The sequence below is a fragment of the Grus americana genome, chromosome 7, assembly GCF_028858705.1.
Source record: "Grus americana isolate bGruAme1 chromosome 7, bGruAme1.mat, whole genome shotgun sequence".
Classification (NCBI taxonomy): Eukaryota; Metazoa; Chordata; class Aves; order Gruiformes; family Gruidae; genus Grus; species Grus americana.
Genome location: NC_072858.1, coordinates 6,533,964 through 6,594,911, shown reverse-complemented (window position 1 = coordinate 6,594,911; position 60,948 = coordinate 6,533,964). Strand labels below are relative to the sequence as shown.

The 60,948-nt window shown below is 40.0% G+C and overlaps 2 protein-coding genes across 2 annotated transcripts; one reads left to right on the top strand and one right to left on the bottom strand.

Moving 5' to 3' along the window:
• Positions 1–288: 288 nt before the first annotated feature.
• On the bottom strand, positions 289–14,149 carry MCMBP (minichromosome maintenance complex binding protein). The gene is made up of 12 exons (XM_054831871.1): positions 14,133–14,149; positions 12,045–12,163; positions 10,519–10,670; positions 9,680–9,780; positions 7,743–7,912; positions 5,610–5,691; positions 5,120–5,237; positions 4,284–4,449; positions 2,008–2,141; positions 1,218–1,382; positions 720–808; positions 289–415 (listed from the first exon to the last, which is right to left on the bottom strand). The coding sequence occupies exons 1-12, from the start codon at positions 14,147–14,149 to the stop codon at positions 289–291; spliced, it is 1,440 nt and encodes a 479-aa protein (XP_054687846.1).
• Positions 14,150–17,218: 3,069 nt separating this feature from the next.
• SEC23IP (SEC23 interacting protein) lies at positions 17,219–44,263 on the top strand. The gene is given in 21 exon segments (XM_054832322.1): positions 17,219–17,316; positions 17,318–17,426; positions 17,428–17,722; positions 21,521–22,050; positions 23,938–24,133; positions 24,636–24,829; positions 25,161–25,250; positions 26,548–26,668; positions 26,992–27,081; positions 27,732–27,873; positions 30,083–30,291; positions 30,645–30,763; positions 31,357–31,527; positions 31,930–32,025; positions 32,201–32,407; positions 33,060–33,215; positions 33,987–34,089; positions 35,455–35,640; positions 36,534–36,696; positions 39,706–39,806; positions 43,105–44,263. Coding segments are annotated over 20 exon segments (3,357 nt in total). The 3' UTR covers positions 39,788–39,806; positions 43,105–44,263.
• Positions 44,264–60,948: the final 16,685 nt, after the last annotated feature.

Genomic DNA, 60,948 nt, shown 5'->3' with positions numbered 1-60,948 from the left:
GTTTTCTTCTTATTAAAGGAAATAAGTTTACACAACTTCAGTATTAAAGTTTAATATCAAACAATTTGCTCATTGTTACCAATTTTCAATTACAAAACAGGCTCCAAAAAAATTTCATAAAATATGTTTAACTGGCTGAACAGAGTTAAGTGTGTTCAGACTGCAAGGGTAAATATCCATAACTTTTTGGTATAAATTATCTACAAAAACTGGTATAAACAATATTCCAATCTTAGTATGGGTTCCATCTAGGATTAGACAAATTTCCATAGTGACCTCCACAAAATATTAAAGTTCATTCCCATTAACACATTTTTGCTGCTGAAGTCTGGCTTTACGTAACGCCTCCAGTTGTTTTGCTCTCAGCCACCTCTCTCTTGACAGCGTTGTCTGCCCCGCGCTGAGAGACAGGAACCTAGATGAGCAGAAACAGCCATTAAATAAGAATTTGTTCGTGCCTCAGGTTTGATAAGCTAATACATCACAAAACCAGTTCTCTTTCAGTGTCCTGTGAACGAGAAAGCAGGGAAGAAAGGGAGGAGGAAATACTTTGCCTAACTAAGGATCTGTGACAAGAAGAACAATGAAAGATGAGATTCCACCTTCTGATTGCCCGCCCACCTCACACAACTACCCTCAAACTGCAGACTATAAGCACTGACTTCGTTCATTACCAGCTTGCTAGGAAGTCTTTAGTTACAAAAACCAGCACCACCCACCTGGCTACAAGCAGAGTTCTGTGCAGATCGTCAGCTGTTACGCTCTCTGGGTCATTCTTGCGCATTTCTACAAAGTCTTCTTCCACTGCCTATAAACAATACAGCATGTAATTAAGTGGCAAAAAAGAATCTTCGTGACCAGATAAGCTTTTAAGGAGCTAAACACCATAATGACCCTTAGATTACAGAAGAAACATTTCGAACTCATTATTGTTGGGAAGTGAGCCTGAGTAAAAATAGGCTAGTTCTCATCTTTGAAAAGAATTAGCGTTCAAAAGGAGTTTTAGAAAGCAGGGGACGTATAAAGTATATACTGAAATAGTCAGGAGTACAAATCCTTGAAGGCACATTCAGGACAAGAAAATGTTTCTGTTTGGTTTTTAGAAAACTTCAAGGCGAATCACTGACAGGGAGAGCGACAAGAACGTACAATAACTTTCTGTTAAGGTGCTTTCTATCTGAACGTACAGTTGAAAACATTAGTGAAGTCTTCCATACCTTGGTCACTTCATCAGATATACTGTAGTCCAGCAGCCTCAATAAACTGAGATAAATTCGAAATTTGTTCAACACAGAAGGGAGCACCGCTGTTAGGAGGCTGTTCATATACTCTTCCATGTTTGGTGGAATTATCTGTGGCTGTAAATGGACTTGGCAATCTGACTGAAAAATAAAATCACATAACATCTCTTTCCACATCCTATTTTTTACTATCCCAAGACTATTTCAATCTCTAAAGCAACCGAAGTCACTATTTCCCAGAATTAAGGTACAACAATTCATTCTTTAAATATTTAACGGCTCCCTTTCTGAAAACCAGTGTGAAGTCCTTATTCAAGCAGGACTTAGAGGTGAGAGAGCAAACACTCAATTCATAAAGCCGCAATGCAAGAGAGCAGACATTTTTAAGCTTAAACTTAGTTCTTCTAGGGTCAACGCCAGATCTGTTGCTCTTTATTTGTGTGCTCATCACCTTAGAAACTACTGTACTAGAATAAGGCTTTGAGAGGAGCACTCACGTAGCTGCAGGCTTCGTCCATTACTGGGATCTTGTTAGTAAGTTCAGTCAGCACCTTGCCATCGCTGTACTGCTCAGCGAGGAGGAGGGAAGGGCAATCTCTTGGTTCTCCTCTGAGCTGGTCCGCGAGAAGGCAGGAACCAACCAGTGCTGGTCCCATACCCACCCTGCTCACAGGACAGTTTTCCTGTCTCTCTCTGGAACGGCCCGCTCTACCTAAGTAGCTACCAAGTGTAATTATTCCCCAAATTCAGGAAGACCTTGCCATACCGGTAGGAGTGATCGGCCCTCTGAAGTGATAAGGACATTAATATTGCATGGGAATTCCATCTGGTGGTAATTGAAGTCATAATCCACCTTCTGCCAAGTTATCAGATTACCCAGTGCTGTCACATTATGTACACCTAGAAAAGCAAGAACAAATTCTCTGACAACTGGATCTAAACAAATGTCAGACCTGATTTTTGTTTTCCAATCTGTTTTTAATGAGCAGCTGGTAGAAAAATTCTTGCAAGCATCCTGTTTCTTTCTCACTCTGTGGTGTCTTCCATACAGAGAGAACCATTTCTTAAGAGCAAAATTAAAAATCCTTGAAGGATTTCAAGCCTAAATTTTATCTGGCCTAGTATGCGTGTTAATGTTTTCATCAGTCCTACAAAGCCAGATATCTATTTACAAAGAAAAAAAAAAAATCTCTCCTCAAAAGAGGACTGAACACTACCAATTATCTGACAGCAAGGGTAATTTAACAGTTCAAGGGGAGAGATGGGAAAAGTCTTGTGGGATAAAGAACACAACAGATAGGCTAGCAAGACCAGAACAGCTGAAAAACATACTCGTCGCTTTGCCAAATTGTTATAGAAGTCACTTGCCTTACCTGGAACTGAGTTATTTAAAATCTAGAAAGTTAAGATTGATGAATTAACTGGTTAACTCTTGGAACTCTCCCTCTGAAATACTGACATGTACCTGACAACTGGAATTTCTCTTCAGCAGTGTTACTGCATCAAATGACACATCTATTGTTATGTTTTTGCCTTTAATGAATTACTATTGATTTACTATGCTGTAAATAAAGGCAAAGTTAGTAAATAAAGGCAAATTTATTCTTATGGTTTACTTCTGGGACATTTTCCCTTTTGAAATCTCTTAAACTGTAACTTCCATGAGTTCCAAACCAACTACTAGATCTGAAGATATTTATTCTTCTCTAGGATTAAATTTTGTTCCCGACATTCGTACGAGAAATTACAAGTGCTTATTTTTTACTCTAAATTCAGTAGAGAACATCATCACACCAACAGAAATGAAATAAAATTAACAAGCCTTTTTTATCTGCAACTTTTAATACTTAAAATATTACTTTTCATTAAATGTTGAGGGTTTTTTAGACATTAAGGACAAACATTTTAGAAAACCTATAAGCCAGCACAGCAAGATTTTTCTGTAAATGGGAGTTTCTCATGTTGTGACTTTTTTTTTTTAAACAGATAATGCAAAGATTCCTACTAGTTTTACTATTTTCTTTAGTGCAATTTTATAACTTCACTAGACTAACAAAAAAATATTGAAGACTCAAACCCAAGTGACTAATTTCAATGAACAACTTTTAATAGCAGTAATTAAAAAAAATAAAAAATTGTGTTTCTAAACAGAATCAACCTGACACCTGAACCTCACTAATTCTGCCTAAGTGTTTGAATGGAACTGTACTCACGAGGGAGACCCAACAGGCTTATAGTGAGACACAGTCTCGCAGGTTTGTCAAGATATTTTTATTTTAAAATAAAGTCACTTCCAGTGATTTCCTATTCCTCTTTCCTTGAAATTACCACAGATATCCATACCATGTGTTCTCCAGTTACTGAACTTTTCATAGGTACTGCAACTCACCTGGTTTATGTAGGTTATAATTAAATTGCCTAAAGCTCTGTAGAAAGCTTACTACACAGCACTACATCAACTTACAGATAGAATCATCATTCTGTTCCAGACAGTAATAACTATTTCTATCTCCAGTTTTTAGCTGGGTTTTCAGGGATAGTTTCCATATATAAGTCAAAGTATAAAGCAGAAGGCAGCAGCATACGCTTTCCCCACTTCTTCATTCATTATGACAGGAAACCGAAAGGCCATTCTGATGAATCAGAGGTATTTTAGTCTGAAGACTTACTGAAATCATTGGCCTTTTCCACTAAGTGTCAAAGACACCATCCAGAGTTCTCTACAATGGAAACAAAGCTATACTAAACAAGGAACCATCTGGTTTCATTTATTGGTCATTTGTGGGCTGGGATAGAGATTTTGACTCAATATAAGCATTTATGAGCAAAATACCAGAAAATTCTAGAAAGTAAAGTATGGAAAAAGCCCCCAAGAGATCAAGCTGTAAGTTGTCTGAGAAGGCTGCAGACTAGCAGGAAGCTAGCTCAAGCAATGAAATAGGATATGGAAACCGCAAACAGTTTTGCAATAGAAAGTTATCACTGGGACACAATTAGCATCACTATCTTAAAATAGATCAACTTTTAAGCTTCCAGGTCTACCTGTTGCGTCAAGCTGTCCTTGCTCGAGCTGAGTCTCATCTACTACCAGGGAAGTGTTGCTGGCAAGCTGCAATACCCCACTGACTAAGCGATTTGCTGTGTAGTCTTTGTGTGGGATAAATCGTGAATGGTTCATGTTTTCAATGGTCATTTGTAGGCGATAGGACTGCAACGAAAAAAGAAACTAATCAGCACACTTCCTCTCCTCCAGCTTCCCTAGTAAATACTGCTTCCTTTAGCAAGAGTTGTAACTTGTAAACCTCCATAGTAAATAAACCAAAACTCGTTATCACAATATAGAATACACTTTAACCCAAATGTCCAAATGCTAAATATTTAAAAAAAAATTCCAAAAGAAAAATAATGCTGTTAAGAACTCATATCACCTATGTTGCACATCTAGGATGAGCAAAATAACAACAAAATTTATTTCAGCAATATATGATTATTATAAACGCAAACCGAATTACTGCAAATTTTCTGCGGAACAGTATCCACAAACTTGGAGATAAACGGTAATGACACGATAATTAAATGACCTAAATGTCCAAACATATCAATCCAGAAAAACAAAATAAAGCATGCAGCATCTGTCTGTCAGTTTAATACTCATGAGGATCTGATTTTATTCCATATTCATCCTCAGTGACTAGGTAAATAGAGACTTCAACTGACAGGAAAGCCATATCTCCATTTTTATCTGCCCTCTACGTGGATAGCAGGAACCTTCCTTTAAGACGCCTGCCTTTAACTAAAATGTTGCTTATGTGGTTGAAACAATTAGTCCAACAACTAGCATCAGAAATATTAAAGCACTACAATGATATTATTCTTACTGCTGGAACAAGCTGCTGGATAATGCGGTATAAGTGCTCTGTGAAGATGCTATTTCTTGGACATCCGCTCAAGTTGACAGTGAATTTTCCCAGAGGAAGCACATCTCGTCTTGCATAACTAAACCAAAAATAACACAGGTTAGGCAAGCATCTGATTAACATGGTGAATACAGGTATCAGTTTGAATGTTGTGCAGTATCTCTGATAACTGGCAGGATTTCAAGATAATACATACATAAATAAAAGTCCAATTTTCTTCCTTCTCCAGTGTCCAAGGAGCTAAGTGAGGCTGAAGGCTGCTGTGGAAGGCTTTGCAGCACTGCACAAAAGCAGTACATTTATAGTGCTTCAGGTCCTGCAAATGTGCCTTCTAGACTTTCTGTTCTCCTTGTGCTCTACTGTCACTCAGTAAACATACTTCTTCATCCTTTTCCTTTCTCATTGCCCAATCTCAATTTCCCTGCTTATCATGCTTGTTCATTTCCTTTACCTGCCCTCAGCTTTCCTCTCCCTCTTCTTACTGTATATCTTCTCCCCATTCTTGACAAATTTCAACTTTTTTGTGATATCAGCTAAGAGAGAAAACACATTCTAGTCTGTTAGAGCATTCACAGTCCAACTAGAAAGAACGAAGTGTGTGCAGAATAAAAAACAAAATGCATACTGATATTCGGATATTGAAACACTTATATTTACATGGGGACAAGGGTTCAGGGCAGACTGTAAACATAAACACACCATAAATCTTGTCAGCTCATAATTACGCTGCCATGGCATTATGGTTGGCTCTATGCTCGTACCACCTGTGTTGGTGAGTTTGAAAACCATAAAAGACATGGTTTATTTACCAAAAAAATTACTCTTTTTCTTTTTTAATTTTTTTTTAGCAACTGAAATCCATTTTCATTTTGAAGAAAGATGAAAATGAAATATGAGCCTGGCAACTACACTACCTATTCAAAACATATTGTCTTAAGTTTCACACCTGAAATTTTAATGAATCAAAGAATGCTGCTCCTTCATCCAGTGACAGTTTAAACCAACATAAGAGAACATTAAGCAAATCCACTTTAATCAGCCAGGAAGATAGATCACAATGCACGCACGTTCTTCTACAGCGTCAGCGCAGGTGGAAAATTTCTATCATATGCTAAATGGAAGTCACTCGAACTTACGGTTAAACATGTCTACATTTAATTAAACAAATTCCCAGAATGTACCTTTCAGTATTTTTTAATACCTAAACAATAATTATTGCAATTAGTAAATGCAGTCTTTGAGAAGCCAGATGCATGTCCTATTCAATACAAGAAGCTAGAGAGAAAAAGATGTTTTCATGCCTCTGTTTAAAAGTCTTATCTTGAAGATTTTGTCCAACTCTCAAAGGAACACTGAAAGAATATACTGTCACAAAACCGGCCTTTTAACAAAACTTACTGTTATTTCACGCAATGAAAACTGTTTACTGTGTCTATTATGACAGGACAACTCTGGCTGGACAAAGTACTACTGGAAGAAGTACTCTTTAAGCTATTTCTGCCATTTATTTGTCGAGTGGTGAAGAACCCCATAAAAGGAGATTTCTTATAAAAGATGAATATATAAATTCTCAGCAAACATCTAAATACTTACACTGTAGAGATGAGATGCAATATAAGGTATTCAGCAGCCAAACTGTCTCCCAAGAGGGCGTGGGTGAGAAATCCAAGCAACTCTGCTCTCACTGGTGACAGCTCAGCCATGAAATTAGAAACAACTGATAAAAGAGCAGAAGACAAGTGTCAGAAAACGTGCTGTTCCTCATTCTCTTCCCTCTATGTAAATCTTACTTCCTGTTACAGTTTGATGAAGAAAAATGGTTACTCCAAAGCAGTCTAAGAAAAATAAACAAATGTTCGTTGGTTTCCAACCGAGCAATTACTGGCTTTGGATAACCTGAGTCACTCGACATTTCCTTGGAAATGCTTTTTTTTTTTTTTTATATCGTGTAATGCGTTTCCAGAAGGCTGTAAAGTTTGGAGCCAAATTTCTAAAATTGATAGCCTATCCATACTATATTAAAGGCAGAAAAAACCAGAAAAACACCCTTACACGTAGCACAACCCAGGACAACCAATACAAGGCATGCAAGGAAGAAAATTATAAATATCAATTAGAGGTTTGCATACAAAATAAGTCAAATAGGCCACAGGGAATAGCATAGTTGCTTAAAAATAGAATTGCCTTATTTTCTTCACAGTATTATGATTCTTTATGTTGCTGTTAAGTTTCTTATTTTTGCCGTTACACTAAATTGGAAATCTAATTTTCCAGCAATTCACTACTCCATTTGAAAACAAATAAAATCCTATGGGTGAACAACCTGGTAAAATCCTTGGGCATGTAGAATGCAAAAAACAAGTTTCATATAAATCACATTTATTTCAGAAAAATAAACACATAAGCATCACAAACACAAGCACTTGCATCTTGGCCAGTTCTGTAGGTTCATCGGTTTAAAAAGATTTAAATTCAACCCCTGCCATCAATGCATTTGTCTCTGAGCAACAAAGTATTTGTTCACATGTACTAGGAAACCGCACATTTACATGTACACAGAGAGAGGTCAAGTTCAGGTACTCACAGGTTTTACTCTCCTCTTCATTAAGGCAGGCAGGCAGTAATGGGTTAATGTGTTGTAATTTCTGTGCCAAAATCACATGGATTCTGGGAACTAATGAGGCTGGAGGACTGTGTACTCTCTGTTCTTCTGCCGTATCCATACAGTCCATAGGATCGAGGGCTGAGCTGTCCCTAGAAAAGGGCACAGTGCAACTGGACTTAGAAACATTCCACACAAATTTCTCTCCATCTGACCAAGAGCAGCTGGAACCAGGTCAAGAACATCAGAACAAACAACATCCCCTCCCAGCTCCTGATAATGCCTCCCATATTCAAACTACCTTCTTCATGTTTTTTATAAACACCCTATTGGATTGGATAAATTGGGTTCTATTATTTTCAGAAAATAATAAACCCTTACTTTTCTGAAAAAAAACCCCAACCTAAACACCCCAAACAAAATCACATTTATTATTTGTTGCACCATTTAATAAGATGTAGCTTCAAATAAAATGTTACACACTGTTCTGTCCTGCATGTACTGAATGACATCTAAACAGGAACTTATTTAGGAAAATAGGGTAATGATTTATCACATTTGTCTGTGTATGTATGTGTTGGATTTTCATATTGCACCGAGCCTGACAACAAGATCTTATAGACAGTCACATAACAGCTCTATCACTGGCTGAGTAAAAGAAAAAAAAAGAGTAAATAAGTCCTAATATACCTCAGCTCAAACTTGAAGGTATTACCTCTTAATTTAAGAGTTCAGATACACAAGCTTTGCTCTCCCTGATGATGCCTTACAAAATTCCTGCCAGGTGGTTTTCATTTGTGATGTAGAAACTAAAATCCCTGAAGTGACTACATCAGATGATAGTAAAGCTTACTACAGATTTAATCAACTTGTACCAGTTTTAAAAGCTGAAAGGCTTCCTAACTTTAAGCCCTCTTCAGCAGTCCACCAACTATTAACTCTTTCCATTAAAAGAAACTTATTTGGTTTGCATTCAAAATGTTGCTAAATGCCACCATTTGTCTATTTGTGATAGAATGACATGCAGGAAAAAACCAACAACCTATGACAGACCAACTGAGCTGTCAGTCTGGGATTAGCTGTCAGATGATAACCAAAAGCAGCTGACCAGGCTGAGCTAACTTTTAAGAAGCTGGCACTATAGTGGATTCACACTGTACTCTCCATATTGTACTTATCAGAAAGATAAACAAAATCACCAACAGAAATAATTTAAAGCACAATGGTTCAAGACATCAGTAGTACATGTTAGATTGGTCAACAGTTTGATTTTAAAAATTGACTACTACTTGCGTCCTTCTTGATTAGCTTGTATTTTGTCTAGCAAGTAACTGCAGAACAGCAGGTGAAATGGGAAGTTTCTATCAGCAGTATAACGTGATGATATACCTTAATTAATGGAAAAAAACCACCCAATTTATACTCATTTTGGTCACTTTCACTCTCCATACAGACAAGCAATCTTTTTTTTTTTTTAAAATATTCTACAGAATTGTTTATGGTAACAACTTTCATGGGCTTACAAATTATTTCAAAAGGATATTTTATAATTTTAAAGCTTACTTGAAAGCTTTTTTCACTATTCATTCACTCATTGAAAGTTTAATAGGCATGAAGGAGCACAAAACATTTAGCTACAGAAGCACTTTCTGCTTTAGAGACTGAACAACAACCTAGAAAAACATGCATCGTGTATCCGAGGGTAAGAACGCACCAGAGTACAACAGACTGCAGGTTACAGTACGGTGGATCTAACACTTTCCACGTGAAGCTTTTTTTGAGCAACAAAATTCCTCTCTTAAGTGTAATTGTTATGTATTTACGCATTTCCCTGTCTGTATTATGAGGACAGCCAAAATATTTTGCTCATTGAAATAAAAATTTCCTTCATTTTAGGACCAGGTATCGGGGAGCCTTACCTCTCTTCATTGTTCACTATGCTCAGCACCGGATCCACAGACAATATACCATATACCTCCAGAACATCATTGACTTTGAAGCTATCCCAGCTCTCATAGACCTACCACAAAGAGAAAAATAATAAAATACAGAGGCAGATGGGCCAGATGCAGGACTGCACATGAATATAGACAAAAGGAAAAACCTCAGGAGACTCAACTGTAGATTGAGCACAGTTGGTGTGAAGAGGTCCCTTCTAGACCTCGGAGTGTCAGTAAGCACACAGTGGAAAAATGAGTTTCTAGGATTGCATGCTTTTTCCTGTTGCCATTCTTTTGCTATGCAAATGTAAACAACTGTATTCTAATCCGATTTATCAGGATTTGCTGAATAAGAGAGCATTCAACACACTAACAGCTTCGAAATTTTATGCTGGAAGTTTCATAGTCAATATAGGATACCAGGGAATCAATTTCAAATATGACACAAAAATGCGCAGTGTAGTGTTTTGCTTGTTCTGTCACAACTTTTTGCTTTAAGAGGACAAATCCTAAAAGCAAAATACCAGGAGACGGTATCAGCTACAGACACCCTTGAGCATCTAGTAACATATTTTTTCATTTTGTGAAGTGTAGAATGCACAAGCTCTAATCAATGCTGTTGAAAGACTTCAGCAATTCACATACAAAGGTAGTGAAAAGAAACAATGGAATAGTGAAGAGAAACAATGTAATTATCTGTAGAAACAAAATTCTGGACTTGAAAGATAATTTCTGTGCCTATAAACTAATGTAAGACTTGGATGCTGTGTGCCTCATGGAGACCACAGCCATGCTCATCATCTCTCCACTTTAATTACCTTGACAAGACATGCTGGTCCCTTCTCTCCTGGCAATGGAAAATTTAAGTCAAGTGGAGGGGAGCAGTTGGGAGAAATGAGATGGTGACCTGCCGAAGCTTCCGTTTCCAATCTCTTCGGCTCCACACATCCATGGATATCACCTCCACTGCCTGAAAAATAAAGGATTCATAGACTCTTTAAAAAGAAATGCAAAAGTGAACAACTTTCTTCAATGAGCAACACAGAATTAAACTAATTTAACAAGATGTCTGATGCAAAAATATTTTGTAAGCAATATATTTGACGGAAGATATTCTTACTCAGAATAGAAAAGTCTCACAAATGTATATTTTACATCATCAAGATAAGCATGAGTAGTGGTAAAGATCTATGTACATGGCCAACAACCTGATTTTCAAAATGTAATGCTTAAACTGTGTGAATGAATTTTTTCTAACATTGGTAGGACTGCAGAGGTACAGTTTCTGCACCTCAGTCAAAAAACTAGATAGTTATTAAAGGTAAGAGTAAGCATCAACAAAGCAGTTTACATTAAAAATCTCTGTAGATTTTCAGCAATAATAAAGCTATAAACATCTATTCTACAATTGATCAGTCTGAGTATGCAGACAAAACACTCTATTTAATAAAACATTTGCAAACTGGTAAGAATACAAAAAACCCCATCTGAATTCAGCTAATGAACCTGATAGACGTATAACACCAAACAAAAGAAAGCAATAGCTTCTACAATTTTTTTTCTTTAACAGGACCGACAATTTAAAACTAATGACTTGCTCTTGTTCAAAAGAAAACTTGCCAAAATCTCCAAGAAAACCACCATGCCAGTGGCATCTCCACAGAAGAGCATCAAAACAAATAGTTCACAGACTGGTTACAAGATAAACAAGAATTGCACACCATCTGAACACTGCTAGTGTTCTAAACACCATCCTCTTAAAAGGTTTAATAGCTTTTTTCAGGATGTCTGGTATTAATCTGGTTCCTTTATGAAGCTGGATTAGTAAATCTCATGTTAGAATAAAGGTAAGGCTGGAAGACATATTTTATATATATATTACTGTTTGTAGCAAAGCAGCACCTAATTGACATGTAGCTTGGCTTCAATTTACACAATAACACGTACGGTGCAAGAGAGACAAGATTACATGATTTTCCCCAGATTACCATGAAATCTGCAAGAGTGGGAAATTAAACAAGAACTCCTAAATTTCAGCCTGCTGCTATAAATTGTGTGCTGTTAGATACAAAAGGCAATACACAAGTGCTGCTGTACAAAATAATAATTTCAGGAATTAACTCTAGAAAGTGACAAGTCATACAGTATACACGAAATACCGTAGGCTCTCCCACACCACTTCAATTAAAATCACTGATGACTTATCAAAGTCACCAATTTAGTTATAAAGGCTGCAATAACACTACTGATTCAAACAATTGCAAATATTTCAGGTTTTGAAAATGAGATTTCTGCAAATTCTGGAAAGATATCACAGTAACTATTCACCAATAAGGACTATTACCCATATGCTGCTCTTTCTGTTTAGATGGATGTAGATCCATATCCTCATCTTCCTCATAGCTCCTCTTGTGGCGACTTGGTGTGTAGGATGTCGAAGGACTAACTCGAGCTTGACTTGCACTAATATATGCGTATAATTGAGGATTAAGGAAAACTACAGACTCAGTTGAGAAAATTCAGGCAAAGTAAGTTTTGTTTGCTTTTTTTTTAAAAAAAAAATTACTATTATCCTATGTGAAGCAAGACATTAAAACAATGATTTGAATTCTTATCTAGACATCATCTCTTTAGGTACATCAATAACCTGCTTAAGCACTGTATAGCAGTCATTAACTTTACTGAAAACTAAAACCCACTGAGTACTATTCCACTACCAATCTTTAAAAAAGGTGGGTTTTTTAAGCCCAGAAAACATGCTGGTGGTCAGGTACAACTCAAAATCCCAAGAATTTTTTCTCTCCCTTAAAGGATAGCAAATCTTTAAATATTATTATAATGTCTGATACAATTATTATTATTATTTTAAAAAGAAACACACAGAAAATATTCACTTACTTGTAAGGTATTAGCAATACCACACTTTCAAATCAATTTTGAAAAAGCCAATACACTTTTCCTTTTCTTAGCATGATGGGCAAACACTGAAATCATGTTCAGTATTTTCGTAATAGTTTGGCTCACTTTAAATTTCCATTGCTGCAAGCTTCATTCAAAGACTAATTCTTATCAATCATTTTATTACAAAAATTGTGTTAGCTTATTTTAAAATTGCATTGGCATTCTGTGCCAATGACAGTTAGCAGTTTCCTTAAATTCTGAACTCAAAATATGAAATAACAAATCATATTAGATTTACCATCAAATTCGTATCTTTTTACAAAATGCAACATATCTTAGGCTTTCTAGACTTCTCCTCCACTCCCTTGGAGGAGAAAAGAATATGAAACTCCTAAAAAGTGTTAAAAGAACATGTATCCATTCCATTCAGACAATTCAACTTCCATTTACTAGAAGAAACTAAAGAGATTTGTTTCTCCCCAAGACCTTCCTGTACTCATTGAGAAAATGACATACTATGGTCAAACTATTAAAAACGTAAGACTTTAATTTTCCAGGAATTACTGTCTTAACATGCTCAGCCACAGGTGTTTTTACAGGCTCTTGTAGGAGACTCATGATGTAACAGTGTCCTAATTTAATCAGAAAATGCCAACAGAACACCCATGACTTAACTGAAGCTTCTCATTTTCTAAACATTTGCAAATAGAAATTAACAAAAATTTTCAAGACCCTCCCAAGCAGACGTGAAAATCTCAATGCTCCTAAATTCATTTGCATCCTCTTTGTGCATATAGGACACCACCAAATTTTCCTTTTTACTTTTTCTACACCTACCACCTCTCCTAATTCACTCAAAATAAAGGAAACTTTAAATAAACTTATCTCCTTCAATCTAATGAATTAGTTGGCAATCACTGTTTGTATAACAGAGCGCTAGCTCAGTCAAAAGATATTTCTTTCACCCATGCTGATTCGCCAGGCACTGGAACGCAGTAGAAAGTCTGTCTCTCCAAGGTGACTGTTTGTGAGGAGTTCAAATCAATTTCCTGCTGAGGCTAGAATACCAATAGAAATGTTGTTAAAAATCTGATTGCAGTTTGGGTTTTTTGTTTGTTTGCTTTTTTTAAACTAAACCCACAGATTTGGTTACTCAGCCAGAAGTTACAACAAACATGCAAGACTACTCATTAAACAGTGAATCCAAAGAGTCTGTATCTATAATGCTTTGATTCTAATAGTACTGTGCTACCAAAAGTTAATTGTTTTCCACAGAAAGTTTCAAGATCAAGAGCGCTCCTCTGCCCCTTGACACAAAACAAATTTTAAATACAACAGAAATGTCTTAAAGTCTGCTGAACTTAGAATGCCCACGAGCAGTTCAGAATACTCCGCTTTCCAAACCCGAGATTAATTTTGCAGTATCTCGAGGAATCCACTGGAGAGTATCAAATAAGCCACACTGCACTTACAAACCATATCCTTCTGTCTAATATTTCATCTCAAAATTTGTATAACTTGTATAACTTACCCCACATTCTGCCACATCTCTGTATTTACCAAAATGCAAAACCTGTCAAGAAGGAAAAGGCAATGCAATCATTCTGTTTCTGACAGCATCCTGAATATGAATTACTTATACCAAAATCATTGCAGTCTAAAGTCCTTCAAAGACATACTGCCGAAGCTTTCGTTACGCTAGTAATTTTTATTCTCCAACAAAAACATAAGAAGTGATGTATTACTGGTGCCACTTGAGCCATATAAACAGAGTTCTATTAGATAGTGCCCAGAGTCCATAGGTTTAATTCAGAAACTAGAAGAAATACAAAGACTAGAATGCAGAAAATGCTTAACATTTACTGAAACAATAAATCACTATTTCACTTACACGTGCATTTGTGTTTGGGTCAACTGTTTCATATACTCCCATGTAAAACTCAGGATCAAACATATCTTGAACCATGCAGCGAAATTTCACTAAGCTGTTGGGCTTTAGGTAATGTACGGGAACATCATTCAGCGATGGAACCTATAAAAAAAGAGCTTATTCTAAACAACTGTTCTACAAGTGTGAAGAAATGCCCTGAAGTAAGCCAAAACCAGCACAAAAGCTGTCACCAATTTGTTCTCTGATCATCCGGTACATCCTACTGTCCACTTACTTGTCTCAAACCCTGTACTGTTGCTGATACAATCAGTTGCCTCTGACAATTCAGGGCCTCATCAGGTAACATAATATTTTCTGAGTACATCTACTGCCCTAATCCAAGCAGTAACAAAGTGAGTATATCTCAACAGTAGAGGTTTCTGCAACAGCTGTTACAGATAATAGTTACAATTATCAGACACTTAACAGTTCCCAAACTCTTCCAGTTCCAAAGCCAACAGTCCTGTTCATTTCTCAATCCTGATACTGGACTACAAAAGGAATGCATTTCAGTCATTGAAACCATATGAAAACTCTACTACAACATTTGAAACTAGCTCTTAAAGTAGGAATTATTGCAGCTGCAGTATTAAATAGAATTTATTACTTATTTTATTCCCACTTAACAGCACTTTTACCACATATTATGTACCAGTGATACCATAGCAATCACATGCTAAATTTCTTATAAAAAAAGGCTGTGGAAAACCTGTATGTTAATTTCCAAGTTGACATTGGGGGAGTCTTTCACACGTATATTTACATGGCAATGGAAAAACAGAAGGAAAAAAAATCAATGCCTAGGCATGTGGTATAACATAAAATGATGAGATTTGCAATAAAAATGGAGTTTTCTGATTTTGAAGAGAAACTCTTTGTTGAAAAAAAAAAAAACCCAAACACATACAACATTAAAATGCAACAAACACGAGAAGTGAACTATAGGAAATAGCATTTTAAGAAACATGTATTCCCTCACGTTTCTCTTCAGCAAGAAAACGTACTTTCAATTCCTTCCAATGTCGTAAATTTAAACACAATTTTGCCATCTACACTTCGATTTAAACTGTCATTGAAATACTAATTACAGAATACTCTCACTGACAGAAGAAAAAAAGAAACCCAATCATTTTCACTAGTTCTTTTGGCCATAAGTAGAACAGATTTGATATGAAAGTTTCTAATCCACTTAGCAGTGTTCCATCATACCGTTTCGTCACAGCCTTTTAGAAAAATAACAGCTTCTGAACTCAAGTGTGCATGCTTTATTTTTAAACCTAAAGCACAGCTTCCTTGCTAAACTGTGAAAACCAGGCCTGATCCAGCCCAATAAGGCACAGTTTTAGCTGAAAATGTTTTTCCCTAAAACATGAAAGCCCAAGCAGTTCTTTATTCAACCCACACAAAGTCTGCAGCATCGCAATAAAAGATCATGAGAGAAGGGGTTTATAAACAGCAATTCAGAAACTTGTGGGGTACAAACACTTACCGTAGACTCACAGCAGATAGGGCAGGCATTAACACTTTCAAAAACGACAGTGTTTGTCAGCTCCTGCCATCTACCGGATTGTACTACAAATAGGCAGCATTCAGCTGTTACGGCCCAGGGCAAAACCGTACACTGAAGTCAAGTGGATTGGCTTCTCTGGTTTGAGTCAGGATTTTACATCTTGGTTTTACACACAGAGTAAAGCAATTCAGATGTAAATAACGTATTGCAAAGTCTAGGCCTAAAATTTGGAAGTGTACTTATTATGAAAAGCACGTCACTGCAATAATCAAGAGGCAAAAAGAATGAAACTTAAGAACGGTGTAACTCTAAAAGAACAAACCAGTCTTACCCAGTTAGTAGCATTATTTTCTTTTAATTTCTCCTTGAAGTATTCAGTTACCTTCTTTTCCCAATCAGAGTTTGGAACATTTTGGGCTACAAACAAAACGCATTTACGTGAGTATAAGCATCACAGACTTGTATCCAGCATTCTCCTAAGACAGTAAGGAATTTAAACATTCACCTCTATTCCAGGCAAATGACTGCATTTTAGACTACTGTGCGATTCTATTACTTCTCACCATATACCCTTTCAGGCAAACTAAGATGAACACAGCCACTCTGGGAAGCGAGGAAAAGCTCTGAAACCCAGCTAGAAGCTGAGGTACCACTTCCTGCTTTATGTCCACTGCAGAATTTTTTATTTCAACGTGATAGTAGTTAAGATCAAGGCTAGCACTGAAACAGCTTCAGCTGAATGCACTGGTAATACTACCACTGATCAGTAATCCATGTAGCCAGCACATATTGCTCCCGAAACCCAAAATATGCTTTGGTTCCCCCCCGCCCTGCCGAGCCGATGCAGACCTCGCTGCCCGGCCCTGAGGCACCAGGACAGGACCCCCAGCCGCCGGCGACGACCGCGCACCCCCTCGGAGGCCTCGGGAACGCGGCTCCCGCCCGCTCCCGGCGCGGAAGGAGGAAGCGGCCACTCGCCCTGGCTGCTGTGCCCAGTTCACCCGGGCGCTTCTCCATCCCCGCTTCCCCCGGCCTCGCCCGCCCCGCCGCTCTCCCGCCGCTCCGTCTCCCCGTGAGGGAAAGCCCCGTCCGGCCGCCACACGGTTACGCGCGCCCTCACGGCGGCCGGGTGGCTGCTGAGAGGATCCCGGCCCCGCCCGGCCCGCGCTCACCGAAGATGCCCTGCACGATGCTGAAGGGGTTGTTGAGCCAGTCGGCCACGCACGGCATGGCGGGGGTGAGCCTCGCCGCGGGGGACGAGGGCAGGCAGGAGGCTGCCGGCACCCTGCAGCCGCCAACTCCCGCTCGCAAGCCTAGCACGGGGGCTCCCCACTTCCGCCCTCCTCCTCCTCCTCCTCCTCCTCTTCCTGCGGCAATGGCGGTGCTGCCGAGGCCGGGCCCGCCTTCTCCTCCACACCCGTACGCGGAGAGGCCGTCAGGGCGCGTCGCCGCTGCCGCCATCTTAGAAGCGGGCAAAGCGGTGAGGGCGGAAAAGGCTGGGCCGCCGCGGGGAAGGGACGTGGCCGGGGTGCAGCCATGGCGGCGGCGAAGCCTGGGGCTACTGGTGGCGGTACTAACTTGCTCTTCTCTTCCTCCGCTACCGAGTTCAACTTCACCGTGCCCTTCATCCCGGTCAGCCAGGCTCCGGCTATACAGCCGGGCCCTGCTCTCCTAGCAGCCGGTAGGGAGAGTGGCAGCGGGGTGCTGAGGGGCCGCTGTGAGGGAACCGGGAGGGCGCGGAGGGGTTTCGCGGGAGCCCGGCGGGGCTCTGCCGCTGGTTACCGGGCTGTGGGGTCGGTGGGAGCCCTGAGAAGCTGAGCCGGGGCTTGGCAAGGGGTGCTGCGGGCCTGGTCAGCGCCTGGGCCCGCACCGCGTCGCCTAGGCCGTAATCTGTCCGTCGGGCGCTCTGAGGTGGCTGTCACCGCCAGCTGCCGGGCAATGGTGCTTCAGGAAAGGCAGGCTGCTTGAGGTGTACGTGTCCCGCTTTCTGGCCTGTGCCTGACGCTTGGTGTTTAGTTCTGTGGCTAGGGAGAGGGGATAGTTATCGTGTTTTCAGTTCATTGATTAGCATATTTGTTTTGGCAATTAAAAGTTGTCAGTACTTCCATTCGGGAGTGTACTTAGTGCTTTCACTTTTTTTAAGCTACTCGCTCGTGTTATCTTCTGTTTTCCTTTTGTAGAAACAGCATGTTGAGCAGGTACCTTAAATATCCTTCTTAGTTTAACTGTGGCTTTAATATCCTTTCCTTTTAAAGCCTTAATGACGTTCCAAACGCATGCATGTGCAACTTAAAATCCGATGCTCAAACAGTTTCAGATAAAGGCATGGATTTTTCTGGAAATGTGTTCAGTGTGACATTAAAGCCTTAAACAGTAGAAGAGCGTCTGGAAATCAGATATTTAAAATTTTACTGCATTGGTATGTCTTCAGTCCAAGATCTAAGATTTTGAAATCATTCAGTGCTGTTGTATCTTAACTAAAATCAGTATTAATGTAGCTGGAAATCAGTAGAGTACGTCTCTGTAGATTTAATAAAATGTTTGCGAAGTATGGCTTTGAAACATTTTTTTAGATTGACTCCATTTTTTTTTGGGTGGGAGGGATAAAAGTATTGTAATATTTTTCCTGCTTACCTGAGGTATCTAGGTAGCTGATATATTTACTATTTCCATTGTGCAATCTTTATAGTTTTTATTTCTTGCAAATATACATTGTTTTTCATCCTATAAAAAAAGTAGTTTGTAAGTGCTAGTCTGGCCAGTAGCTTTGCACAGGTAGCTGTCATGTGGCAATTTCCTGAAGACTTTGAAGCTACTCAGGGAGAAAATCTGATGGGACTTCATTACTGTGATGAATCATATATTCTCCATCTCACTTAAAATTTGATCGGATGAAGGTTCATAGTTTAGCAACTGCAGTGAATTTCAGTGCCAGAGGTTGTGCCACATTCCATGTCTGTCCAAGTAAGGCCTGCATCCAGTTAAATGTTCTATTTCTGTGGGCCATTGCATTTGTCCAGCCAGGTGTTATTGGGATCTGGCTGTGTAGAGCAGTTTGCATCTTGAATTGTAGTTTGAATCAGGAAAGAACAAGCCCTTGAGTTTGAATCTTACATTGTGTAAAATGTAATACAAATTGGTCTCAGGATTTGTTTGACATCCATATGACAGCCAAAGTTTGGAAGTTGTGTGCGGTCATAAATTTGTTTTATCTCCAAGAGTGAGTAGTAAGTGGTTTGTGCTTTGCAGTTTGGCGACAGAAGATACATTCTCTGGATTGGGTGTGGGTAAAGTAACCAATATACGTGGTCTAGATAGGGAGGAGTGTTCCCAGTGAGGAAGTGGACTAATGTCACTTATGATTGTCATGTGACAATCTGTGAATGGCAAAGTTCCACCTTATGTTGGGAGGGATAGACAGGAGCTTGTCACACAGTCACTGTTGAAGAAAGAGGGTTTGTATATAGGAAGAATACTGCCCTTGTATGTCAAAGCTGTACACTCATGGGAAATTTTAAAATTTGTATGAAGTACTTGTTTTTCTGCCAGTCTGGGCTTATGTTCCAATGTGGTTTTTGCAAAATTAGAAAAAGGCGAAGTAGAAAGTAATGTATTGCATTGGAAAACTGTGTGTGTGTGTATATATGTACACACATATAATTTTTGTTTTGGCAGAACTTTTGTCAACCTCATTTTGCAAGGAAAGATACAGTTAGAGTAGATCTCCAAAACCTGGATGAAATTGGAGAATAGTAGGTGTTTTGTGAACGGGCATTTGGTAAAGGCCTTGAAAACTCTTCAATACATTGCTACATGTTTATTGTGATCTGACATGGTGAGGTGAATTGCCTACTCAGCTACCAGTTATTTTGGAAAGCAGAGAATTGACAGTGTGATGTGCAGTATGCTTCTCTCCATTCCACAGTGTTTATGAAATGTGAAGGGAAGAAAAATTTTATTATTTAGAAGTTGAGAGCTTTTACTTAGTATAAATGGCTATTGTGCTTGTAGTTGGGAGATAATCCATAGGCTTGACTTCATAGTGGTCATTGTTTATAAATGGTTTTAGTATTCTTTACACAATGGTTCACATCACATAGGTTTTGGGTTTTGTTCCTCAAAGTGGAATAAAATGCTATAGCTGACAGTAAGAGAAATTGATAAATGCAAGTGATGCTGGCCTCAAATTGACACCATCTCAAAAGACTACTAAATAAAAGATGGTTAAAATAGTCTTTTTTTTAGTCATGGCAGCTGCTTCTTTTATGATTAATTAATTAGAACAGCAGCTTCCTGGGGGGACTTCTCTGTGGATTCCCCTGTACTCCCTTGATACTCTATTACAGTTATGTTGGCTGTGGATAAAGACATTTGTTACTGGCTGCTTGTAGCTGCAGAGATGCTTGGTGTCTCTCTCTGGCTGGGGACTGAGTAGCAGAGAAGCAACGATAGCTCTGTGGTTTCTTCCCCACAGCCTGGGGATTATTTGATTGCCAGAGCAGATGACAACACGCTTACCACTTCTGCAGATTGCATTGGCTGCTTGCAAAGTTCTGTTCCCTCAGCAGGCAGGTAGTGATGCTCAGACCATCACAGGTTTAACTGAGTTTACTGAAGACCTATGATAATGTCAAACCACTTTTTTTTCTACTTGTTACTAGATCACTGCAAAGCAGAAAACTCAATGACTAATACCTAGTTTATGTATTTTCTCGATGTGAAAGGGCAGTTATGGCTTTGCAGCTTTTTAAGCCCTTTCCTGCAACTATACAGAATGGGGACTTACTTTTCTGCACCAGAGATTTAGTTCTTGTGCCAGTCTAGAGTAGGATTTTTAGAGAGCGCTGGAGTAAGTGTTGCTCATCAAGGGACTTGAAGTGGTGAGTTGTGGCCACCGTGCAAGTCAAGTGAGAAACCTTGTGAGGGCGCTGCTGAAGAAGCAGTTGAGAATGGATTGCTGAACCAATAGATTTGGTCTCTTTAGGAATGTCCTTAAGCTCTACTTTTGAATTTTATCTTGGAATTCTAAAAACTAGAGCATAAAGTCCTATGCTTGGTAACTGTTTTCACAGAGAAAGGAAATGAACCAAGGCTGCTTTTGTGTTTGGTAGGCATAAGGGAAACTGGAAGGGATTTTAGTGGCCTGGAAGCAGGGATCTTTGCCAAGCTGGCTTGGGAAGGCCCTGACTTCAGTCATATTTTGGTCTCTTGTTTCAGATTTTTAATTTTTGTTGCTTTATCCGTGTACACTGAGTGACTTTTATGGTCCACTTTAAATGTTCCTGAAGATTTGATATCTTTTGTTTCATTTTATGATGTGTTTAATCATCAAGGATGTGTAAGCTTTGTAATGCTTTTGGCTTTATGGGGGCCAACAGAGTATTGGAAATAGCTGATAATGTTACAGAACATTTTGACTACATACACTAACTGGTTTGAACCTCTCACGGTATCTCTAGTGTTTTTTTTGTTTTTGCAGATGATTCTGCAGACGTTGGTGAAGAGGACAGTTTCTTGGGTCAGACTTCTGCCAGCCCCAATCCACCACAGACTTTCAACTATTTCTCTCAAGTACCTAGTAGCAGTGATCCTTTTGGAAGTATTGGGCAGCCTCCCTTAACAACTGTTGCACCACCTGTTGGAACACCAGCCTTCTCCAGGCCTCCAACTTCACTTCCACTTGTGTCTGGGTCACAGGATGGGCAAAATACCTTTTCACCACATACTCCCAAGTCACAGTCCTCTTACAGTGCACCACCTACTTCACAGGTGGGAATCGCAGCATATCAGACACCTCAGCAGAGCTGTCCTCCACCTGCAAATGCGTCTACTCTTCCCCAGGGAACATCTCAGCAGGGGTACAACCCTTATCGGCACACCACCCTGAGCAGCAGAGCTAACCCATACCTTACTCCGCCACAGCTGCAACAGAGTCACGCACCTGCTCACACACCATCCTCTGTACCACCTGTCCAGATGTATCAGACACCTCCAGGGCCATTAACACAGGTACATAAATTATTCCTGATTGTACCAGAACAAAATAATTTACATCACTTTCCTCTCTGAATTGCATATTTTATCTTCTGAAGGTTTTTCTTCTTCTCCCAAGAACCCCAGAAAAAGTCTTGAACCATTTCTGATAGCAAAATCTTTTCACTAGATGTAGCCTAGAACTGTTGCTTTAGGAAAATTTGCTGATCTTTGAAGTGAGCGTACCCTGAGGGTCTAGCTACATGAGCCTCTGGTGTCAGAAACAAACCCAGGTTCACAGAACGGCAGGGGTTGGAAGGGACCTCTGGAGATCATCTAGTCCAATCCCCTTGCTAAAGCAGGATCACCTAGAGAAGGTTGCACAGGATCGCATCCAGACGGGTTTTGAATCTCTGCGGAGGAGACTCCACAACCTCTCTGGGCAGCCTGTTCCAGTGCTCGGTCACCCTTAAAGCGAAGTTTTTCCTTTTGTTGAGTTGGAACTTCCTGTGTTCCAGTTTGTGCCTATTGCCCCATGTCCTGTCACTGGGCATCATTGAGAATAGTATGGCCCCATCCTCTAGACATGCGCCCTTTAGATATTTCTAAGCATTGATGAGATCCGCTCTCAGTCTTCTCTTCTCCAGACTAAACAGCCCCAGCTCCCTCAGCCTTTCCTCATATGACAGATGCTCCAGGCCCCTCATCATCCTCACAGCCCTCTGCTGGACTCTTCCAGTAGTTCCTTGTCTTTCTTGAACTGTTGTGAAGTTTTGTTGCGCTTTTCTGTCTGTTACTCAGTTTGCTGCCATTTCAGCTGTGCTGCTGCGCAGTTTGTGCATCTGCCATTTGCAAGATATGGTCTAAAAATCCCTTTTCAAGCTGGTTTTACTGGTGAGGCTGGCACTTTTTGAAATTATGATCTAAGTCACAGAGATTGTCAGCAAATCTTTTGAAACACATCAGTTGAGGATTTTGTGATGTAAAGCATTAATCTCCATTCTTTTTTACCTTCACAAAGGCATTATTAAAATAATGTAAATGGATTAGTAATAACCTGATAAGTTTTCTTTGAAAACAACAAAAATTGTTTTTATTTAGCCAGAGCTGTTGCTATATTGCTGCTATTGTGAATAAAGAATAGAAAGATTATATAATGGCAAATAACATAGCAAAGGCAGTACAACCTGAACAATTCGGAGTTTTAGATTAAAGAATTTCAGAACTTCTGATTGCTTGATTTTATACATTGTACAACATATTAAGTGGTTGGTTGGGGTTTTTTTAATGTATCAACTAAACCAGTTGTTACTGCTGACATCACTTGCTTTTAGTTTTACTAACTGGTATCTTTGTACAGTTTGTGTCAAATCAGCTTTATGTAGGCTATAGTTTGCTTCAAAATCAGTTACTTTTCTTGGGTTACTGAGGCTACATACGAGTTGGAAATCGGCCTGTCTTGATCACTTTGCAGGAGAGCTATTACTGAAGTGGTCACTTGTTAAAACTGACAATCTTTATGCAAAAATGTAATTATGTACAAATGAATAATGGGAAGAATGCATTTTTGGTTTTGCGTCAAATTCAGCAGTCGTAAGAAATAAGCTCAGCCCGAGTTTTTAAAATTTAGGGAAATATTTTAAGTCTTACTGGTTTTAGGTAATCAAGGTGCTAGACCGTAACACTTTTTATCAGTATTTGTGGGAACAAAATTCATGTCCTTTCTCAATTTGAAAATGTGTAACTTCTCAAAAACATAATAAAGTGGACAATTTGTCTATAACATTTTTAGAATGAAAGATAATGTTCTTGGGGAGGAAAAAATGTTAGCGATAAAGGCTCAGTGTGTGGTCTGTAGTTTTTACAGAACTGATCTAAACTTTGCTGTGTGAGATTGAGGTGTCAAACCTGTTGCATTTTCAGTTTCCACAGTCTCAGTCACAGCTCCGAGCTCCCAGGCCTGCAGGTCCGCTGGTCCAGGCACCTCCCGTTTTGCTGCAGAACCAATATGAGCCAGTTCAGCCGCACTGGTTCTACTGTAAAGAGGTGGAGGACAAACAAATATGGATGCCGTTCAGCATTCTGGATTCTGCAAAACTAGAAGAAGTCTATAATTCCGGTAAGTCCTATCTTACTCAGAGGCGAACAGGACTAGAAGGAAGGTATTAGAGTAATGCCACTTGCGTATGAAAGAGTGATATGGTAGTAAGTAATTTTAATACATATCTTGAAGATGTATTTTGTGCCACTTAATTTATTCACTTACATTATCTGTTGCTTGATGCTGTCAGCATTAAGATGTACATCCCCAGTGGATATGGTGTTTTCACATAGAACTCCTAGTTATCTGTGTCTCGGTTTTGCCTCTTTGTTAATTTCTGTCAGCTCTGGAATAAGTATTCATATTTGGGAGTTTTTCAAAACTTTTGTTGTTGTGTACAGAGCATATAGAAGGATTTTAGGGGCAACACAATGGTTACCTGATATTACAAAGCTTCTCTTCCATAGTTATACTATCTGTCTTAATGGCTTAATATTTATCAGAGAAGTGGTTGGGGCGAGAGAGAAAAAAATGATTATATGTGTTAGTATTGTAACCGAGTGTGACTTTTCTGTCATAGTCCAGCCTGATCCTGAGAGTGTGGTTCTGAGCACTGACGGGGGACGCTATGATGTATACCTGTATGACAGAATGAGGAAAGCTGTTTACTGGGAAGAAGAGCCTTCCGAAGTGAGACGTTGCATGTGGTTTTATAAAGGAGAAAAGGATAGCCGTTTTATTCCTTACACTGAGGATTTTAGTGATAAGCTGGAGGTTAGTATTACCTTTACATAAACTTCATGAAGAACTTGATATTTATGACCTTAGAAATACTTCTTTGTGTTTCATTAAAATGCTTTCCAGAATTCACTTTCTGGAACATAAGTAAGCAAATCCTGGAAAGGGGAGCAGCTAGAAGGCCACCTTGCTCGTGCTTAGGTCCTGCACCGCTGTGATCTAAAATCAACTTGTGTAGTGCTTCATGTGACACTTTTGTATAAAGTTATGTAAATTATAACCTTAACACTACGGATGATGCACAAGGCCAAAAAAGAGTTTGTCTGAGAGAGCATACTGATTTTGTGTGACTTTTTTACTGTTTCAGGCAGAATACAAAAGAGCTGTAACAACAAATCAATGGCATCGGCGACTTGAATTCCCAAATGGAGAGACAATTGTTATGCATAATCCCAAGGTAATAGCTTTTGGTTCACTAGGGGTGAATGAGCACATGGATGGAAGCATAAATTGAATGCAATCTTAGTCTTGCTTGAAAAATACTTGTTGATTGTTTTGGATATGTGTGCATTAAAGATGATAAAGTTTATAGAACACAAGTTTATAAAACACTGAACTCCTGCTTGCTTCAATGTGCTGTCACGTGATTAAAAGACAATGCTTTCTGAAACCTGAGAAGAATAAGGGTTTGCATAGTAAATGTTTCGACTAAGAATAACTGGCAGCAAGTGGGAGGCAATTTGAATTAGTTTAACCTCAGACAGTCTGTACCAAATGGAAGGTAATTTAAACTGGGAGCTTCCATGTGGAGAAGAGCATTAATCTAACTATAAGATAATTAGTATCTGTATGTAAGCCATGAGAAGTCTTCCACTGCAACTATTTTTAGACCATGAGAAAATATAACAAAAAAAGCTTTAAAAGTTATTCTAAATACTCTGCTAACAGTCTCATGTGATTAAAACATGGACTTTGGCCTTACTGACCAATGCTGTTAACTGTTCACTTATCACAGATGCAGTAATTAATAAATAAATAAAATAATCCAAGGGCCAGAAAGGATCACGGTTACTCCTACTTTAGGCATTTATTAATGCTGGTTAAGGAGTTCTGTCCAGTAAAAACCTAGAGAAGAAGCGCTTAAACCACTTGGTGTCATAAATATGAGTTCAGTCTCTACTGAGTCAGTGTAAGTCTTGTAAACAGCCTTACTACTGAATTCCTCACTTTGTAGGGTTTCTGGGCTACTTTGAATGTTGTTGTTCTTCCCTGCAAAGCACTGTGCCTTCCCCCCCCTCCCCCGCCCCGTGATGGGGTAATTGTAAACAGAGGTAGCATTCAGTTTCTTCACATAAACTAATCTGCTAAGGAAGAGTGGATACTGGTGTCTAGCAAAGAGGAGCTTGAATAATGCTTGTCTGAGGAGTTAAAATTGTTAAGAATCGCTGAGCAGGCCAGCTTCTTCAACTAGTGGTTACTTTCCTTTAAGTCATCTGGTTGCTTTTCACACTAATGAGAGTTACCTGTGTTATTTTGGAGTGTAGTTTTAGTGAAGCTGTTGCTGCCACAGGGAGTAGCCCTAGAGTTTTCGAAGGCTTTATTTTTTTGCATCTGAGCTTACTGAGAAATAGAAGACTCTCAGATGCAAAGCAGAGCAATCAAACAGAGTATGTTAAACCATGCAATGCTTTCAGACTAACAATATGAATCATAATTTTTTTGGTGTTTATAATTGGACAATGTATTTTTTTCAGGTCATAGTTCAGTTCCAACCTTCTGCAGCACCAGATGAATGGGGCACCACTCAAGATGGTCAGGCAAGACCAAGGGTAGTAAAACGTGGAATCGATGATGACCATGATGAAATTCCTGATGGTATGTGATTACCGTATGTGGGTCTGCAGCTTGAGCAGTCAGTTCAGTTCTGTGCAAAAGTTGGACAATACTGGGTGGAGTGGCAATGCGCTGTTCGTGTCTGGAGTCTAAAGATTAAAGTTATTCCTATTTGAAAGGGGTTATCTGGTTTTGGTGCTAGGGTTTTTTTTGGTTTTTTTTTTTTTTTTTTAAATCAAGGGAGTCCTGAACCATGTTATGTAATAGGCTTTATAAATCAAGTGTATCTTAAACTTGCTTGACTCTAAATTTCACCCCTGCAGTACATATTGGTACTCTGAATTTTTTTTTTTCTTTTTCTACAGGAGAAATGTCCCAAATTGACCATCTGGTATTTATGGTTCATGGCATAGGTCCTGTATGCGACTTGAGATTTAGAAGCATTGTTGAATGTGGTAAATTTTTGTTTGTTTAATGGGTAGTTGTATTCTTAACTGTTTAACTGTAGGTCTTTATATCTCATATTCAGATAAGCATGTCTTTTAAAAAAAAAAAAGTCTCTAAGGTTAAGTAGTTCAATTTCTGGTAGAATTTTTTTCCTGATTATTTTCCAAAAGCGGAATCTGTGTTTTGTCAGACTTACAGGTTATAACTCTTATTATTAGTCCTCAATATTAGTCTTGCAGAGTGGTTTGGGTTTAGGGGTATGTGTGGTGTGGATATTTTTGTGGTGTGGATGTATGTGTTTGCTTTGCGTAGTTTGTGTGTGTGGTGGTGGCGGCTATGTGGGGTGGTTTTTTTGTTTGCTTTTTTGGTTGTTTTTAAATACAGTCCAGTACAACTGAGTAAATTAAGAAGGCCATGTCTGGTCATGGAGTAAAAATGAATTAATTGTGAGATAAATAGAAGCTTGTTAGAAAATCAACTTAAAAAAAATTATATTTTCTTAGGGGAGTAATACTTAAAAAGATTTGTTCACATCACAGTTTCTTTCATTTGTATTCTAACTGTCTGAAATTGGAGGAGAAAAACAAAAGAATATTTGTAATTGTGTGTTACTTGGGTACTGCTACTATGAGATATTCATTACTCTTTTTCTCTACAGTTGATGATTTTAGGACTGTTTCTCTGAAGTTGTTGCAGACTCACTTTAAGAAATCTTTAGAGGAACATAAAGTGAGCAGGGTGGAATTCCTCCCAGTTCACTGGCATAGTTCTCTGCATGGAGATGCAACAGGTGTAGACAGGTGAGCATATTGTTTAAAGTTGTGAACATCATACAACCTGCATCTTAATAATTTTTGTACAGTGGATAAAAAGAGAAGCTAATATACTTTTTAGGCTAGATGAATTATTGTATGACTTGGTTACAAAAGAGAATCAGGTAAGCTGGAAAGGCATGTGGAGTAATTTCTCTTGTTTATTTTCATGACACTGAGTGACAGGGTACCTATGCATGCATGTGCTTTTTCAGTGCTGCATTTTCATGGAAGTGGCTAATGCATTGATGCACAATGATGAGTGAGTGTGTAGAGGTAGTGATCATAAGTATGAGGTGGTGAGCATGGAGATGTATTGTCCAGCAACAGGTTTGTACAATTTAGAGTGGAGAGTTTTCTCTCCTGTACCTTCCTGCAGTCTGATTGAGTCTGACCCTAGGAGATGTCAGTGTCCTCCCTCTGAGGAAGGCATTGAGCCCTCTGTCCAGTCCTAGAGTAGTACCTGAATTATGAGTGGGCAGTTAAGCTAAGATTTTTTTTTTATTTTTTTTGAAACCAAGCATCTATATTTGGGTAGGAGTCTTGCAACATTTTAAAATCTATTTTTAACTCACTTCTTGGTGCCTATCCCTTTGCTGTTGTTTGACATTTCAAGCTGTTTTGTCTTGCTCAAAGATGGGAAAGTAGAAATAGTGAGGGTGGCAACCTGTACCGCTTAGAGCACACGCTGGTGTTCTCCAGACTGTTCTAGCTTAGTCAAGTCATATTGCTTTCCTACAGTCTTTCATTCTCATTTGGACACTGCATTATCATGAGGAAGGATCCTTATTTTGTTAATCAAACCAGGCAATGCTAACTAAGGCAGTCTCAGTTCTCTAGCAATTCTGGTTTTGGGTTGGAAGGGACCTTAAAGCCCATCTAGTTCCAACCCCCCTGCCATGGGCAGGGACACCCTCCACTAGCCCAGGTTGCCCAAAGCCCCATCCACCCTGGCCTTGAACACTGCCAGGGATGGGGCATCCACCATTTCTCTGGGCAACCTGTGCCAGTGCCTCACCACCCTCACAGGGAAGAACTTCTTCCTAACATATAATCTAAATCTCCCCTCTTTCAGTTTAAAACCATTCCCCCTCATCCTATCACCCCATGCCCTTGTAAACAGTCCCTCTCTAGCTTTCCTGTAGCCCCTTTAGGTACCGGAAGGTGCTCTAAGGTCTCCCCAGAGCCTTTTCTTCTTGAGGCTGAACAACCCCAGCTCTCTCAGCCTGTCTCCATAGGAGAGGTGCTGCAGCCCTCTGATCATCTTTGTGGTCTCCTCTGGACTCTCTCCAACAGCTCCATGTCTGTCTCGTACTGGGACCCCGGAGCTGGATGCAGTACTGCAGGTGGGGTCTCAGGAGAGTGGAGTAGAGGGGCAGAATCCCCTCCCTCGACCTGCTGGTCACACTGCTTTGGATGCAGCCCGGGACACAGTTGGCTTTCTGGGCTGCAAGTGCATATTGTCTGCTCATGTTGAGCTTTTCATCAACCAATACCCTCAAGTCCTTCTCTTCAGGGCTAGTTTCAATCCATTCTCCACCCAGCCTGTAGTTGTGCTTGGGATTGCCCCGACCCATGTGCAGGACCTTGCACTTGGCCTTGTTGAAGTTCATGCGGTTCACATGCTCTCAAGCCTGTCAAGGTTCCTCTGGATGGCATCCCTCCCCTCCAGTGTGTTGACAAAGATGTTAAACAGTGCCAGTCCCAGTACTGACCCCTGAGGAATGCCACTTGTCACTGGTCTCCACAGTTCCATTGCAGCTGTTTTAATTCCAGATAGGCAGATGGTGATCCAAGCTTTTTCTTCAAAAAGAGTGTTGCTTGTTACTTAATTTCACCTTCAATTTTTATATGCGAGTTCTTCTTCTCTTCCACTTCAACCAATCTGCTCACAAAACTTCCCTGTTATTATATGAGAGCAGTGTTGGAACAGAGAAGAGATTATTTCAGACATCCCTTCTGCCTGCAGAGAAAAAAGGGAGCTGTATCTGCTGATTGTACATATTTGAGAAAGATAGCATTAAAGTATGAATATGCAGCAATGCCGGAAGGCTATATGGGGTTTTTTAATGTCTGTAGAGACCATATCTGTAGTATTTACATTGCAGTTCTACTACCTGTCATTTCAAAACTTAAGAAAGTTCTTATCCACATTTCTTTAAAGGCGTTCATGCTTCTAATGACTTTATGTTACTAGGAACATAAAAAAAATCACTTTGCCGAGCATTGGACGCCTGCGCCACTTCACCAATGAAACACTCCTCGACATACTGTTTTACAACAGCCCCACCTATTGTCAGACGATTGTGGATAAAGTGGGGATGGAAATGAATCGTTTGTATGCGCTTTTCATGAGTCGCAACCCAGACTTCAAAGGAGGAGTCTCTGTGGCTGGGCACAGTTTAGGTAATTATCTAAGGAACCGATTTGGGATAAAATCAGCGTTCCTGCACTAAGGGAACGGGAAATATCATTAAGCATAGGGCTAAAATTAGCTGATAGGACATGGCTGTCTTTCAGAATACTGCTGACTAAAAGTCAAACACCTCTCAGTAGCTGAGTTTATAAAGCTTTGAGAGAAGTTTAGTACTTCACGATGATCATGTTCAAGTTAATATGTGGGTATTTTACTTATAATTCAGCCATCTTTTTTGATCAGTCTATGCGTTGCTATTACTATTGCATATAAATGTAGCTTAGGATTTAGGGAAAAGAAAACCTGATATTTTTCCCAAGGCAACTTTCATTCCTGTTTCCAGGTTCTCTAATTCTGTTTGACATATTATCTAACCAGAAGGACTTGGCTTCGTCAGTAAATAGTGGACCATTCTCTGGTGTTAATGGGACTGTAAAGGATATGGCTGTTCATGATAAACAGGTAATTTGCATGCCAGTCTTTCCAGGCAAATAAATCTGATATTTCCAGCAACTTCTTAAGTTTTAAGAATTTATTAGCTTAAACACTGTTCTGGGTTCTGATAGGACATTTTAACATGTTAATGGAAATGTGCAATTTTGTAAAGATTGTCAATTCTCAGGACAAACTATTTGCATTTCTCTAAAGTTTCAAGTAGGCCAGTAATGGTAATTGATCATGAACGTTGGCTTTGACCCTTGTGGACACGTAACTTGGTCTTAATGGTATCTGAATGGTGGGGGAGATGCATAAGAGAGAAAGAATCTGTGTTCAGGCTAGAAACAATGACCAGTTGTTTAATGATTAAAAGGAAATATTTTTGATGTTTGGAAAGCTCAAGAAACCTTTTGCCTCTCAATAATTTTTAAAAATGTATTTTCATGGTCTGTTATTAGTGGAAAATCTGTATCTTGCTTTACTAAAAATGGGCATAAATTTACAAAGCTTACATAATAATGTTTTTAAGAGAAAGTAATTAAACTTGTTTTCACTTGCTGTGTATTGGCTTTTCACTGTTAGGTGATGCAATTCTGTTTCTGTGCTGTTTTTTTAAGATGACTGAAGATACCAGTTCCTTGGGCTCCTCAATTACCACTTCTGGTGATGACCTTTGTGAACCTGAAGTAGATGATGATGTTCCTACTTTGCAGAAGACTCTGGAAATGCTTAGTTTGTCGGAGTATACAACCATATTTGAAAAGGAGCGAATTGACATGGAGAGTCTGGTACAGTAATGTTCACTTGATTTATGGGGATTGCCAGGGTATGGAGGTTTATGTCTGGGGTTTTTTGGGTTTTTGTTTGGGTTTTTTTCCTTTTCTTTTTTTTTCTTTGAGTTTAGTCTACCATGAGGCATGAAAGCAGTTGCAAAGGTAAGATAATTAATGCATGACATGAATGCTATGTGACTTTCTTTTTCTTGGTGTGGTGTCGTGTCTCCCCCCCCCACCCCCCCACCCCCAATTATGTTAAGGCACTTCGTATCATGTCTTTTTTCATTTTTTCCTAATTTCTGTAGCTTTATAAAATGTCTTATGTAATTTGTAAGTCATTGCGAATAAGAAATGATACATGTTAACTAGAAAAGTTATAAAGTATGCTTTGATGTGTGTGGTTTTGTTTTTTAGCTCATGTGTACAGTTGATGACCTGAAGGAAATGGGGATACCTCTTGGACCAAGAAAGAAAATAGCTAATTTTGTAAAAGACAGAGCTGCCAAGCAGGTAAATACCTTTTTCCAGAATGAAATAAAAAGTTGTTAAGCCAGTGGGACTGACTTCCTTGCTGTAGAGTAAGTTCTATTCTTTAACACACTTATTAACATCATGGATATAGTAAAGGAATTCTGACAACTGAAATAAACTTTTATTTTCCTGATTTTGAAACTCACCTCAAAAGGAACAAAAGAAAGCAGTAGCGGAAAAGAAAGCAGTGCTGGCTGCCACACTCCAAACTCAAGAAGATGCCCAGAAAGCAAAAGAGACAGTTACTTCTGTCTCCCCTTCAGAATCTGGTCAGCTGCACTCCAAGAGGAAGCTTCCAGTTGGTGCATCTGTTTCTTCTGTGAACATTGACTATGAGTATTTTGAAGTTGGAACTGGCCAGGTGAGACTACATAGATTTAGGTTCATTTGGAATGATGCTGTCCTTTTGCTTGGTGTGGTTTTTGTTTTTTGGTTTGTGGTTTTTTTTTAAATGTTGATGATTTTGTGCCACTTCCCTTGATTGTTGTACTAAAGTTATGTTTACATAGAACTTTGCCCTTTGGAAGGAGGGAGGGCTGGGAGAGTGGGTTACATTGCTGAAAAGCAAAGCTTACTGTAACAAGGTTGCCACTACAGTTGACAACAGCAGTGAGCTGTCAACGTGGTTCTGTTCCAGAAGCAGAATTGTGTGAATGACATAATATTGAATGGTTCTGTGGCTTTACATTTAACATGGTAGCCTAAATCGATCCATTTATGCTTGTTATAGTTAAGTTTTACTGCAAACTTAACTTAAAAACCAAACCTCAAAGGCTTCCTGTTTTTAAATAATTTTTATTTAATTTTTATTTATTTATTAAGAAAAGCATTTTAATATTATAGCATTAAAACGTACTAGTATTAGTATGGAAAAGAGCAATGAAGCTGAAGCTTCCTGGAAGTACTGTGACCATGTGGTTGATTTAATACACAACTTGTTTTTCCTTGCTAGCTCAGTATTACGTTAACTAGCTGACAGTTCTGAGAGACTATATATCTGATCTGTCTGGTAGGTTTCTGTGGCATACAGTGCATTGGACTTTGAACCAGATATTTTCTTTGCTCTCGGTTCTCCTATTGGTGTGTTCCTTACTGTGAGAGGTGTGGAGAAGATTGATGAAAACTACCGGCTTCCTACCTGCAAGGGATTCTTCAATATCTATCATCCAGTGAGTTAGCAATACTTTCGAGATTTGATTTTAGTTGATGTAGATAACAACACAGAGTACTAAGTTTTAACCTCTGTGCATTACGCCTCCTGTTCCCCTGTGTACATTTCCTAAAACACCATTTTAAAAAAACATGACTCAACTGAAATATATATTCCAAATAATTGTGGTCTTTTGCAATAAAAGTGAAGTAGAGCTGACTATAGGTTCCATACCTACCATTCTCGGTATGGATTGGATTGATAATATTTGCCTTCATCATTTTCAGAGCTTAAAGAACTCTTTTTTTTTTTTTTTTTTTTTGTGTGTGTGTGATTAATTTGAAGCCACTCTGTAGATTTTTATAAAGTGTTTGTATTTGAGCTGTTTACAGGACTTTTTTCAGAGCTTTTCCAGTTTACACTCTGGGAAATTTAGAAATCCTTAGAGGTTTTGCAGTGCATGCAGTACATTTGTTGTCTTCTGTCCCATCTCGTTTAACAGTGACATGTTGGTGGAGATCATCAGAGTGCAAGAACATTTTGCTGCTCTTTCACTGTTGTGTTTCCTCTCAGAATCTCTGTCTGTAGGAGAAAAGACCTAATTAGTTAATGAACCTGCTGAATCTTAAGATTAAACTAAATGGTCATGAACTGAGTTTCTGTAAACTGAAATAGAACAGAATTAGAAAATGGTTCTCTGTTAATCATAAATAGGGATTTTTTTCACTGAAATGTGATAGTTGGAATAATTTCTAAGGTAACTAAATGTCAATGCGTTGTTTCTTAACAGCTTGATCCAGTAGCTTACAGGTTAGAACCAATGATCATTGAAGACATGGATTTAAAACCAGTTCTTATTCCACATCATAAAGGCAGAAAAAGACTTCACCTGGGTAAAAAGAAAACTTATTTCATATATAGATCTCATTCCTAATTTACTCATTTGATGCATTAGAATATTGTAAAATTTCAAGAGACTAACCAGTGTTGCTGGATATCTAAGTCCATGTGTTAACATCACAGGGGATTCCTCCCAGCCCCGTATGTTGGGCATTCACAATTGGATTCAGGTGCAATAATTGTAATTCCTCCAGATTTGAGCTTCTAATTATCAAAGTTCTGGTTTAAAATTGCTGTACGTTGCTTGTTCAGGTTAATCTCTAAGATGATTTGAAACAGAAACTAAATTTACTGGTTTCTTTTACCTTGTCCCTAATGACCACCCTGAAGTGTTTAACCAGTGTCTGTTCAGTATTGGAAAAGTTGAGGAAAAAGGTAATTCCACAGCCGTTGGTGGGCAGGGACTGAATTTTGTTGCTCACAAGTACACATCAGATCAAGGTGCTATACTTAAATTTTGCATACCTAATAAGGAAAGTCAGTTTTGTTGTACAGTTGACAGCTTTAGTGTTGTAGAATTTCACAGAGCCCTCCTGAAAGCCTGTCTTCAGGCACTTGGATGGAGAAATTCTGCAGTAGCCATACTTTAGATTGGTACATTAGAATCAGTCTATTTTCCTAGACTAGACAAGGTACTTGTTAAGGAATGTTTTAGGTTATAGCTCTCAAAAAGTGTGTGTAGTAAAGGAGAAAAATATGGTCTGTTGCTCTTTACTGGTTTTTCTCTGGTGTAGGTGAATGTTTTGTGGAATTGTGGCGAGCCCTGATCTAACAGACCCATGTGCTTCTAACCAGTAATTGTGAAGAGCTCTCCTTCATTCAGAATTTCCCACCAGTATTGAATGGCAGCTTGGTTAGTGGTGACGCAATTACTGAGCTCTAGCACAATTACAGGCTAGAGTTGTGTGGGAGTGCTTCTCCAAATTCACTACTACTGCAAGAGACATTGGCAGCTCTTCTGGTCTCTTCTGCTGTGCTGGAGTTTGAAAATACTCTCTCTAGAATTTTCCTTTAGTGTAGGATGTTAGGAGTGATTGTGGGTGGCGGTGGTGTTGAGGGGTTGGCTGGTGCAGCTATTTTTGTGGACCCTTCTGGGTTAGGAGGCTGTTGGACTGTTTCCTGTGCTAGTAGGTGTTAATTCATTGACCCATATAGTGAGAAATTAATTGTGTATTAATTACATTTCACCTAATCTTTTAAAATGGAATAGAGAAACACGAAACATGTTCATGACATAGCTGTCATGAGGCCTGTTTCTCCTAATAATTGGGATGTTTTTTGAACAGGGTTTAATCATTCTGGTTTTAGTTTATAATTTTAAATCCTTCTACTATGGTGATTTTTTTATTTATTTTTAGAGTTGAAAGACTCTCTCTCTCGTATGGGATCTGATCTGAAACAGGGTTTTATTAGCTCTTTGAAGAGTGCATGGCAGACCCTGAATGAATTTGCACGTGCTCATACATCTTCAACTCAGCTACAAGCAGAACTGGAGAAAGTAGCTAACCAAATTAAAGAGGAAGAAGAAAAGCAAGTAGTAGAAGGTATGTGGACACGTTGTTAGTTTTCTTATAACTTACTGATCTTAGATTAGTAGAAACTTAAGCATCCTAGTGCCTGCTTGCTATTGATTTTCCTGACCCTATTGAAGAGGCTTCTGTGCTTTTGGAGTATTGTTAAATGTAAGATCTATTGCTGCACTTTTTTTGTCTTTTAGGAAAGGAAAAGTTAACTTTTATTGAAGGATATTTTAGGCTTGAGTTTGTATAATGTTTCAGCTTTTCTGTGAGGAGGGCATGTTTCTAAATCAGTTGTGTTTTCTTCGCTCTCAGGGCAAATTAGGATAAATAAATATTTGTGAGATTTATTCTCTTCAGTAGTGTTCTGCTGAGTTTTTGGGATGAGCTAAGGCATTTAAGTATGTGCTCTAACAGGGAGAAGAAATGCTGCTGAAGAAAATAAACTTAAGTCAGTTATAAATATGACCCCTAATGATACCAAGGGCAGGCTTCCCAGTTGTGAATTATCTGTCAATGTTTATGCTTACAAAGACAAAACATTCCTCCTCGTTTAAATTGAGGATAGTGATTGACTCTATGCAAGGAGGATGTAAAAATATATTATTTCAGGTTATTCGCTTGTAGAATGACTGGATCTGTCTATGTATAAACAGTGGGGTTTGTTTTTAAAATTGCTCAGCTACTGCTTTATGTGAGCTATTCTTCAAACAAACTCTGTTTAAACAGTTATGAAAGAAATAAGCCTGTAGTTCCAGTAAGCTTTCTGAATTATGCAGTGGTGTGCTAATCAGTTGAGGCTGTTATTGTCTTATGCAAGCACTTGGAAAACATAGCAGGGAAAATGGGTGATATTTCTTAATTATAGTCAAGCAGGCTGTGCTTGAAAATAGTTTAAATCTTAAACTCTTTAATTTTAGCTGAAAAGATTACTGAAAGTCCGGACCCTGCAAAAGATGAGGATTTTTTAGTGAAGGTTGGAATGCTAAATGGAGGACGTCGTATTGATTATGTTCTACAAGAAAAACCAATAGAAAGCTTCAATGAATACCTTTTTGCTTTACAGAGTCATTTGTGCTACTGGTAAGAGGAAGTATTGGTGATTGTATAAATACTGCTTTTCTGATATGACTGTGTGTCTTTAAATGTTGGTAATGACATGCCTACCATTTACCTAACTCCTATTGTTTGTTATTTACCTGTGACCAATATGACAATAGGTAGAATCATGTTTTCTGTCTGAGCATTTTATAATGAAAACTCGGGTGATCTCTGTCAAAAATCATGTCCAAGTGTTTCACTTCAAGCATGTTTGGACAAAAATACCTGGGTTTGTATACACAGATCTATTTTTTTCAGGCTACTGCTGATTTGAGAAGTTAAACATTGCAAAAGGACCAACCAGTTATAAAGCTACCAGAATAGGAGTTGCTCCAGTGGTCGATGTGTATGCATATGATTTAGGAGACTTGAGTTTTCTGGGTCTTTGTAATCTTTGAAGTATTTGGAAAAGACAACTATTGAGTTGGATACGAGGTCCTCATTACTTCTGAAATGGTCTCTCATTTGGAAAAACGTTGCCTTGCCACACAGGCATACTGTAAAGATAAACTTGTTATACTCTGCATGCTCAAGTGTTATATAATTGAGATGATTCGAGTATTAAGGTAAACAGTATATATGACTGTCCAAGAATGTCAGTCTCAAGGTGTCGCACCTAGGTGTCACTGTTAGCTAATCTCATTTCAAAATACAATTCTGTGTTAGCACAAAGTAAACAAATCTATCGTCCAGTTTGCAATAAAGACATTACATACTGGTCTCGAACTTTTGACACTCAAAACACACATGTTTAGCTATAATCATTTGCAGAACAAGGAGAGCTCTATGAGCATTCCAACAACTGTAGTTTTTCAAATAAAACTATTCATGAAGGAATTATATTAGACTGCAATATGTAGTGAAACTTTATTACCTCTTCATGTTGGAATGAAGCGGCTGGATTTTGATGCTCTGGTATCAAAGATAAACAAATAAAAGGAAATAAAAAGGCCCAGTGGATATTCCTGTAAATTTGGATGGTTATGATTTACCACTTGTGTACAGTGGTTGCTCATAGAACAATTTATAGAAGCAGCAGCACAGTTTGGTCTCATCATGGAGTCAGAGCTGCAGTACACCATTGCCTTATCTGGATTTGGATATACTTTTTTTTAAGTGCTTACATGTTTCAAATGGAGAAAGATATAATTCCATTTATAGCAGTAACTATTGACCTGTTGTATTTGCCCTTAATGAGTTGCACTTTTTTTTTTTTTGGTATGTCATTGTATGCATTTTATTACTGTTGTAAAATTAAGCACACATGAAAGTACACAAGATGTGGAGTGGTAGAGCAGAGGATGTACAAACTGTATTTGGCAACATGACAGCACACCTTTATATGTAACAGACAAGCTGAGATGTCAGTTGCCGAGGTGTGCAAAATGCTGCTGGGAGGGGAGGGACTGTTTTTGTTATTCAATAAGCAAAACGCTAGTCTCTTGTCCAGCACCTACTAAATTCAGAACAAATGGTGCTCTACACTATTTTTGAAGGTTTTGATTTTTGATAGCTAATAATTTTTAGAAGCAGGCATTTTTCCAGAGGTTAATATGGAATTGAAAGCATTATGTGAAGGATCTTATTAAAGTCAGTATCACTTACATTGTTAAAGATTAGTAGCTGCCAGAGAAGGGATTATCAAGGCTGCAGTGCTGATGTGTGTCGGCATTGTGCTCTGGCAGGGCTCCCTGAGCAGTCGGTGATCCAGTGGTGGCAGTGCCGTTTCACGGGTAGAGTTGAAGGAACCGGGAATTCTTTTCCACAAGGCGGCAGCTGATCATTGCCAGGTTTTGAAAAACTTGCTACCCGTAGCTTTTTGTTGTCCTTTAAGTAAGGAAGATAAGCACAATGATTAATGACCCCAGTATGAGAGTGGTGTGGTGAATTTTGTTGGGGTTTTTTGTGCATTTGTTTGTTTTTTGGAAAGGGTTGGTGGGGAAAGCCTTAAATGAAATATGTGTGTTAGAACAGAGCTTCTGTGTTGATCCTTCTGCTTGCTTGTTTGTTTGCTCGTTTAATAGCGGAGACCATCAAGAAATGTGGTTACTATCTCTCTGCTCAATGGTGGAAAATACCTGTAGTCCCTTAGCTTGCGTGTTTAACTCTGTCCTGGTGCTCTGTAAATGATGTTCCTCACATTTGGAGGATCACAGTTCTGACTGTCTAAATCTCCTTTACTGTCTCCATATGTCATTTCTTTTAAAAAGCGCAGGAAGCTACCCTTATCTAATAACAACTGCAATGTTGGAACTTTGTTAAAATTTGCCTGTTTAACTTTGTTATTTTTTACAGTGGTTGTTACACTTATAGATATTGTTCAAGTGTGTTGAAATAACATTTTATAGTCAAATAAGAAAAATAAGTCTGACATGTTAGCCTGAAGTTTTGATTTTGAAAAGGGGAGGGGGGAGGTGACACTTGAATTCTATTAATCTTTAAATTATTTCACAACTTCCTTACTTTTTAGTGGTAAGGAAGAGAGGAAGACTATAGGTATTTAATATAGAACTGGCAAAGCTGAGATTTGATGTTGTGCTAATAAATGCAGCGGAGCAAGTAAAGGAAGAAAGCTTTGACAAGTAGAATGTATTCTTGGTGGAATATACTCAAGAGCTTATCGCAGACAAAAAGCGATAGATTGTTTGAAGGGATTTAAGCCAAACGAGTGGCATCAAACAAGTGGATAAGAGAAGGGGATTTTCAGTTGCAGCATAGTAAGTTAGGGAGGACAGAGTGGGGGAAAAATGCAGTAGAAAAAGGTAAATGCATAGGCTAGGGCTGGTAGCAGAAATAATGCAAAACTGATGAAGAATTGTAGCTCGAACAAAGTTGGTAGAGGTAAGGCCATGTTCCCGAAAGATAAGTACTAGGGCAATAGATTGTGCAAACTTTTTAGAGAGCTGGAATGGGATAAGTGTGGCTTACAAAAATTAGAACACGGACCATACAAAAATATCTTTTTTTTTTTTTTTTTTAAATTCTTCACAGGGGATCTGAAGACACTGCCTTGCTGTTTCTCAAAGAAATATACAAGACTATGAATATCAGTCCTGAGCAGCCACAGCATTGATGTATAGAAACATGAATTTGTAAGTTTGTTCTGGTATAACTTATGTACTTATATTAAATTCAGCTGCAACTTAGATGTCTTTATTTTCCGCTTTTCCTCTGAAGTTTAAATTATGAAGCAGGCAGCTGCAAAGTGTCATTTTGATTGCAAAAATTATTTCTAGACTTAAATGCAGGGGAAGTCTTCATGTTCTTCCCCTACTTCATTCCCAAGAGATATCTGATGTTAGTGGCTTTGGTATGGGGTAATAATTACCAGTACAAATATGTCAAAAAATGTGATCTCTATCATGTTTCTCCCCCAATTCAATTATTCAGTGAATGTTCAAGTGTAGGAAAACTTGGTGATATTGGATATGATGAAATTTCATTTACAGTGCAGTAGATTAAAGATCACCAACGGTGTTCCAGTGTTGTAACGTGCAAATTGTAGTATTGGTTGACCAGTTGTTCACATGTATGCCAGGGAAAAAGTCACTTCGCTCTTAAGAAGGTGTTAAACATTGATATTGATAAATTACTGAATGAGACCTCTATATATGCCAGTATTTTTTTATTGTTGTATAGCTTAAGAATTTCAGTAGAACAAGTGAAATGATACAGCATGGAATTTGGTTCACTTTGAAAAGAAATTAAATATACAATGTAATTGAGTATCTTAGATCTGAAATATACTTGCAGGTATTTTTATTTTAAGATGTGTGTTTTCTAACTGAGGATCTGTATTGTATCCATTTGCATCACTGGATATTATAGAAAAGGCTATATTCTCTTGTGAGAGGCAAGGAGGAAGAAATATGCACCTTACCTTTTTGGAATCATACAACAGGATAGTTTCTGATGTATTTCTCCATTTTTCAGAACAACTGATAAGGTACATAAATACTCAGTATGAAGAGAAATACTTGACATTTCAGAAGAATATTCTAGATATCTTTAACTACTACCATACAGTTTAAGTAGTCTTTTGTAACAGAATGCTTCTGATGGTCAGCTGATAGCATCTTTTTTAAAAATGAAATGTCGCGGCTGATCAAATGCATCTTTTAAAGCATGGCCAAATAAAGCAAGAAGGCAGTTTGGAATCACAGTCTGACAGTGGTGTATCAGTTACCACAATGGCTTATGCAGAAACTCAAGTCATAGCTGCAGAATTTTTTCTCTGCTGTTATTTCTTTATGATGACTTAGGATAAAATCACATGAAGCTTATTGCTACAGAAATAACTTTCTATCTCATGGGGTTGGGGGGAGTGGGATGTGATAACTTATCACCACAAAGCTAAAAGTGGGTTTGTTGCTTACTGGGTAATTGTATTTTTCATTGAGAACTACACAGTCGGAGGATGGTTTTGCAGGATGTCATATAACAAAGCTCAGTCAAGGATGTCTGTGTGGTTGTAATACCATTAGGAATTGCTCAGAACTTCTCTCAGTGCTTGCTTGACTGAACAGCATTTGAGACTAGGATTCAGATCTTGGAGGCTTAAATGGGAGGGCAGTTAGGGCCCACTGGGATGTTCTTGATGACAAGTGGTATCTTGGGAAGGCTGCACACCACAAGACCAGGATTTTTTTTACATGACAGGAAATTACTCTACATATGCTGTGTAAAATATTATTGTGTAAGTCTTGCAGTAGGGAAAAGGGAAATTCTCCCCCAGTGGTAGACAGTAGTCAGGTAGGGTTGGCATGTGGGTTTTTTCTTTTTCATTTTTGTTTTTCTTTTAAGACCTTCAAATGTGAACGGTGGCAGTGTGAAGGTAATGGATTATCCACCAGTGCCTATGACAGCAGCATCCATTTACCTATCTGGATGGAGATTATCTGAAGAAACAGCCTCCCTCTGTTTGTGGGCTGCTCAAGGGAAAAAGCAAATGTAGCTCTGGGCTCCCTCTTCGTATTATTCATGTTAATTGATTTGGATGCTGATACCTCACCACTTCCCTGCTTTGATGTGCAGAGTTACCCCTTGCTGTCTGGGTTAATTTCATGGTGTCTGCTGTCAGCAGAGGGAAAGAGATAGGATCTACTGGGCTGCTTGCCTCTGCTCGGGAATGTTCATCTTTATGGTGCTGTTGGCCAGTGCAGATAGATCCCTTTCACTTCTTGGGAACTGGTCATTTTGAAGGAGATAAAATTTAGCAGAAGCAAGCTAAGGGAGGAGTTGGATGTTTGGTTCTAGCTCTGGTTTGAATTAGCTGATTGTTTTCTTTTGGAGAGGTGGAGGGAGTTGGCCAAACAGTGCTCTCAGAAGCAGGGGAGGAGGTACTATGGTGGCTACTGTGCTTCATCACATGGAGGATGAATTTTGAAAGCAAAGAAGAGGAGCGTTGATGCGCAGCATCTGCTCCATAGCATGTTTGTGTAGTGTTCTGTCTTGGGAGGGTTTGGGATTTTTTTTTACATCTACGAGTAACTTAATCTTAACTATCTTAGCTAAAATTACATATGAGAAGAATTGGTTGCGCTTGATGTTGGTGAGCAGCTACCAATACCTGTTTCTTTCTACTCACTGATAAAATAGTACCAATGATATTAAACTCTTGAGTTCTACTTTTGTTTTGTATGAGTGACTTGATTTAGTTCTCCTAGATCATCTTGAAGCTGTTCTTTGTGAAACAGTAATGCAAGGTTTCATGTAAACAATGTAAAGAAGTGCTTGGGACTTTAACACATAAATTGGAAATTTCATTTCCAGTATTTGTTTTGGTAACTTGATTGAAAGGAAACTGAAAATGCTAAGATGTCTTTAATTTACTCTTGCAAATGAGAATTTGATCCTTCTTTAGTAAAGTGTAGCCACCACTAGCATCTTATTCTTTTTATCAGATGCACGGGAGTGTCTATCGCTGTGTTGGTTAGAAGATTTGTTTAAGTCATGATACACTCTCTATACAGTTCTGACAGTTGTTTTTAGAGGCCTTCAGTGAGAGAGGAGAATGCACCAGCATATTAAAGCTTGGATGTGTAAACTATTGTGTCTTTATTTTTATCTCTAAATAGAGATAATTTACTACCAAAAGTTAAAGAATCTAGTAGCTAACTAAAATGTATAATGAGTGACATCCTATGAGCAGTTGTTGTGAGCTCTTTCAGTTTGTAATTGTAATTGCCAATTTGTGTCCGCAAAAAGTATATTTCAGGAGCTTATTGTATTAAAAAAATTGATGAAAAATGTGTATGGATTTTTAGATCTTTTTGAGTCCTCTTGAAATGGAATATTGACATATTTAATTTTATTAGTACTACGGCGGGTATAGAAAACTTCATATATTTCATATTTCCCATATGTACATGTTCTGTTTTCTCTGCACAGCCATACCTGTTGCTTCGACAGACCTGGTGAAAAAAGCTTTGAAGAACATCTAGTACTTTCATATTTACAGATGACAGGATAAGCGTCAGACTTTTTTTATGCCAGTCCAGAACTTGCTCAGATTCTACCTTCTTGTGTCACTTCAAGCAAAATTAAATTTTGGGATGATGAGCACTGTCATTCAAGAGATGGGTGGAATGACACAATTTTGATCTTAAATCAGTTTAATTGTACAGTTGCCAAGTATAAAATGATTGCTGAAGAAGGTTTGGGGTTTTTTTAGCATGCAAATCATTAATTCTCTCCTTCAGCTATCCTGTTGCAGCTGGCTGTCAAACATACTTTGCCTGTCAAGGCAGCATGTCCTTATTAAAAAGGACTTGTTGAGAAACAGCAATGATCTGCTTTTCTTGACACGTTTATTGGTCCACCTTTTAAAAATAAAATGTGAACTGTAGTTATAACCATCTTTAATACAGATTACGCAAAACAGTTCATATTTACTAAAAACTAGCAACCAGAATAATTTTCTTACTATTGTAAGTGTGATGGAGATTATTTTATAAAGACCTTTTTAAGCCTCTGTTAAGAGTTTTATTGTGGGTTTTTTTAAGTAAAAATGAACCTTTGCCTTTAAAAAGGTTAGAAGCTTGTTACAGCTAGTTCAGTGTTCACATCTCCTGAAATAAAGAACAATTTAAAATAACATTTTGGTCTGGTAATAAAGGTAATTTTAGTGAAACTAAGCTGCGATTGTGAGAACTAAAATACTTACCTTGACCTTGCAGTTTAATATCTCAAGACTGTTTATGTAAATGGTTGACTCTGAAGCTCATGGGTGCTAGATGATAATCTAGGTCCAGACCTGCAATCCAGACTCCACTTTCATGTAATGAAGTTGAGATGAGTTGAGTAATATGAAATCCTTTGAATTCGTGTCTCTGAATACTGAGCTTCTGTAGCTTTCTTCTGGCTTCAACGTACATGCAAATTGTGGCTTTTCTTAATATTAGTGACTTAACCTTACTACTGACTATTTGCCTCTCTTATTGCAGTAAATTAATTTTGAAATGCAGTATGTTTTTTTCCTTGGTATATGTAAAATACACATTATTGTGTATATATTTTGGTTATTATAATTAAAAATACTTTACTTCCAGTGGGTCTTTACAGCAAGGTTTTGTATTTCATCATAGAAAGTAGGTTGGAAGGCACCTCTGGAGAGGTTCTTTAGTCCGACTCCCCTGCTCAAGGCAGGAGTGGCTTAGGGCCTTGTTCAAGGATGGAGATCCTTCACCTCTCTGGGCCCTGTTCTAATGTTTGACTACTATGATTGCCAATTTTTTTTCTAATTTACAATTGGAATTTCCTAAGTGGAGCTTGTATCTGTTGCCTCTTGTCCTTTCTCTGTGCATCTTCAAGAACAGGCTCTCTGTCTTCTCTTGGAATCTCACATTAGATAATTGAGGGCAACAATAAGATTTTCCTGTTTGGCTTCTCAAGACTAAACGCTTTCCTTGACATGTTCTTGCAGGCCATGTGCTGCTCCCTGTAGTCGCCCTGCGGCTTTCCACTGGACTTGCTGTAGATTATCAAAGTCCATCTTCTTCCAGCAAGCAAGTTTGCCCCAGGAATTTTTTTGTCCAAAACAAATGTATTTGTATCTTTGTAAATCAGCCTCTGAAGACCAAGTTTTTCTAAGCTTTACAATCAACTTTGTTAGCTGGAATACAGCTAATATATTAAAAAAACCCCAGACAACCATTGGCCTCGTTTTTATCTTAAGTATCAGAGTGGAAGGTTATACACTTACACATGTCAACTCTGTGCAGCGCTGAATAATCTGATGAATATGCTTAAATAGTTCTGCTGGTGCCTTGTTCACTTTCTTCTTTTACTGTAAAGCTGATACAGCCCCCTGGGCGGGAGCAGCAGCACCAAGGAACAGTAAAGTTTTATGGGTGTGTAAGAAGTGTTGTTGCATGGGGGACCCTGGCTGGCAAGGAGCTTTGTTTGCACTGGAAGGATGCATAGGAGGATACTGCAGGTGAATGAGGACCATCTGGAGGGGAGGAATTGTTTTGGGAATATAAATAATATGGCATTAAAATCAGTTCTAGTTATATAAATAAAAATTTGACTGCAACTACAGTAACTAGCAATTCTTGCATCTTAAAAGCGAACAGAAGTTCAGACATTAAGGAGGAAAAAATGACAGCGTAACTGATGATTATATAAGACAATGGAAAACTGTAAACTCTGTTTGTTTTAAAGAGTGAATTTATATCTGCTACAGATGCATATACTACTTCCTCAGCAGAAATCCTCCTAGCATGCTGCAACAGCTTATTGGGCAGCCCACATCCAACACAGCCTGTGATATATGCTGCTGCAGGGTTGTTTTATTTATTTTGACTTTTCTAAACAGGAGTAGGTCTTGTAATCCATAATTAAATAGACAACACTAATTATGCAATCCATATACAAAAATTTAAAGTTTTCCCTGTCATACTTTCATCTGTGATGAAGTGATCATAAACATAAAAAAAATTGTCCAGAAGATGATTTTTAAAATCAAAATGTGTGTAGTGGGGCATAATAGCACAGGAAGAGGAGGGGAAATTTGTTTGCCTACACCGTAGTGTTGGGAATTAAAACTATTAATTGCCACTCCGATTCTGCCCTGGCTTTTCTTGTCATCTACCCATGGCGATATGAAAATGTCCTCAAAAAAAAAAAAAAAGCGTGCTCCTTTAGACTTGCGTCCTGGTCCTGAAACCTCTAGAGGAGAAAAGAGGATGGAAAGTTTTTAAGGTGAAATGGTCTAAATTAACTTGCTGAACAATAGATGGAGGCTGAAGAGCAGCAGAAGTGGGGAAGGGACAGCTGGGGTGGTGTGCTGGGAGGGGAGTTCTTTGTTCTGCTGTTTTGCTGGTACCTGGAGCGTTCACGTCAGTACTCTTCGGTTAGGGGCTTCAGGGTACCCTTGGAAAATACAGTTCTCTGCTGTTAATTTTAAGCTCCTCAGTGTGAAAGTGGAGGCTGAGACAGTTCCCATAAGCTGGAGTAAATGGAGAAGAAGATAAACCATGTCTCTTCTGTCACCTACCCCCAGTGTCTTTTTAGCAATTTGGCTGCAGGCTTTAACTCATGCAGGATTTCCACGTGAGAGATGGGTAAATATCGGCTGTGTTCTGCAGCCCTGACCACATATCTGTAGCTGCCGAGGTGATGAGCCTCACATGAAAATAGGGACTGCAGTCCTGAGCAGTCCTGTTCTGAGTGACTGGTGGAGGTATTCGGAAACACTGGAACGAGCATGGTGTGAGGCACAAAGTGATACGGGCACCATCTGCCTAACCCCAGCGAGCTCGTGTGGGGTAGGTGTGCTCTTCAGTGCTTAAAACATCCTTCAGACACATCACCACGCAGTAGGTCATGTGAAGACAGAAGACTGACAGTCACTTGTGGCAGAAGGAAATGCCGGAATCGCAGAGAATGGCTCCCCTGGGCCCTGAATGAGATGCCGTAGCTCGTGGCGCCGTGTCCTGGCCTGCCCCTGAGAGACCGGCTCCCTCACTGCAACAGCTGAGGTTGGCTGAGCTACTTAGCTCAATTCTTTCCTACAATTAACCCGTTCGTGCTAAGCGTTCTCTGGAGGATCTGCTGAACTCGATGCTCACTCCCTGCGCTGCTCTGACGCAGTCTGACTTTCACTTTTCTAATGGGAGCATATCTCTGTGCCCTGATATGTGTCTCTGAAGAGAGTTAGGAAGACTGAAGACTTTTGACGAGATAGGGCATTTCGCTTAGTGATGTCATCAAAAAGCAAATGTTTTTACCTTCCTTCTGTGAGGAAACCGCTGTGTTGAATGGCATGTAATGCTTCCAGATAAGCACGTATGTAACATCATGTTGATCTTATTTTATATCTACAAATTTGTTAATTTGGACTTTTTTTTTTTTTAAATAAGTTCATTGAAGGATGAAAGTGCTCTGACTGACTTTTCCACAGGCGCTTCGTCCTTTACTGTGACAGCGAACATGTGCAGGAACCAAAGGTTGTCGGTGAGTTCCCCCAAGCCACAGAAGTAGTGAAGGGCACGGACAGAAAAAGTACACAGTGTGCAGAATAAATTGGGGGAAAAAAAAAACCAGACCCAAACTCAGAAAAGTGAAAACTGAATTGGTTTCCACTGAAAGATGACACCTTTCTGGATACTCCTTTCATATGCTAATTCAGACTCTGATACAGTCCAATTTTGCATTGAGGCCTCATGGAAAATTAATTTTTGGGTGAAAATTTTTATGAATCAATTCTAAGGAAAAAATTGGAGCCTCTCTAAGAAATCCAGTGCCTTTCAAAAAGATTCGCATTCGAACACAATTGAATCTTTCATTGAAAACTGATTTCTTCTGAAAAACCTTGGAACCACTGCTCCTCTCCCGCTATTTCAGCAGCCGTTTGCCGCTGGTGCACGTTTCTGTCCTCTGGGAACGCCTCCTTGGACATCTCTTTGGAAAAGAAACGCAGTCGAATAATTTCTCCTCATGCTAGGACATGTCTTGCATAACATGGAAAATTTTCAGTAACTGTGTTTCTAGACTTGTCCTGTTCCTTTCCCAATGAATGTTATATTAATATTTATAACTTTGTATCTGCACTCTGACAAATGTGTTACAAACTCTGTCTAAAATGATATTTCCATAATAATGCTCTCCCTGATTCCTCCTTGTATGTGGGGGGTGTTTTTTTGGTGATGAATAATAAACTCTAGCCGTTCCTTTTTCCTTAAAAATGATCAGCAGTTGGTGCTAGTTGGTGGAGACCAAATGTTCAGATATAACAGGAGTGGGCAGTGGAGAGCAGCCCTTTGCAGTGCTGCATTTCTCAGACCCAGCTAAGTACTCTTGGATTTTTTTTTTTTTTTTAATCATCACTTTGAATTAGGATATGTTCCCCAGTGTTGAGATAAAAAATCCCATGGATTCTTGCTTAATAATGGGAAATATTTCAAACGCCTGTTCCCATTTCAATACTCAAAAGCCTTCTTGGCATATCGGTATTTAACTGGAATGGTGTAAGCCATTGACAGCTTACTTTGATTTAATAGGAGCAGTCTGGTGGTTGTTTACAGACTCTTGTAACAGCAACTGTTACAATACGGGCTTGGCTCTAGGTTCCTATCTGATTTTCCTAATTGTAAATCAGGACTGGCTTCCCAGAGGCTAATGGAACCACTCCAGTGTAAATACGATTCCAAACAGACCTGCTGGGACTCAGCATTTCCACAGAGTCAGTGAGGGCTTTTTTCTTTGCTTCGGATGCAGATTACTAGTGGTCTCTTCTACAGAGTTACCATTTTCCCCTGGTGATGGGGTGGAGGTGGAGGAAAGCAGAAGAGAGGCTCTGGGTACCACACAGCTCCTGGTGCCTCCAGCCAGAGAAGGGAAGGAGCCTGAGGAAAAGATCAGCGTTGCTTCAGTTAACTGGGATCTGGTGCATCAAAACTGGGAGCCATTCAGAGCATCCTTGACCCTGCATGTGGGGCTTTGACCAGAGAATCAGGAAGTTCGTGAACCTTGCCTTCTCTTGCTGCGTGATGCAAACAGTGGTAACAAAGCAAGGAGGTAGATGTTAGTTGCACCAGGACCTTTCCTGCAAGGTGGTGTGGCCCCAGCCCGTGTGGGTGCCTGGGGTTGTTTGTCCCCAGGGCTCTGTAGTTGCCTTTGCTGAACTTCACAAGACTCCTGTGTGCCCATTTCTCCAGCCTCTTGAGGTCCCTCTGACTGCCAACCAGTATTCCCACCGTCTGCGCTTCCCTTCGGAGTATATTCCTAACTACAAAAGCCACCTGTGCACAGAAAAGCAGAAACTTCTATTTCCTTTGCTGCAAAGCTCAAAGAACTAAGTATTTGTCGTATTTCTGCAGTGAAAATTTTCGGTGAGCTGGACGGAGGTGATCATCAGTCCAGACTTTGCTCGCAGCAGCGGTGTTCGGCTGAGCGCCCCGGGGGGTACCAGAACCCCGTAGAATCCACGGGCTTGAAGTTGAAAGGCAGCTCTCGGCTATGCGTGGAGAATGGTGCTTTCAGCTCCATGGCTTTCAAAACCTAGGACTCTCCAGGCTTCCTTTACATATGGAGGCTATAAAAGAAGCAACATCTCTTATATATCAATAAAATAGCTTCAGATACATACAAATTCAGGCAATCAAAGGTGAAGTGTGTCTGTTTAAGAGACGGTAATGGAGAACAAAGGTCTGAGAGGAGAAGAAAGCAAGCTGTTGACCTTGCATCTCCCTTTCTGCCAAAATATGTTCAAATAACTTTTAATGTAATCTTGTTAAAACGGCCTCACGAATGCAACCAAAGCAATAGTTATGCTCGAGGCTGCTCTCAGTGTAGGGAAAAGGGTTTATTCAGAAACTAGAGGGAGCTCGCTTGACTGTAGGAGGTCAAATTTTCCTAAGCCAAGGTTTGTTACGGGTATTGTGAGACATTTAGTTATTAATCTGTTTGTAGCTCAGGGGATTCACGATGTTCTTTCTCTGCATTGCAGGATGTTCAGATATGATTGTCCTTTCCCTGTTTTTTCCATCTGTGCAAAGGACTGAGAAAATACAGCTCTGAATCTCTAAATAATAAGCTGTAGCCCTGCAGCCTCCGGGGAGGGTCTCTTAAGTGGTGTGGGAGGGGAGCTATAGAGGGAGAATCAGATCTCAGATTTCTGCCAATCTAAAGTAGCCAGCCGCAGGGAAAGGGGAGCACAGCTATGTCACGACAAATACTTTCTCTCTCCCCCCCCCCCCCGCCCTTAGCTTCTCGGTAGAAGCTGTGTGTAGAGAAAATAATGACAGTGCTGCTGAGTGAAAAATGGGAGTTGCAGCCGTAGAACAGAAACAAGTAACCTCAAAAGCTCCTTCATGAAGGTGGCAGTATTTCTGCAAAATATCTTGGCTAAAGGTTTTGTTAAGAGACCATTTTTTTCAGGACTGAGCTCTGTCAATAAACAAGATTAGATTTGGTCTTTAGACCGTCCTTTGTACAAACATTTGTGGCTTTAGCCGCTGGAAGGTCCTTCACTAATAGGATCGTGGTACAAGTTTATTGATTGAAATATAATGACATCTCATATTGAAAGATTTGTGAAATCCTCTCAGGAGATAGCCCACTTAGGAAACAGTGATGCCTGACAATAGTATAAAAAGAGCCATTAACAGAAACTGAGACAGTAACTGTGCAGGACTAACGGTTAGGTATAAATGCATATACACATAGATGTGTAGGTATGTTTTACCTGTATGCATATTGTGTTGGGTTTGCGTGGCAAGGTTTTGGTAGCGGGGGGGCTACAGGGGTGGCTTCTGTGAGAAGCTGCTAGAAGCTCCCCCTGTGTCTGACAGAGCCAATGCCAGCCGGCTCTAAGATGGGCCCGCCGCTGGCCAAGGCCAAGCCAATCAGCGCCTCTGTGATAACATATTTAAGAAGAAGAAAAACACTTAGAGAGAGAGAGAGCGCTTTTGCAGCCAGAGAGAGGAGTGAGAAGATGTAAGAAACTCTGCAGACACCAAGGTCAGTGCAGATGGAGGGGGAGGAGGAGCTCCAGGCGCCGGAGCAGAGATCCCCCTGCAGCCCGTGGTGAAGGCCATGGTGAAGCAGGCTGTCCCCCTGCAGCCCATGGAGGAAGGATGAGGGGGTGTAGAGATTCCACCTGCAGCCCGTGGAGGACCCCACGCCGGAGCAGTTTGCTCCTGAAGGTCTGCACCCTGTGAGAGGGACTCCATGCTGGAGCAGGGGAACGATGAGAGGAGTCCTCCCCCTGAGGAGGAAGAAGCGGCAGAAACACCATGAGATGAACTGACCATAACCCCCACTCCCCGTCCCCCTGTGCCGCTGAGGGGGGGAAGGTTGAAGCCGGGAGTGAAGTTGAGCCCAGGAAGATGGGAGGGGTGGGGGGAGGTGTTTTAAGAGTTGATTTTATTTCTCATTCCTCTACTCTGTTTTGCCTAGTAATAAATCAGATGAATTCCCTCTCTAAGTTTGGTCTGTTTTGCTCGTGACAACAATTAGTGAGTGATCTCTCCCTGTCCTTATCTCGACCTACAAGCATTTCGTTATGCCTTTTCTCCCCTGTTTGGTGAATGAGGGGAGTGAGAGAGCGGCTCTGGTGGGCACCTGGCCTCCAGCCAGGGTCAACCCACCACAATATGCACACACATACATATATCTGTGTGTGTGCATATGTAAATGATCTATATATTCTGCGTCTGTTAATTTAGAAAATAGAAGCAGTTCCAAACTGAACCCTAAAAACTGATCTGCCGAGGTCCGTGTGTTTGGTGTTGAGAATGAGAGATACTACAGTGCTTTAGCTCCTGCAGACATCAGGCAATCATAGTATGTTTTTACTTTATTGCTGTCTTCTCAATAAACCAAGATGTGGCAAAAGGTTAAATTACTTAAAATGTGTGTTTATTGAGCTCTGGTGGATTGGAAGGTTATATGCACAAAAGACCTAGTCCTCAGATACAGTGGAGCTTCGCGGTACTTAGATGGTAAGCACAGCCGCACAGGTAAACCACTCATGTAAAAATACATCAACCCGAAGTCTACCGTAAATTCAAAGACATATTCTACCTGTATCAATACAGCTCTCCTAGTAACATCAAGGCGTGATTTTTGACTGCCGATAACTTCTCTTTGCGCTGGCAGCCACGTAACGTTTGAAGGAGGAACCCGCTGCACCCTCAGTGCCTAGATGCATCCACCTGCCCAAGCGGGGCTTTCAATAAACTGCTTTGGTTTGGCCCTCGCGTGCCCCTAAGCTCAGCCATCTGTGCAAAACTGCTCCAGGCACCCAGGTGTTTTGTTACTCAGAAACTTGAGATGAAAAAATCAAGTGCCAAATACATGTGCTGACTCTGGGTTTCTTCTTCAGCCTTTCGTCCTTCATTTTGAGAACAGATCCCAACTCTAACCTTTCCTCCAAGAGAAACTACATGAGATATAAACCCTTTAAGATAAATTGAATTGAAATACACTGAGTTACTTTAACATGCCCCCATGTTAGAATGTTTTTAATGTGACCTTCGCATGATGCCCTGCTTTTAGATTGCATTAAGTTCAAAATGCCAGCTGCAGCAGACCACTCACACAGCATAATTCAAGGTAGGGGTGGAAACACATTTGTGCTGTGTTCAAAGGGCTTGTGGCAGGGCTGGTTTTACTCGACGGAGGTTTTTCATCTGGTTCAGCTCCTGGTTCTGGCAAACCAAACGACTTTTCAGCCGCAGCAGAGGAGGCAGTGTGGGGATGGGGTACTTACGCCAGCAACACTGCCAAAAAAAATTGCTTGTCAAGCTGTTCCTTGGGAAGTTTATCTGCCAACCACAGATAGTCCTAAATCTCTGGGTACGTTTGTCCACGCTTTGCAAAATTTCCATTCTATCCTCCTATGTTTATCAAAACATGCCATATCTGTTAGTGTACATCCAACCCTGAAAAAACAGGAACCGCATTGGCAGACCAGGAATAGCACGTAGGGGCACTAGTAACCATCACCGAACGTTTCGCCTGTGAAATGGCAGGATGCTCCCCCTACGCTGTGAACCAGCTGCTGCTTTCCAGCACCCCCCACCCCAAACCCCCAGACTGACGATGAGGAGGGGGAACCTCCTCGCGCTCCTCCTCACCAAGGCACGAGAGGCTCTTCCACGCTCGTCCCATATGAAGCTCCTCACCTTCCTCCACAGCACCACAAGGCTGTTTGCCCTTAAGCAGGAGCAAATAATGACCCCTTGCACGCTCCTAGCTCTTTTATCCTGACCATGTACTTTAAATGCTTCAGGTATATCCAATCCCAGGCTGGACAAGCTGTATTCTTGCCCAAGATACAGCGAACATCGCTGTGCAGCTGAGAGGTCTGTCTCCCTCCGCGGCAGATGCTGTTAGAGCTGGTTTGTAGGTACTTCTTCCCATTGCTCGCCGCTGCGTTCAGCAGGCTTACGTGCAGGGTACCTGTGACAGGGACACACGCGTCTGGGTGGACCAGGTGATACGTGGCTTGTGGCTGCTGCCTCTTCGCAGAGAAAGGCGCTGGGTGAGCGTGCATCAGCCTGGGTGCTTGACAGGAGAGGGGGGCAGCGCTTGAAATGGTCAGTTGTCTCAGTCCATATCCCAGTAGACAGAGATATATCTTTTCCTGCATGAAAATGGGGACAACCTAACTGGGATCCAGCTTACAGATCTGTCGTCTCTCCCTTCGGGTGCTCCAGTGTCTCCTCTCCCGAGAACCCAGCAAAGGGACGCGGTGGCTTTCAGAGCCACGTGCAAACCACTTCTGTCATTTTGGCTTTGCAACAGAAAGTGGGGTGGGGTTTGGGGGGTGTGTTTTGGAAAATGTGTGCCTATTCTGTTCAGATTTCCTTAATAGCAATTGTAGATAAGACTTGAAGTCAGTGAGTAGCTGTGGACAAAAACGGAGCTGGCAAAAGCAAACTCTGAAGGTGTGGCCGGTAAGTGGGAGATGTTCTGAGTCGGTAGCATCCGCGTGGGAAAAAGCCAAACCAAAGAGTTACCGTACCTTCACTGGTGCTGATAATGTTTGAAAACAAAAAAAAAAAAGAGGGTCGGGTAGGAAAAAGTTATGTCAAGGTATAGAAAATATAAATGGAAAATATATGTTGATGGTGACAATTAAATGAAACTTACTGAAATATTTACAAACTGCAACATTATATTGTTAAACATCCTTAAAGGGCTAACAGGGCACATCTGATGCAAAGGTAAAAAGGAACCAAACACTTCAGAAAACACTACAAACAGATTGCGTACGTGTATCTGTAACTACAGGGAAACGTGTTGCAATGAAAACTGTCCCTTACAGTGTTTAGATCCAGATGTCGCAGCATTTTAGAACAAAAATTCAACTCCAGAAGTATTTCTTTTTTTACTGTCTGTGCTAAGAAACATTCAGGAGAGAAATAGAGTGTATGCTAATACTTCGGTGATAACCGTGAACATTCTGAGTGGATTATTATTGTTATTCTTCTAGGTAAAAACATGTAACAGAACTATTATCCATAATGACAGCTAGTCAGGTATCGTTTGACCGGTATCTATGCTGACTGCACTGCTTACCAAATATCTTTTGCATTCTTTAATCTGACTTACTCGTTATAATGTATAAAGGATTTTTGTACCTGAAAGTCGGTGGGAGGTTTTAGCCCGACAGTATGCTCTTGACTACAAGCATATATCCTTAGCAAATTAACAGGTACCATTAGCACACTAATAAACCCCCTTTAGACTGCATGCGTGTGCTGAACTCACATTGTGCCTAATTTGCTGATAAATGTGTCTTATTAGGTACCACTTTCTCTAGATATGCATTGACCTTTCCTTGGATTGCAGCAGGAGGTCCATAGTTAAAGTACACGATAATTAATGGCATAGCTAATCATATCAGATGTCGTACTGGAAGCACTGAGGGTAAAGCAATTAGGGCTCAGCTAAGTAAAAGTTAAAATAACCTGTAGGCTAACAATGTTGTAAGGTTTGCGCTTGGCCACCGGTGAAACTTTGAAAGTTGTGGGAAGGACAAATGTGCTTCAAGACAGGCATAAATTCCATGAGCCCAGCAACAGTGCTCTGTCAGCCACCGCCCCGAGGAGAAGCTTGAAAGAGCCTATGCTTTGGCCTGCTGGGGTGTCAGGATTATGAAATTCGCCAAATTCATTTAAAATTGAAGCTGATTGGAAGAAAAAAAAAGGAAAAAAAGGCAAGAGAAGTTCATACAACTTTAACCTCTGAAAATTATTAAGAAAAACAATACGAAGAATGGATTTGGGGGTAACGTTTCAAAAACCTTTTGCCAAAAACTAGTCTCTGCAGGCGGCAGGACCCTCCTCACCACCTTCCCGTGGCTGAGCAGCTCCTGGTTCTTACCTAGCATGGTGGCTGGGACCACCGGTGGGAGCATCCTTGTCCCTCTGTTTGAGGACACCTTTGGTGGGAGAGCTGGGGTGCCCACGGCCGGCACCGCATTGTCCCTCCACCTGCTGCACCCTGAAAGGTGACAATGGCTCCAGAGGGTCCCCCTGCGAGGAGCCCATCCCCTCCTGTTTCTGCCATCACTAATGCCCCATCCACAGAGGCTGCCAAAGCGAAGACCTGAGGTGATGGCCTTTGCTCTCTCCCCCTCTCGCTGCCAAGAGCGCCCAACACTTCCCGTATGCTCTGGGCTTCTTACCCCCTTACCCTGCCCGTACAAAATGCCTGATTTCAGAGAGCCTGCCTTGCCTGGTGCAGAGCCGCAGCATCTTGTCTAAACTCATTTCTTCTTGGTCACAGAGTCAGGCATCTTCTCTGCAGCATGGGCTCGGCTCTGCACACGCATGATGTGTCTGCAAAGAAATGAAATAATATTTTCCTTTTGCTGCTCTTCATTCCTGGTGTCCACATACGTAACACAGACTTTCCAGTGCATTCTTGCAGCACTTTGCTAATCAAAGCAACGTTTTGCAACATTTTCTTTACACTGCCTGCATTTATTATAATAGAAATTTCACTGGGAGAATGGTTGCTGTAAATGATCATGGATCTGGGTGAAACAAGCAGGAGTCCAGAATGTGGACTTGGTGATGATATAATATACCATAGTAAATTCAAATACTGGGGCAGGAACATGCAAGTCATTAGTGCTGTGAAGAAGGAGTTCCTATCGGCAAATGGTGATGGAAAAATCTTTGCTGTCTGGCTTAAACTAGATACGATCATTACAAATCTGCAATTTACAGACCAAATTAGGCTTTTGAGTTGAAAACATTATTTCTACTTTAACATATGGATGTGGAAGCAGAGAAAACACCAGAAGTAGACACAGATGACTTGTCATCTTTGAAAGCAGTTCCCTCAGGAATATTCCAGGTTTCACATGCAATGAGTATATGTCACTTGCCAGGATTTGTTGAAGAGCTCCACACCTCCCTGCCTCCAGAGCTACGCAGACAAGGTCTGTGTGAGGAGCATAGCTCTCTGGGTGACTGTGTTTTGAGGCACCTCAGGGAGTGATTGAAAAATCCCATTGGAATATAGAGGGGGAGAAAGTCTGTTCTAGATGTCTGTTAAACCACAGAAGTACTTCCTTGGACAAGCAAGAACAGTATACTTTCCTTCGTGCTCCGTGCAACTTTTGATGGTATGTCTGGCCCTGTCTGGCTCAAAAATACATTGCCGATGTTTTAGCAAGGGCTTTCTGCTGATAAAGAGTGTTCCTGCCCAACCTTCCCCATTACCCAATGGTAAAGTTTGCGTACCAGTGGCAACCTGCAATGCAAAGCTACTAAATGTCTTATTTCTTACTCTCTCGTGTGCACTTTAAAGCAACAACAAACTCTACAGTCTTTTATCTTTCCATGCTGAGCCTCAAGAAAGAACTCCCTCAGAAAGGCAAGGGCACAGAAATTTCTCAAAATTCTCTTTGGGAAGGGAATTTCAGTGCAGATTATGTAGGACTTCCCCTCCAGCACAGCAATGAGTTAAAGACTTCAGGCTGAGCTTTCTGCTGATACATACTGCTGAACTCCAACGATGGAGCTCTAGCAATGCCTGCCAGCAATAAAAGCAAACCTTGTGTTTATCTTGGCAAGACCCTCACTTGCATTCTGTCCAAAGCTATAAAATGCTAATATTAGCCTCAAATCCATTGCTACTGAGCAATGAGTTTCCAGATTCAATTAGCGTGTCATTATTAATATACACGAGAGACTGGTTCTAAGTATCATTCTTAGTGAAAGATAATGACAATGTTTGTCACTCAAGCAAGGACTGTATTCATGAGATACCCTGCCCTCAAAAAAAGACACCTTGATTCTCTGAATATGTCCACGGTGCAGACTGCAAAAATACCAATTAGCTTAAACGTAGCTTAGCTGTGTACTCGGCTATGTACTCAAACACAGATGATGCACGGCCTTTCACTGTGTCTCCTGGCAGAAAAGTAGTACTCTCTGCCTACTTACTAGAAGAGTAAATCGGTATGCAACGGGCACCAAAACGATCTGATGCTAGTTTGGGTTGGTCTGTGCAGAAATGCCACCCATGCGTGCAGAAATCCTCGCTCAGGGAGCGCTGGGACAATGCTCACCAGCCAAGCTAGCGGTGGCTCGATGGATTTCATGCTGAACAGGAAAAAGTTATGTTTCTCTGGATATGCTTTTTGATAAGCAGCAGCTGCACAGTTGGACCGGAATCACACGTGTGAGCTGGAGTAAGGAATCGAGTATGATGACTATCGGTGAGTTCCTCTGACGTTTGCACGGCAATGACTTGTATAACTAACGTGAGTGGAGGTGCTTGTTGCTCTGCACGATCTCTATTATCGGCTTCTGATGGTTTCGCAGGACACATCCCTCGCAAAACTCCAGTTTGCCAGCGAGCTTTTTTCAGAGACCGTTTCCTTCGAGCTGTGAAGCCGCGAGCAGGCGCTCGAGCTAATAACACAACATAGATAGAAATATAAGAGTTTTAAAGCACTTCTGTTGCCCCATGACCTTGAGCTGTTCCTTAGCCTCTGCATAACTCAAACCTTGGGAGTTCAGTGTAAGGTACGAGTGCCTCCTATGGCTGACGGTACCATCTGGTGTGTCCGTAGTACCGACAACTCGTCCCTTTCCTTCAACTCAAACCAGACAGCCACGTCTGGGAGCAGTTTTACATGTCCAGTGTTTTCCTCTCTAGGGGAATCATGCTTTTAGGAGCTCTACTGACCCTTCAATGTAACATATTGGCCATTAAAAATATACTGTAGAACCTGTTCTAATTCTGTCTTTTTCAGTGTGCTTGGGCAGAAATTAATTAGCTATTTTTCATGCCCAGTACATTTGAATGGGGGAAGTACTACATAAAATGATGATTAATTGTATAAGAAATGGGAATACAGTTGAAAGAATGATTTTTGCTGGTAGACAAGGTGGCTGAGGAGTTAATTAATGATTCACTAGGGTTTTAGATCTGACTTGGCATGCTTTTGAGAGCCAGTCCTACCAGCAACCTCCTGCCCCTCTCTCCATGAGCAGTTCGGTCCACAGCTCTGCAAAGGCACTTTACCAAAATGTACAGAGAAACGTATGTCCAAAAGTCCTGTTTGAATGTGAAAGTAACGGTGACAGGCCCTTCCTGGTAAGATCTGAGATGTAAAGGGGAACGAAAGTGTTTATTGGCATTAAATAATCAGATACAAGAATAAAGGAGGTAAAATAAAATAGTAATAATGCCTCTATCTTGCTCTGATACAATTTTTTGGGTTTTTTGCAGCATAAATCCAGTGTGTTTACACAGACTTTTCCTGAGAAAATGTGTCACAGAGATGGGACTTCATCCATATTTTTATTCAGGAATAGGAAAATAGAGTTTTTAGCACCACTGTGGAAATGAATTAAAATATTTTCTTTGACGTGGGAAGGAAAGACCAACTGCAAGAAGTTTTTCCAGAGGCAAAAATGAATGAGTGTGAAAGATGTGCCAGTCCCCCAGCAGACAGCAGCACCTTCCTGTTCAGAGGGATTCTTCCACAGGGAAATGTCACCTGTTAGCATCTGCCCTAAGCTGGTTTTTTGGAGAGTAAAATTTCCCAGTGGGTCTATCCTGCTTTCCTCATGCACATTTGCACTGGCAGCAGATTGGGTTTTGTCAAGAAGCAGAGAAATAAGAGAGGCAAAGGAAAGAGCCATGTCGAAGTTCAATCCATTCATCCTTCTTGTCATCCCTGTGCAATCAAGCTCTCTCATATTTCTCGAGGAGACACGAGGGCCATTTAATCCCTGGGAAGGAAGAGGTGATGAGCCAGAAAATGAATGAATTATCAGCAAGTGCAGACAATCCATGGGAGCACAATGCACGCAATGTTGACCTTGTAGTAAGATAATTTGTGTGTGAGACGTGAAACCAAAAGTTGACATTTTTTTCCTCCTTTAGTTTTAACTCTAAGGAGTAAGGAAAGAACTACAAGCTGAAAGTCTACTGAAAAAGGATTAAAAAAAAAAGTCAGCCTACTTAAAAATAGCTTGATACAGTGCCTCCTCTGAGCACACGGAATAACATCCCTCATAATTTAAAGTAGATTCATATTTACTGCCATTGCAGCGTTCACAGGGCCGGGTATTAAAATTCTCCCCCTCTTCTGCACGTATCTTATCTAGTCGGGCTGCCGCCTCCAACGGGTAAGTGACTCCTGCCCTGCGTCCCTGCTGCGCCAGCAGCATCGCCCAGGGCTTTGTCCAGCACAAGCCTAAGCCACAGCTGGGACGGGGCTTCTGCTAAGCTGCCAAGAGCACAACACCAGCTACCTCTTAAGTTCTTGGGTATCTCTTGCCTGTCAATCCCCATTTACATTTCTGAACGGCAGCAATCCATACATTTCAGCTTGCACGTGCTTCTTCCTAAATACTACTGACGTACACGCACATTTCCTACAATGCATCTGGCCGTCCTGCTGAGTACAGCCTGAAGCTGGCTTTTCCTGGGGTAGATCCTTCATCTCATGTTGGATTCTTATTGCATAACTGGAGTCTGGAGCTTGGTACGTATGAGCACGTGGGTTACGTAGCACACGCGAGTGTCTGCAGGCATGCACGTTTTCACACACTATGCTGATAGCTTGGTCTGGTCTTCAACCCGAGAGAAGTGGAAGACTAGAAGAAAGAACAGGGTAAGGTGGTCACGGCCCCTTTGCAGGCATCCCATAGACATCTTGCTGCTCAGAGGATTGCTGGGAGTTTATGTGCCCTTGGACTTAAACAAGTTGAATTTCCATTTCCATTTCCATTCATAGCCTTGTGCTGGGTACTCAAATTTTGTGCTTGGATGGCCTGTGTTAATCATTCTGTCGTGTCAGCCTCTAAAACCAAATTCCAAAGGCTTCCTCTCTCAAACACTTCAGTTATCTCTATTAATGTTGTCAGAAAATTTATGTTTTGTGAGAAGGCGAAATACAATAAAAGATTTTAATCAATATTAGAGTCTGTTAAATACATTTTCATTTTGTTGAAATGAAACAAATGAAATATTTGCCTGCAAACCTCTCTCAGCACTTCACGTGTTACAAAACTCTGTTAAAACATGACATCACAGAAAGCAAAGTAAACGCAGATGTTTTTATTGCCCAAGACATCTAATATGTGAGTGGTAAATTACCGAAGAGTAAATGAGATTTAAAAAAATTCTTTCAGATTTAATAACATGGAATATTATTAGCACAGGTAGGGTTTTGTTTTAATGAGATTTTTCACTTGTCAATTTAAAAAAAATAAATCCCTAATTTATAGGCAGGACAGCTGCCACAAAATAAGATGCGAAGAAAAAACAAAACCCTGTTTAACATGAGAATGGTTATCCTTTTTCTTCATTTCCATGCTTAGCAGCATTTAATTCCTAGAACTATTCTGGTCCTGATTACAATTTACATCCAATCATAAAATCATTCTCTTTGGAAACTCTGTCTTTTGGCATTGTGTAAGTAACATTATTCATGGCAATCCTAGCTCAGTTACATGCCCATCAATCACTGCTTCTTTTGGTGGGGTTTTTTTGGAGGTTTTTTCCTCCTTTCTTCTCATGGTTTATTGGTTTTTTGTCAGAAATGGAATATTGCATGACAGCTCCATTTATATCTGATGCAGAACATGAAATTGTGACATTTCCATTATCTCATAAGACTTAAGATGTAGTAGTTGCAATGTGTTTTTGCAGAAAGTATAAAATGACATCCAAAATATTTACATGAAATAAATGGAAGTGGTCTAATTAACATAGCAAACTCAGCACACGTTAAAATTGAACTTC

Bases quoted from the DNA above. Each gene is read 5' to 3' on its own strand.
- MCMBP (XM_054831871.1), bottom strand. The intron at 4,450-5,119 runs GTAAGAATAATA...TTTTCGTTGCAG, and splicing joins TCCAGCAGCTTGTTCCAGCA to TCCTATCGCCTACAAATGAC. The intron at 416-719 runs GTGGGTGGTGCT...CTGCTCATCTAG, and splicing joins AGAACTCTGCTTGTAGCCAG to GTTCCTGTCTCTCAGCGCGG.